Source organism: Eucalyptus grandis, chromosome 4 (assembly GCF_016545825.1).
Source record: "Eucalyptus grandis isolate ANBG69807.140 chromosome 4, ASM1654582v1, whole genome shotgun sequence".
Lineage (NCBI taxonomy): Eukaryota > Viridiplantae > Streptophyta > Magnoliopsida > Myrtales > Myrtaceae > Eucalyptus > Eucalyptus grandis.
The window spans coordinates 15,590,688-15,660,361 of record NC_052615.1 but is presented as its reverse complement, the minus strand read 5'-3'; the positions used below and the strand labels follow the sequence as shown (position 1 = coordinate 15,660,361).

Here is a 69,674-nt window from a genome sequence, read left to right as displayed (position 1 = left end):
CACATCCCTACAATACCAGCGCTAACGAGCCAGCCCCTATGCCCTCTCCCACCTCAACCCCCCACAGAGAGAGAGAGAGAGAGAGAGAGAGGGGTGGCGGTGGCAAAGGTTGATTGTACGGCGCCAAAGTTGGCGGTGGTCGGAGGTAGACCTGACCTAACGGTGGCGTTAGATCATAGGAGAGTGGAAAAGAAGAGGAAAAACGAGAAAGAAAAGTAAAAAGATCCCCATCGTCCAAGTATCGATCATCAAGAACGGGTAAATTGATGACGCGAAGCTACTCCTTGAATTTAGAGCGTCCTTACCAATACTAAACCTCGATTGACTATTGTAGCACATTTTACCAAGTCAACAAATACCAACCCTGTGTCTGGGGAGAAAAGTAACGAAAGACAGGGAATTGGGCGAATGAACGAGTTAGAAATGGCTCTAGACATTGTTTGGATGAGGAGGAAATGGGGCAGTGAAAGTGAATAGAACAAGATTCCATTTTGTAGAATGTAACAATATCAATCCTTTAAGTAATAACAAAACTGCCATTTCGAAATGTAACCTGTCTCTTTTCTTCATTTTCTCTCTAATTTGGAGACTTTTCTTTTCTTTTTCTTCTTCTACTTTTTGTGACATAGGTAAAATCTTTCTGTTCGCTTTCTCATATGTCTAGTGGTAATTCTACCATATATGAATAATCTATGGAGAATATCACTTAATTATTAGATACTTCAAACGTGGGCACATAATAGCTATGATAATCTACAATTTATTCACACTCCAAAAAACCATGATGCATTACTAAAGTCGCTTTCCCGCCACCCCAACCCTCTGAACCTCAAGAAGAATGACAATAGGACCACTGAATTTCTGCTAGAGTTTGACAAATTACAGTCGTTATTTTCTTTGTTACCGCCGTATAAGTATGAAGGGGTCAATTTGATAATCTGGAATCCAAAGACTTGGAAGAATCGATCTCTTGGACTTAACAATGACAAAGACTTTGCCGGTTCGAATGTGGAACCATAGAAAGCAAGCATTTTATATAATGTCTAATGGACCAAACCAGGCACATTTCGAGAACTTGTAGGCTTATCATCCGGTCTCATAAAAATAATACACGTTCCCTTACGATTTTTGCTTTTTGATTAATTCTTCTTCTCTACGTCACTCGTAAAGTAAACGTAGACATTATTTTCTCGACCGAGACTCGTTCCAACGGCACTTTTCAAAAGCTTCTACCCTTTTTTTCTAACCAAAAAGCACAAGTTGTCCTGAGACAGAGGCTTCCTTAAGCCGTCGAGACACCTCATTTTTTCAAGTATCTGAGCGGATCCTGTCAAGAGATTCCTTTTGACTAAGTTAAATTAATCGATATGAGATCTACCCACCCCCACCTGCTAGAGCGATCGATCGTATTCAATGAAATTGGACAAAGTCTCTAAACTGATCAAACTTGGATCCCGGCAAATTCTTCCGCTCATTTTGTGCCTTTTAATCCTCGCGTGCATATCATTTGCGAAGGCTCAGAATGGTAAGCAATGTCTTCGCTGGACAAATCTATGCCCTTCCTTGTTGTCCTCACGTTTGTGCTCATCAAATTCAAGCCCATCGCTTGCCAACCAACCTACAATGACCATGTCTGTTTACGCCCATCTAATGATACAGCAAACTCTACTTTTGGTCCCAATCTTGCCACACTTTTAGATTCTTTATCCTCTGAAGCATTCCTCAACAATAGCTTCTACAAGAATGGCTCCAACGGCATCTTTGCCCTTTTTCTCTGCCGGGGCGATGTTTCGAGCAGCTCCTGCCAGTCCTGCATCGAGAATGCAACTCAAACGCTCCCCAATCGATGCCTGTCCAACCGGGAAGCGATCATATGGTATGACGAGTGCATGCTGCACTACTCAGATGCCGACTTCTTTGGAGTGATGGCGACATACCCAAGGGTCTTCATGTGGAATGTCCAGAACAACACATCGCCCAATGATCCAGATGTCAGCGCTCTCGCTTTGATATACAATCTAGCGGCTAACGTTCCGTATACTTCTATGATGTATGAAGTGCATGAATCCGATAGAGGCAACAGCTCACAGCAAAGATATGGACTTGTGCAGTGTAGTAGAGACATCAATAGTACTCAGTGCGAATCTTGTTTGGCTCAGCTGACAGACGATATCAAGCAGTGCTGTGAAGGGAAAAAGGGTTGGCGAATTCTGAGCCCGAGCTGTAATCTCCGATATGAGGATTACCTTTTCTATCAGCAACAGGCGGCTTCACCTCTTCCGAGTTCATCTACAGATAAAGGTCAGTACTCTAAAAGCATATGCAATGTAAAGCAGGCTTGTTCCTGGGAGTGGAAAAGTATAAGATTATTTGGTTTACAAGTTATGAGTCATAGAATTAACCAATCTTGATGCTTAGAAAGTGAACGATTAGTCTTGTTTACGTGGTCATGGACATTTGCTTACTCTTCCTCTACCCTAATTGTAGGCTCTGATGTATGGGTCCCTGTTTTTAAAGCAGAATTAGTCATGTCTCGCGAATTAATTCAGGGAATTTCTGGCTAGGTAGAGGAGAAGTTTCTTATTTGCCCGTGTAAAACCTTAGACAAGGTCAACATCAGTAATTTGATTTTCCCGATATATGGTAGATTCAATTCTGGTCACCATGTGCATGGATATATGGAGATTTCAGGTATCAACTGTTAGTAGATGTGTGCCTTTCATCGCTATAAATTTGTTTTTGCTGAATTCCAATAATAGCAGCTGGAGAATCACTTCCTTTAGGCTCACTCTCTAGTATTCAAATTCATGTGCAATTCGAATTGTAGTCCCGTTAGTGTTAGCGTTATTTCTGATCCCCAGTTTCATGCACTAATTGTAAGCAGGAAAGGGACGGAAAAACACAACGAAGATCATAGCCATTACTCTGTCACTGATTTTGGTAGTGGCATCACTTCTGGTGTCTTGTTACTACTTATCCAGGCATAGAAAGAGTCGGCAAAGAGGTACATGTAATGATTAATCCAGTATTGAGTAACACTAGTTTAGTCATATTCTAACACATAGTGATTATACAGATGGAGAAACAAGTGAAGATACACTTTTGCGAAGCATGGAGGATTCTGCGCACAGGACGAGCTTGAAGGAGAGAAGCGCACCCAATGGATACCAAGACGAAAGCGGCGAGATACGCTATTTTGACCTGCCTACTATACTAACAGCTACAAACAAGTTCGCCGATACTAATAAACTTGGAGAAGGTGGCTTTGGGCCAGTCTACAAGGTCAGGAAGCCTACTTTCCGCGATGGACTGATATAGTTAATACCGATGTCTACTTTCATGTCACGTGATATTGTTGTCTGCAATTTACTCTCCCTCACTGCTTATTGGGGAACATGACTACCAAATGCAGGGCAAGCTACTTGATGGGAAAGAAATTGCAGTCAAGAGGCTTTCGATGAGATCGAGCCAAGGCATTGAAGAGTTCAAGAATGAAGTGATGCTCATTGCTAAGCTTCAACACCGAAATCTAGTGAGGCTATTGGGGTGCTGCTTAGAGCGAGGCGAAAAGCTTCTTGTATACGAATACCTAGCAAACTGTAGTCTTGATGCCTTCCTATTTGGTTCAGTCTCTTACCTCTATCTATCCATTGTCTATTGTGTTCTCTATGAAGCATTGCTTGCTATATACTAAAAAAAATTCCTATTTTCCCAATGCAGATCCGGTGAAAAGGAGCAAATTAGACTGGACAAAGCGTGCGCACATTATCAGGGGAATAGCAAGGGGCCTTATGTATCTGCATGAGGATTCTCGGCTCAAAATCATCCATCGAGATTTGAAAGTGAGCAATGTGCTATTGGATAACGAGATGAACCCGAAGATATCAGATTTTGGCACTGCTAGAATTTTCGAAGGCAATCAAATTGAAGCTAACACTAACAAGATCGTTGGGACATAGTGAGTTGCTCATATTTGTATTCCCATTGAGTTCATTATTATATAAAAACTTGGATCATATTATTTTCTTACATAATTGAAATAGACAAAAGAGATGAGGGTGTATTTGGTTTAGCATTTACAAAGCCCTTTGGGGCCCTAAAGCCCTTTCGGCAAATGCAAATACTATTGAGTAGTCAACCTACAGCCGATGACATTGGCCAAGGCTTGCCAGCGGCTAAGTTCCATCGGAAAGTAGTTCAAGCTTTTTAATAAAATAGCAAAAATCCTTTACAAAATGTGGTTTTTCTCAAATGATGTTTTATCAAAGTTGCTTTTTAATATATTTTTAAAATACATTTCACCAAACACTACTTACATTTTGAAAGCCCAAAGGCCTTTGCATTTTCTCCTACTATATTTCCTTTATTTTTGCTTTCTTTCCCTTGACTCAAATGTTATTGTTTCTTCCTTCTTAATGTCAATTATCAACAGTGGGTACATGGCTCCAGAATATGCTATGGAAGGGCTATTTTCAGTGAAATCCGATGTCTATAGCTTTGGGGTTTTACTGCTCGAAATCCTTAGTGGACGAAAGTGCAGCTCTGTTTTTAATAACTGTGATCATGGTCAGAGCCTAGTATCAAGTGTAAGCCACATATTTCTTCATCTTTTGCAATTAGGCCATATTGAATGTTGTAATATCTCTGTTTCTTTTGTCAGTTAAAACTAAGAGAAGGTAGGATTTTGACAGGCATGGCTACTGTGGAACGAAGAGAAAGGGCTAGAGTTAGTAGATGCAAACTTGATCGGATCCTGTCCGAGAAACGAAGCTCTAAGATTGATCCATATATCGTTGTTGTGCGTTCAAGAGGATCCAAGTTTTAGGCCTACTATGTCGACAGTCGTCCTCATGCTCGGGAGCGAATCAGACCTTCCTCACCCAAAATCGCCTCCCTTCTCTATAGGCAAATCTTTCATGTTGGATCAATCTTCCACCGACGCCGGCACTGGATGCCTCTCTACCGATAAATCTTCAACAAGTGCATCAAACTAATTCGGCTTATGGTAAAATTCTGTATGCAAAGTCCATGAGATTTAATTATCCCAATTTCATATACATGGATTCACCTCCTTGATACTGTACCATTGGTGAAATTTATAGTTGAATTTCATTTGACATAACATATGGTATAGATGGTAATCAGTGAGGTCACAACTTCAGCATACTTCTCTTCTCGAATGCGAAGTACTAGGTCCAACATGCAATACCATAAAAGGATTAGGATTAACAGTACAAAAAATCCCAAACTAATACATTACTGACAATTTTAGCCTAGACTAATTTTTTAACCAAATCCTAGACTAATATACTTATGACAAATTTATCCCAAGCTAATTTTTTAACTGCCAAAAATCCTAAATTGGTATAACTTTGACAAATTTACCCTCCTTCAACTTCCGTCAAATTTTACCTTTAAATTTGCTAACATGGATGACACATGGTAATGTGGTATGGTGACGTGGCAAGTCCATGCGAAAATCCATACTATTAAAACTATGAAAATCTCCAAATCAATAAAGTCAATTTGTCACAAGTGCATCAATTTAGAGTTTTTCGTGTATTTACCCTATAGATTTCCACAATACCACAATACCATGTGTCATCCAGATTAGCAAATTTAACAGGAAATTTGACAAAAGTTAACAGATGAAAAATTTATTACAAGTATACTAGTTTTGAGATTTTTTGTAATCTAAAAAATTAGTTTTTGATAAGTTTGTATTAAGAGTTTTTTTTTTTTGATAAATTTGTCATTTGTATATCAATTTAGAATTTTTCGTAATATTAATTCAAAGGATTAAGACAAAATGAGCACGCAGAAAGTGTCTATCGTAAAGTAATAGACAAGGCAGGCCAAAGATGACGTTGACCCTTTTGGACATGTGGTCCGGTCTCGTGTTGTCAAACCTTAGCCTCAGACAAAAGCGTGTTTCGGAGCACTAGGGAAAAAAGTTAGAAAAGTGCGGGAAGTAGGTTTCGTTTTTTATGTAAAGGCCCTTGGACTCAATCATTTCTAAAAGAAATGAGTTTCCGCAAAATCCCAAAAATCTAATCTTTGTAGGGACACGGTGGCAATTGAATTATATGAGAGAAAGTCTCACCTGTTGATAACAAATTTTCTAAACTTTCGTGTGAATTACGGCGCTTTAGATAAAAATTAGGACAAAAAACTTATAAATTAAATCATGATCGGTGAGAATGGGGAATCGATCCCAGTGGACCATAGAAGGTCCCCAAAAAGAATAATTTCTTATGTTCTAGCAACGGCGCAAAAAATGGTGGGGAAAAAGTTTTAAAATGTGTACAGAAAGAGAATTTTCTTTTTTAAAATTTTAGTGACTTAGAGAAAGTGGAATTAAATATTTGTTTGGTTTTTTTGTGGAACTTTCTAAAAGCTTGTGCTTATTGAAAATGACAATGGTTTGATTCGGTTTTGCATTGTATATATGTATAATACATAGTATAGGTATTTATTGAATAAATTACATTGTTTACATTATCAATCACAATGGAGAAAATTTACATAAAAATGATTATTTGTAGGAGATCTGCATGTTTGACGTGTGATTTATTTCATCTAGGGGGATAAGTCCGGATAAATTATCCTGCTGTTTCTCACGGAGTCTTACTCATCCACCATAACTATCAAATCATTGTCAAATTGGGGGACATAACTCTGGTTGGGCTTCCCATTATAATATAAGGTTATGTCATCGAGACAAAAAAAAAAATAATAATAATGACTAAATTCTTTCTTTCTTTTTTAAGATAATCAAATGTAAAGAATCTTCACCGTGTGGAAAGTCGTTAACTATTACAATTTGAAACAAAAATTCTGGTCCAATGTGAAAAGATTTAAAATTAAATTAGTTTAATTGAAAAGTTTAGAACTGAATTGATATTAATGACATAGGTTTATGATTTTTTTAATACTTTTTTCATCTACAGGGCATATGCCTCGAACATTTACCATAAAAAAGAAAATCCAATTATTTATTTTATTAGTTAATAAAAAAAAAATTATGATCAACGGTTCCATCACAGGCTTGGCTAGCGATGACGACTGGTGTTGAATTTGTGGCTCAAGTGCATGAGACCTGGAGAATAGAAAAGGTCCAAGTCATGTTTAGAGGGGTCAGATCGCGTGAATGTGGGGGACTAGGAGGCCGGGTCAAATACCTAGCATCTAGCATTGGGCGGGCGCCCAGGCATCACAATCCACGCTCATTGACAAAGCAATTTTTAAGTATTATCTTGACATATTTTGTTTAGAACATGAACGCAACTTTGTGAAACTTTCTTTTAATTCAAAATGCCAACATTAAGTTTCTATTTCTGGAGCCAAATCGACTTAAAATCGCTCTCTCTAAAATATGAATTTTGAGATGTGAGATCTAAGCACCGCATCACCCTCAAATGGCCAACCCCTTGGTGGTGTTCACTGTTGCTACTTGGTCCTCTCCTCTAGATCTAAGAAGAAGCGTTGCATCTTTTCAGTCAATGGGAGAAGTCACATTTATCAAGGAAAAAAAAATCTATATAAGGAGGGAAAAGGGCTGAACATTCAAGGTTTTCAAGATCTTTTTCTAACTCGGCTCAAGGCTGGTTTCAAAGAAAACCAGGTACGTTCAGGGGTTTAAAACACAGGAATTAGGAACCGACCAAACACGACTCGACCCTTGATTCAATCTTGACCCCGTGCAGATGTGAACTAGCTAGGCCGGTTCTCGGGTAAAATCGATCTTGAACTAGTGAGCATATTTCCGAAAAAAAAAATTGTTTTATTACCAAGTTAATAACTCAAATAACGAAAAGAGGTTTCTGAAAACAAAGTTTCAACTCAATATGAAAAAAAAAAAAAAAAAACAGTTATTTTTTAAATTTAACATACCAAAATTTAGGAAAATGGAGTTCAAGTTTCTAGTTCTACTAGACACACAGTTTGGTTCTAAGTTAGTTCTGGAGTAGACCAATTTAATACCCAATCCTAGATTTTCTGGAATCATTCCAATGGTTCCGTTTCCAAATTCAGCTGCACATGCACTCACTAGTGGTAGCATTCTCTCTAAAATAGAGCAGAAGCGTCAAAATATCATTCGCCCAAGCAGAGAATTCTACAGCAAGAAACCTTCCATCTCATTAGTCACGTACCAAAAAATACACAAATCTCTCTCTCTCTCTCTCTCTCTCTCTCTGAATGGTTTTTCACTAACTTTGAGACTCTTTTTAGTCACCGAGAGTGAACAGGAAATTCCCATATCTAGAAGTGGAGGTAGCTTTTGATAAGTACATAAATCGAGCCGACCTTTATCATCGACGAATTGCACGATTTGCTTTTCCTCGCCTAACTTGAACGACTTGCTTTTCCCTCGCCAGACTTGGATGGTATTGGGACGGCTGGTACTCTCCCTACTTTCACATCCTTCACTAATTATTTTCTCTTTGTGCAGTGCGGATAAGCAAACATAATCACTTTTGAACTATTTCTTTATGTACTCGCTTTTTGTCGGTTTCGTCACTAATGCCAGGCAGAAAAGACCGAAGATGCTCCCCTGCCCCTGTATAAAGAGAGTGCACTTTCCCTTTTTGGCCTTTTACTGAAGTCCCCTCAACATGAACACTCGATTCCTGCTCTCAGCCCTCTTCTTCTTCTTCTTCTTCACAGTCCTGAGTGTTGCACATGCTCAAGGAAGGGGACCCGTCTCAAGAATCACAAGAACTCGTGATCTTTCCAACCAAACTCATCATTGGAGACACACCCAGATGACGAAATCACAGGTGACCGGTGTCAAGTTCAAGTCTTTTTCACCTCCAATGGTGCAAGCAGGTGTCTTGTGCTTCGTAGCAGCTGCTATTTCAAGCGCGGGCGGGATTGGTGGTGGCGGGCTTTTCATACCGATTCTCGCTATAATTGCAGGCCTTGAGCTCAAGACAGCCTCGAGCATCTCGGCTTTCATGGTCACTGGTGGATCGATTGCGAATGTCATCTGCAATTTGGTCATCAAGAGCCCCAGGTCTGGTGGCAAGTGCCTGATCGACTATGACATCGCGCTCCTCTCAGAGCCATGCATGTTGTTGGGAGTGAGTGTTGGGGTCATATGCAATGTTGTCTTCCCTGAGTGGCTCATCACTGTACTATTTGCAGTCTTTCTTGCTTGGTCCACCATCAAGACCTGCGGAAATGGGGTCTCGTATTGGAAGCTGGAGTCACAGGAAGGGAGAGAGATAGTACACTTGGAAAATGGGTCTGTGAAAGAGGGGTTCTTGATGGGTCTGAGGAAGCCAAAACTGCAAGAGAGCCTCTTTTGCGTGTTGAACCAGAATGTCCAGACAAGTTTCCATGGATGAAATTGGGGGTTTTGGTTCTGGTCTGGTTTTCATTCTTCTTGGTGTACGTTCTTCGTGGAAATCGATATGGGCAGGTTTATTTCTTCTGTTATTCTTTTTTTGTTGTTTTCTTTTATATCTCCTTTAACTCCACTATCATCTTAGATAAGGCTAAAGAATTATCATGCCTCCTGTGATTGAATTAGGTGAATGAATACAATAGCAGAATATCTGTCCCTTTTGTTTTCATCCTCATTTTTTATTTTACAATTATAGAAGATTATAGACAGATCATGCTGGATCTTGTTGCCTTGTTCTTATCTAGTGAGTCACCTCTTGAACTGAATTTTTAAGGAAATGATGATTAGGATATTTATGGATTTATCTTATAAATGATATTGCCCCAGGCTTGAAAGGAATTTTGTGGAAAAAGTTGTTGCTCGTGCCGGGGACACTTCGTCATGTCACAGAACAGCAGATTTGTTTGCTTTGTGTTCTATAATTCAGGGATGACTCGCTTGATTCTTAAATGTGGGACTCCTGTGGGTCTATATTTTTAATATTCTAATCCACCGTGTCAGAAGTTAAAAATAATAATTATTATTTTAAAGATACATATACAAATTTATTTTTATTTTTATTTTTATTTTTTGGCTTTTTAAACAGATTACTGGAAGTTGATGTTTGATCGAGCAAAAGAAGATTGATAGACTCGAAGCTTAAGATGAAAATTCTTTTTGCTACAAAACAAAGCCGAGAATCAAGAATCAAGAATCAAAAGCTCCACAAATATCTCCAAAAAGAAATTAGATCCATTATTTCTTGTTTTTGTCTCCTTAGAATGGTTGTCTCCTTAGAATGGTCCTTTTAACAGATCTGTTGACATTCACTCTGGTGGTACATCGAAAGCTTCTTTCTTTTTTTCTTTTCTTTTCCCAAAACTGGAGCATCTCGTTCCACTCATATAGAGTACATGTTTATCTATGGATGGTGACTCATTAGTCATTAGCTTCCTCTAAATCAATTTTAAAGTGTCAACTGACGGAAGTGATCTATATAGACTTCAATGTCGGTTTGAGTTGCTTTCAGTGCATCCCACTTGGAAGATGCTTTCAGCTAGCAAATCAAAACCGAGGAAGAAAAAAACAAATAAGCTCCGGGTATCGCAATCTCGGATGTTGCCATGAAACTGCTATACTGATACCATGGTCCTCTTTCTTGTATTGTATTATCGTGACACTGACCATAAATGGCCACTGCATGATGAAGTTGCCACTCATCTCTGGCCCACCGCACCATTTCTTGCTTAAACTTTACATATCACTAGCCTGCTGCTTAATTTTCTTCTTTTCTTTTTCCGCCTTCCTGAGTAAATCTTTGCAAAGATTCTCCATGTGACTGTCCTGCAATACGATACTTCCCTGCAAGTTTGTACGACAGATTTGATGTGGATGGTCTTTGAAATTATGTGCAGAGTATCATCCCAATTGAGCCCTGTGGTCCAGGATATTGGATACTTTCATCCATTCAGATTCCACTAGCTGTGGCCTTTACTTCATGGATCCTTTTCAGGAAGGAAAGCATCCAAAATCAAGTTTCAAGCCAGCAGGTCTTTGCTTACATAGTGAAAAAGATTAATAAGAACCGTAAGAGTTGTTTTAGTAAACTAAGCTCGATAACTTGAACTTCATTAAGATGTGGTTCTTTTTTAAAGGACATTGATGACCTGAGCAGAGAAGAACCAGCCAACAGGCTTATTTTTCCAGTGATGGCACTGTTAGCTGGACTTCTGGGCGGAATTTTCGGAATAGGCGGTGGAATGCTAATAAGCCCACTCCTCCTGCAAGTGGGAATTGCACCTGAGGTAACTTCTTGGTCACATATCGTTTACTCTATCGTTTCCTCGCATGAGCTGGGATAAATTATTAGGTGAAGTCACTTGAATGTCTAGCATCATAGACGAAGCCAATTGTAGAAAACCCATGAGGTCCATATCCTACATGAAGGCTGAATCTGTCAGGCCGAGCCCAATTCAGATTTTGTTAGGCATAACCTGCACTTCATCTTGCAGGTTACAGCAGCGACTTGCTCATTCATGGTTTTCTTCTCATCCACAATGTCGGCGCTCCAGTATATCCTATTGGGGATGGAGCACACAGAGATCGCCCTGATATTATCCTTTATTTGCTTCGTCGCATCACTTCTGGGAATAATCGTGGTTCAGAGGGCCATAAGTATATACGGGAGGGCCTCGCTCATCGTGTTCTCCGTCGGCATTGTGATGGCATTGAGTACGGTTCTTATCACCGGATTCGGAGCTGTTGAGGTCTGGAACGACTACATTTCCGGCAAGTATATGGGATTCAAACCTCCCTGTTGACGACTCTTGCACATGGAATTTTCGGTAAGCGCGCATGCTGTAAAAGTTATAAATTGCTCGCTTCTATTCAGCTAATATGGAATAAAGATCAGGCCTATCCCATTTGTGGGATCAGGCCAACATATTAGAACTTGTCTCTCTACGGGAGATTGTTCCCATAGACTAGTTTACGATATCGGGTATTTTCTTGTGTAAAATCGGGAGCGGAAGGGCCGTGCATGGAGATTTCTTGACCTGGAAAGATGATCCTTTATATAATCTTGTAAGACAAGTATGATAATCCTTGCCGTGAGACTTAACTTTTCGGTGTTAAGCACAATAAAGCATGCAATTCCACGACGTATCTTATCGCTCAAAATTAGAAACAAATCCCACTACCCTGATCGAAATAGAACTATAAAGGGAATTATTTTGATTCAGTCATCTCGGTTTGGATTTGGTCAGTTGAATATTTAATGTTGAATACCGAGTAATTACATAGTTCCCCCGTTACTGTGATATCTTTTATGACGATTCAAGTTTAGCAAGTGATTCCAGAAATCAAAGTAATGCACAGACGAGACAGGCAATTTAGTTCACTGATGACGAAAGACACAAACATTGACATGAGACTCCCATATTTAGAGGTGACTTCAGTTGCATAAGGGGGAGACTTTAATTTCTACATAACATGCAGTCGAAAGATCAATACATTGTGAAGATTGATGCATGGCATTCTCCACGAAGTATCAGGAAATATGCAGCTTTACAATTCAAGTGGCCGTATCATCCACGGAATTAGTATAGTACAAATTTCAAGTGATTATCTGCGGAATTCGTGTATATACCTTCTTCTCAAAGGTTCTCGCAAACTAATGATGGATGAGATACTTTGATGTTAACAATTTATCGAGAGATGATGATCTGAAAACTCGAACTACAAGGTGGAGAGATCGGCAGAGGATGAATTTTGTCCATAGAACTCCAAAGACAAAGGTAAAAGATAGTTGTGATAGGAATCACACACCAATTCTAGAAAAATAACACAAGTAAATAATTCACACGGATGAAATATAATAATAATAATAATAATAATAATAATAATAATAATAATAATAATAATAATAATAATAATAATAATAATAATAATAATAATAATAATAATAATAATAATAATAATAATAATAATAATAATAATAATAATAATAATAATAATAATAATAATAAAAGAATGAAATGAAAAAACACACAAGAAAATTTGTTATCGAAGTTCATCTAGACTTGAGCTACTCGCATCCCTTCGAATTATACTAGATTTCAAAGAAAGTATGTATACAATGATAATCTTCCCTCAAAATTAACGCACAAAGAGAAAACACTCACGAATAAAAAACCACTTTTTCTTCTCTCTTTGCCGCACACACTCGCATTTTTCTTCCTATTTGGCCGTCACTATCTCTCGTCTTTTCTCTCTAGTTTCTTCTTAGCTATCACAACAGTCACCTCTCAATAGCTAATATGTGAAGTGTACCTTTTAACCTAAAAGTAAAATGAAGAGAAAAAATAGGAAAACCCTTAATAAAAAAGTCTAGCTTCACCTACCAACAATCTCCTACTTAAAGATAAATGCACTCAATGCACCAAGCGACTTTGCATTCATCCATTCTTTTTTTTGGGGGGGATCAAGCTTGCATCCGCTTCAAAAGCAAGTAACAGAAACTTGTGCCTCTACTACAATCCTAGTCATCAACTAATGTGATGTAATACAAATGATACTAGTATAAAAAGGATACTTCTCTATGTCTACTTCCTTAGTAAACATGTTAGATGAATTCTTTGCCTTACCTATTTGATATATGTGCACGTTTGTTTCGAATATACTCGATCCTTCTTAGGAAATTTTCTCTGTTTCTTTAATCAATACCAAGCCTAGATTATGATCCTCGAAAAGACCTTTCCACATTGAGAAGATGTAGTTGTGTATGGATGTGATCAAGCATTCAACATCTTTTTAAGAAAATATGTATTGCTTGAATTTAATAACCATGTTTCGACTATCTTTCGTCTAAAGAAGACGTGTCTACTTTTATAAAAGGAGCCGTCCTTGATCCTTGGGCCTAGATTTTGCTAAAGTGAATATACCACTATTGAAAGATCTCACCATGAATTTTGTCGTTGTGAGGTCAAACCAATCGATGAGATCTAAGCACCATGTTGTCCTCCTCAAGTGAATGACCATATGATAGAAAATTGGTTTGCAAAACCTAGTTTTCCACAAGAAGGAACATGAAAAGAATCAAGGATCATAAAATGGATATTTGAGAACCTTGAGATAAACCGCTCCCAAGTCACTTCCTCAATGCTGACAACCCTAAGCGACGGCGACTGCCACGTCACTCCGCAGTCCCTGATCATGGAGTGTGCTCCAGTCCAATGATCGATTGCCACGTAAGCCATTCCATCGATGCGGCAAGATGGAAACGGCGGAAGACGGAGAGAAGGGAGAGAGAGAGAGAGAGCAGTGACGGAGAACGTGAGGAAGTGGGCACCTGAAAATTGGAGAAGTGGGGGCCCGCTCCGACACGTGGTGAACAATTACTGCACTGGAGTGTGGCCTACGTGGCACTCCTAAGCCTGGATTCCTCGGATCTAGAAACGTCTCTGACCTAGTGAACATGTTTTGACCCCCCTCCCCCCAAAAAAAGGAGAGAAATCTATTGTTAACAAGTTCAAAATAAAAAAGGCTTCCAGAGACAGAATTTCAACTGAAAAAAAAAGAAGATCGGTTGTTGTGTTTAATATATTGAAACTATATAAACATATTAGACAAGTTCATGGTTCTACTAGGTGGCTACTTGAGGCAAACCCATTCGACTTCTGAGTCTAAATTTTTTTAGAATCAATCTCTTAAGTTTGATTTTTATTCAAAATCTAAATTGGACCACCCAAACCACACATTAATCTTAAAATTATGAAGAAGAGCCAAAAAAAAAAATAATAATAATAAAATCAGTCCCCCTGACAGAACTAGAATTTGACAGCAAGAAAGAATCTACCTTCTCTCTCCAAATCCATCTAAATCTCTCACCCTCTCCTTAGCCACAACCGAAGCTTCAACAGACAGACCTCCACAACCTTTTTGTTAAAATTAAAAATCAACATTCTCTCCATCTATCGAAGACTTTTCTAGTCGTCGGGAGTAAAGAGGAGTCCGAGGAATTTGCATGCTTTTGCTTTTCCTTCACCCAACTTGGATGACATGACCACACATAGTAAGTCTGTACTTTCACCAATCCCACATTCTTTCATCTTTTACTTCGCTCCTTGATGTGCTAAGAGTGGATAATACTTGCATTTTACATTTATTTATTGACAGAGCTATTTCCACCACTTATCCATCTCATTTTTATTAAAAATATAACATTGCCCTTGATTATTCAATTGTAATTTAAAGTAGCGGCTCCAAGTTTATTTACTTTTTTTCTATTTGTAGGTAGCATCAAGTTGCATATTAAAAATATCACATGTCTTATTGTTGCTTATCATGGGTATCTATGTATGTTAAAGGCACTATATTTTCTTTTCTATTGTTGGATTTTAGTTCCCAAAAATTTACTTTTGCTGAAAAGAGATTTTCAACAAAACCCAGTTCTTTTTTTTACACTGTTGAGCAAATGTATGAATTAATTATCAAGTGGAATCTAGAGACAACTTTGTTAACATAGTCACGTGTTTATAAAATTTTATTTTTATCGTGCATACCACCATCACACCATCAAACTATTTATAAGATGGCGTACTATCAAACCATTTATTATTAGTTATCCTATATATATATAGACACACACACAAAGGGGTGATTGAATGAAACCAAAAAAAAAAAAAAAAAAATCTCTTTAAACATTTTCCAGCACAAAATCACAATTACATTCCTGAACATGAAACTTTAAATTTAATTGAATCAAAACTTTCCACAAAATAAGCAATTGTTTTTAAATGCCAATGAAATTTCCTCATTTTGGATTAACAAAAACTAATATTGTGTGTGACTAAATTCATGGAAATTCTTTTATGATTGTACAAGTAAAAAGTTAATAAACGTGTGAATAAGTTAAAAAGTTGTCTCTATTAAAAAAAATTCTGAATTTTACTTGACAATTAATTCATAAATTTGTTGGATGATGTAGAAAAAACCTAGCTTTCTTGAAAGTTTCTCTTTTTGACAAGCTAATTTTGACGAAAGCGAAATATGAAAATAAAGAAGAGAGCATGATAACTTTTAATAGACATGGGATACCCACAATAAGTAAAAGGAAAATATGTGATATTCCTTGGATTCTACACACCAATAGAAACTAAAAAAGAAAAGTAAATTAAACTTCCACCATTATTAATTACAATTAAATGGTTGAGTGTAATTTTGTTATTTTAGTGAATACGGGGGCGTTCGACCAAAAAAAAAAAAACTACGGGGCGGTTTTTTTTTTTTTTTGGTTGGATACCGGGTGGTTTGAAAAAGCACGGTCCTCATTTATTTTCTCACCTTTCGGTGGTACCCCCAGCAATGCCATGTAGAAGATCAAATATCTCTCGCAACCGCTGTATACCAGGAGAGTGCAGTTTCCGTTTCCGTCCATTCGCCAAGCTCTCTCAATATGAAGAACCAGAGACTCTCCGCTCAATTGCTACTCTCGGCCGTCGCCTTCTTCGTCTTCTTCTTCACAATCCTAAGCCTTCATCATGCTAAAGGAAGGGAACCCATCTCAGGAATCACAAAAAGTCATGATCTTTCCAACCAAACTCATCGATGGAGACACACCCAGATGAGGAAATCTCGAGAGACCCGTGTCGAGTTCAAGTCACCAGCGGTGCTAGCAGGTGCCTTGTGCTTCATAGCATCTGCTATTTCCAGCGCGGGTGGGATTGGTGGAGGTGGGCTTTTCATACCGATTCTTGCTATAGTCGCCGGCCTTGAGCTCAAGATGGCCTCGAGCTTCTCCGCTTTCATGGTCACTGGTGTGTCGCTTGCGAATGTTGTCTGCAGTTTGATCATCAAGAACCCCAAGTTTGGTGGCAGGTGCTTGATCGACTATGATATTGCACTCCTCTCAGTGCCATGCATGCTGTTGGGAGTCGGTGTAGGGGTCATGTGCCATGTTATCTTCCCTGAGTGGTTCATCACGATACTATTTGCAGTCTTTCTTGCTTGGTCTACCTTTAAGACCTGCAAAAAAGGGGTCTCGTATTGGAAACTGGAGTCAGAGGAAGGGGGAGAGAGAGTCCACTTGGAAAATGGGTTTGCGAGAGAGGGGGGTTTTGATGGGTCAGAGGAAGCCAAAATTGCAAAAGAACCTCTTTTGCGTGCTGCATCAAAACGTCAAGAAACGTATCCGTGGATGAAATTGGTGGTTTTGGTTCTGGTCTGGTTTTCATTCTTCTTCGTGTATATACTTCGTGGAAACCGACATGGACAGGTGTGTTTCTTCTGTTACACTTTTTTTGTTGTTTTGTTTTTATCTCCTTTAATTCCATCATCTTATTATATAAGGCCTAGAGAATTATCATGCCCCTGTGACTTAATTAGGTGAATGAATACGGTATACCAAAAGATCTGTCCGTTTTGTTTTCATTCTCATTTTTTGTTTTTCAACTACAGATCATTCTCAATATATAGACAGATTGTACTAGATTTTTTTGCCTGGTTCTTATCTATTGAGTCACCTCTTCCAACTGAATTTTAAGTTACTGATGATTAGGATGTTTATGGATTTATCTTTAAAATGATATTTCTCAGACGTGAAAAGAATTTTGAGGAAAAACCCGTTGCTCATGCTGGGGACATTTTTATTCATCTTATAGAACAGAAAATTTGTTTCCTTTGTGTTCTATAATTCAGGGATGACTCGCTTGATTCTCAAATGCGTGACTGCTATGGTTCTAGATTTGTAATATTCTATATTTTATTTTTTTTGGGCTTTTTAAACAGATTACTGGAAGTTGATGTTTAATCACATTAGGATGAGCAAAAGAGGATTGATAGACTGGAGGCTTAAGATGAAAAATTTTCACTAACAAAACAAAGCCAAGTATTAAGAATCAACAGTTCCACAGATAGTTCCAAAGAAGATGAAGAAATTAGATTCATTGTTCCTTTGCTTTTGTCTCCTTAGAAGGGGTCCTTTTAATAGATCATTTGTCATTCACTCTGGTGGTATACTGTAAGCTTTTTCTTTCTTCTTTTCTTTTTCCAAAATCGAAGTGTCTCATTCCACTTATATAGAGTTCATGTTTATGGATGGTGACTCTTTAGCTTGCTTCAAATTAAATTTTAAGTGTCAACTGATGGAAGGAAACTACAAAGACATCAATATTCAGTTTGTGTTGCTTTCAGGGAATGCAACTTGGAAGACGCTTTGTGCTATCAAATTAAATCTAGGAAGGAACCAACAAATAATCTCATATGTTGCTATGCTATGAAATCACAATACTGATAGCATGGTCCTCTGTTCTTGCCCTGTGTTCACATAACACTGACCATAAAGGGTTGCTTTATGATGATGATACTCCTCATCTTTGGTCCAATGCGCCATTTCTTGCCTAAACTTTACATCACACTAACTTGCCACGAAATTTTCTTTTCTTTTTCTGCGTTCTTCAGTAAATCCTCGCAAAGATTTTTAATGTCACTGTCCTGTAATACTATCTTTTCTTCCAACTTTATACTACAGATTTATTGTGCATGATCTTTGAATTATGTGCAGAGTATCATCCCAATTGAGCCCTGTGGTCCAGGATATTGGATACTCTCATCTGTTCAGATTCCACTAGCGGTGGCCTTTACTTCATGGATTCTTTTCAGGAAAGAAAGCCTTCAGCATCAAGTTTCAAGCCAGCAGGTGGTTGGGTTATATATAGAAAAAGATTAATAAGAACTGTCAAAGTTGTAGTAAAATTGCTTGAAGCTCATTAAGATGTGGTTCTTTTTTTAAAGGACATTGATGATCAGAACAGAGACGGACCAGCCAACAGGCTTATTTTTCCGGTAATGGCACTGTTAGCTGGACTTCTGGGCGGATTTTTCGGAATAGGCGGTGGAATGCTTATAAGTCCACTCCTCCTGCAAGTGGGAATAGTTCCTGAGGTAACTTCTTGCTCAAAATATCCACATCCACACGTAACTCTACCTGTTCCTCACGCGACCTGGGAGAAATTATTAGGTGAAATGACTTCAATGTTTAGCATCATGGATTAAGCCAATCGTAGAAAACCTGTGAGGTCCGTATCCTATATTATGGCTCCCACCCACTTCTGATCATACCGTTCCTGAAAGGCTGAACCCAATTCAGATTTTGTTAGGCATAACCTGCACTTCATCTTGCAGGTCACAGCAGCAACTTGCTCGTTCATGGTTTTCTTCTCGTCCACCATGTCGGCACTCCAGTATATCCTATTGGGGATGGAGCACACAGAGGTCGCCCTGATATTTTCCTTTATCTGCTTCGTCGCGTCACTTCTGGGAATAATCGTGGTTCAGAGAGCCATAAGAGAATATGGGAGGGCCTCGCTGATCGTGTTCTCTGTCAGCACTGTGATGGCTTTGAGCACGGTTCTCATCACCGGGTTCGGAGCTGTCAAGGTCTGGAAAGACTACATTTCAGGCAAGTATATGGGATTCAAATCTCCCTGTTGACGGTGCTAGCGCATGGAATTTTCGCTAAGCGCGCATGCTGTAAAAGTTAGAAACAATGCGTTTCTCTTCAACCAATATGGAATAGGTAGAGTTAGCCATTTGTGGGATGAGTCCAACATGTTTGAACATGTCTCTCTACAGGAGATCGTTCCAATAGATTAGTTTCATGATGTCATGTATTTTCTCGTGTAAAGATGGGAGTGGAAGGGCCTTGCATGGAGACTTCTTGACCTGGACAGATGACCCTTTGTGAAATCTTGTAAGATAAGTATGATAATCTTTGCCATGAGCTTGACCTTTGAATATTAAGCACAATAGAGCACTCATGTGATTCTGTGACGTCTCTTGTCGCTCAAAATTAGAAATCGATCCTAATGCCCCGATTGAAATAGAATTATTAAGGGAACTTTTTTTATTCAACCATCTCTTTTTCAATTTGTTCAGTTGAATATCTTCTCTTAGATAATAAGTAATCACATGGTTTCCCGATTATTTTGATCTCGTTTATGCGATTCAAGAGTACTAAAGTGTTTCCAGAATTTATACTGATGACAAGAGGCAGAGACATTGACCTGAGACTCCCATCCCAAGAGATAGGTTCCCTTGCACATAGGGAGACTAGAATTTCTACATGGTCTGCAGTCGAATGATCAAAACATTGTGAAGATTGATGCATGACATTCTCCATAGAGTATCAGTAAATATGCAGCTTTCCAATTCAAGTTGGCCTATCGTCCATGGAATTAGCATAAGTACAAATTTCAAGTGATCGTATCATCTGCGGAATTCGCATATTTACCCCGTTCACTAAAATTCTCACAAATTGACAATGATTTTTTTTTTTTTGGTCGAAATAAGAAATATTATAGCACTAAATAAAAGGATTACAACACCCCACAGCTTGGGCATCCGCGTACATAAGATCTGAAAGGAGGGGAGGGAGTGAGGAGGCCCAATTCGGTGATATGCTACCATGAGAATAGGCCTTAGCAGCCCAATCAGTCACCCAATTGGCTTCACGCCTACAGTGATGAATCCGTAGGGTATTGAAAAGAGGAAGCTTGGCCGCCACTTCTGCGAGTAAAGGGCGCACCTCCCATGGCATCGACGATGGATTATGAACTGCATCTATCAAAGTAAGACAATCAGATTCAAGCACAAGTCGTTCGTGATGTTTTCCATGATGTAGCAAATAGTCAAGAGTGTGTAGGAACGCCTGGATCTCGCTGTGCAGAGCCGAGTTTGCTGAGTATACATGCCATAACGCCCTTTGATGTCGCCTGTTGATATGCCCCCATCGATATTGATTTTGATTTCACCAGGATCTGGAGTTCGCCACAGGAGATCTAGTTGGGATGGAGCTCGGGTTGTACACAGCAACGGTTTGGATGAGAGCGAAGAGATCCGCACCTAAGCGAGGGCTTCCTCGACGACCATCAATGGATTTGGCCGTTTTTGTCGAAAGATAAACCCATTTCGAGCTTTCCATATCTACCATAATAGTGCAGCAATTATATCCATGGAAGGTAAGCGACCCCTACTTTCAATCTATTCTGTTAACAACTCATCCATTCGCCTGACTGAGCGTGGTGCAATGGGAATGCTAATCTAGGGATGTGACCAAACTCGACGCATCCATGGACACAAAAGCAAAAGATGTTATGTGGTTTTTGGTTTGTTGTGATTAGAGATAGGGCATGTTAGGACGGCTGTAATGTGCCTCTCATAGAGATTATCTTTGGTAGCTAGGGCATTATGACAAATTGACCAAAGGAAATGGTGAATTTTGGGGGGTCATTTAACTTTCCAAATAGTTTTCCATAGAATCGGAGGAGGTTTATATGATGATGATGCTTGAGTATGATGAATGTTGTTCTTGTATTGCCATATGGTATGGTAGGCGCTTTTGACTGTGTAGGTACCATTCTGAGTTTTGTTCCATATAACACAATCAGTAGCATAAATAAGGTGCACCTGTATAGAGAGAATCTCGGCCATTATGGGGGCATCAAAGTGCTAAGTAATAAGGGGGATGTTCCAGGTGCTGTTGTCTGAGTTGAATAGGTCCACGACCATTTTGGGAGCCTCACGAGCAACAGGACCTCCGATAACCCCACTCGGAAGCCAATGGTCTTCCCAAATGTTAATAGAATGGCTATTACCAACTGACCATAGTAAATGAGGTATAATAGCATCCCTTCCAAGCAGAATACTCGTCCAACCCCAGGATGGTTTCAAACCTAGCTCAGCATGCAGAAAGTCTCGAGCATGAAAATATAGACCTTTAAAAAGGTTGCTCCATAAAGAGTTTGGATGCTGAAGTAGTCGCCAAGCTTGCTTACCGAGCATGGCTTTATTGAAAGCAGATCACGAAAGCCAATACCCCCATTGTGCTTGCTATTTTTAAGAGTGTCCCAATTCTTCCAATGGATACCAAATTTCTTGCCATCACTTTGCTACCAAAATCTAGCAATTTTCTGCTCTATGGATTTACAAATAGACACAGGTATCTTGAAAATTGACATGGCGTACTGAGGAATTGCTTGTACGATAGCCTTTAGTAAAATTTCCATTCCACCCTTAGAGATCAAATTTTCTTTCCACCCTTCTAATTTGGCATTCACTTTTCCTAATAACCAAGCAAACATTTCTCTCTTAGATTTTCCCCAGTCAGATGGTATACCAAGATATTTACCGGCCTTGTCTAGCACAGGTATTCGGAGTTCCCGAGCAAGATTTTCCTTGAGAGTAAGAGGACAATCCTTACTAAACAAGACTCCGGATTCATTTCGATTGACTGTTTGGCTAGTAGCATAGCAATACTAATTTATGATGTTAGCCAAATTATGACTTTCAAGTAATTTACCATCTAAAAAGAAAATGGCATCATCCGCAAAAAAGAGGTGAGATAAAGTGGGACACGACCTGTTCAACTTAATTCCTTTGAGAAGCCCCATGGTAATTGCTTGATTCATAAGATGAGATCAAACATTTGCCAATAGGGTGAAAGAGAATCACCTTGTCGAATACTTCTGGATGGTTTGAAAAATTGAAGCAGTTCAACATTAAACTTAACACTAAAGGAGACTGTCGTGATACATTGCATAACCCAATGTACCCATGTAGTGTAAAAGCCAATCTTGAGGGGATAATCTTGTAGGAAATCCCACTCAACCCGATCATATGCTTTCTGCATATCCATTTTTAAAACAACTCGAAATTGCCGCTTGAATTTTCTAATATTAATCTGATGAAGCACTTCCTGCACTATTAAGATGTTGTCTTGTATTTGGCGGGCACTCACAAAGGCATTTTGTTCCCTGGATATGAGTTCAAGCAAGTAGGGCTTCAGGTGAATCGCTAGCACCTTAGAGATAATTTTATAGCCATAATTGCAGAGGCTAATTGGGCGATATTGATCAAGCCTTTCAGGATGAGGGACCTTAGGAATGAGAGAGATGATAGTCCGATTTAGAATAGGTGGCATGACTCCGGATAAAAAGAACTGTTACACAAAAAACACTAGGTCATCCTGAAGAATATCTCAATGATTTTGGAAAAATAAGCCATTTAAACCGTCTAGACCGGGTGCTTTAGTAGCTCCCAATTGGAAAGTAGCATCTCGGACTTCCTCCTTAGTGACCGACGCTATTAGAGATAAGGTCATTTTCTCCGTGATTATACAAGGGCATTGATTCAAGATAGGACCAAAATCTCGATTCCCCACTGTTTGATAGAGAGTAGAGAAGTAATCAGTAGTCATCTGTTTTAAAAACTGAGGATCACGCACCCAAACCTGATTGTCATCTTGCAGCATGCTAATCCTATTGCACTGTCGCCTCTGAATAGTAGTGGCATGAAAAAATATAGTATTCTTATCCCCCCACTGCAGCCACTTTATTCGAGACCTCATAGCCCAATATTGTTCCTCCTGCTGCCATAATTTCTATATTTGCTATTTCATATAAGAGATCAATTGCTTATCATAATGGTGGTGGGGTTGATTCACATGTTGTTGAAGCTGTTGATGTAATACTGCAAGTTGTTGGTGACCCTTGGAGAATTTTTGTCTACTCCATTGAGCTAGTGCAGAGGAAACCAACTTCAGTTTAGAAGTAAATGAGGAGGTTGTTGGATTTTTGGATCGCCAAGACTGAGTTATAATGTCTTGGCACTTCAAGTCCTGAGTCCAGAAGGCTTCAAAGACAAAAGGCCGAGTCCGACGATGATGTACTCCATCCATAATCAATAGCAAGGGACTATGGTCTGATCCCACTGCTGGTAAAGCAAACACTTCAGCCTTAGGATATGTAAGACACTAGTCCAAAGTGCAGACAGCCCTATCTAATCTTTCCTTAACAAAATCAGCACCAGCCCTATGATTCATCTAGGTAAAAGAACATCCCTTACTTTCAATGTCCATGAGGGAACAATCATGCAATACATCCCTGAAAGATTGCATCCTTTGTGAATTAGCCAAATGCTTACCAACTTTTTCCCAATGATAGAAAATTTCATTGAAGTCCCCAATACAGAGCCATGGCAGATTTTTGGAAACACTGATGAGATGTAAGGTTGCCTAAAACTAAAGGCGTTGTTGCAAAGTGGCCAATGCATGAAGACAAGTTAGTCGCATCCTCACACCAGTAGGTAGATCAATACAGAAAACATCAAAATAGTTAGAGGACGAACTTGCCAAGGATATGTCTAGCTGGTCATTCCAAAAAAGAGCCAGGCCATTAGCTAAACCTATAGGATTAATAATAAGAGAGCTAGGGAACTTGAGTTGTTTTTGTAGACGTAGAAGTAAAAACTGCTAATCTTTTGTTTCCATAAAAAAAAAAAAAATACCATCGGGCCTCTCCTTATCCACTAGGACTTTAAGAGACTGGACTGTCAGGGGGTTGCCCAGCCCCTGACAGTTCCAACTCAAAAACTTCATTTGTCCAGTGGTGGCTTTTTTGGGCAAGCCATCAGGGCCCATTTTCCAACTTCATCAGTTTCAAGAATAGGAGTATCCATCAATTGAGTTTTGTCAAAGGTGTCATACTGATGTATACGTGATTCATAAGGGTGATATCGCTTTAACTTTTTCGCAGTTCCGACTTTAATATTAAGCTTACTGTGCTTCTGTCGCTTTGTGTTGGAAGAGCCCACTCCTAGGTCTTGAATATTTTGCACAGCTGCAACGGCTATAACTGACACTGTTAAGGTTAGATATTGTTCTGACTGATCTGTAGGAGGTTGTTGCTAGACAACAGTGGCGATGTCTATGCGAGTAGGGTCAGTTGTCAGTTGAGGTGATGTTATGTTCATTTCACTACTTGGACACTTAACTGGTTCTAAAAGAGGTGCTGGTAGAGGAGTCTTAGGTATAACTTCTTCTGGTGAATCAGTTTTGTATTGAGATGCATAAAAAGTTTTCCAATATGAGCTGTGCTCCCTCACTTCGGCTCTTAACCATTGGCCATACGCCATTTTTTCTCTACCTTCCATCTTCGCGTCATTGAATGGAATTTCTTTGCAGTAAGTCGCGTAGTGTCTAAGTATGCCACAGGAATAACAAAAGTGTGACAATCTCTCATACCGAAAATCCAGCCACAAAACTTTACCACTAATTCTTATAATATGACCTGTCTTCAAAGGTTCTTGCAATTTAAGTTCAACCCGAGCTCACCCTGTCCGCAAAGAGGTGCCTTCCTTATTCTCAGTCTAAACCTCAAGAACTTTTCCTATATTGCTAACTATCTTTTCAATTAAATGTGCAGAACACCATTCCAATGGCAACCCAAAGACTTGCACTCAAAAAGCACAAGTAGAGAAATCATAACAATGCAACAGTGTATTGGGAAGTCAAGATTTAAAACTCATCAAGTGACCAGAGAAGAGCCACAGACCACCTTCCAAAACTCTCTATTTATCGGAAGCAGATTTGAATTTGGCAACATAGATATCAGCTTCCAGTGCAGATATTTCAACCTGTTATGTTTTCCAAGCACGCCGCAAAGTACTTTTAAAGGCCTGAAGATTAATTGAAGGATTTGATACCATTTGACCTACCAGCATTAATTTATATTCTTCGAGTTTCTCCACAGGTAGTGATTCATCTCAATTTTCAACGTCGTGCTCTGGCCAGAGGTGACCAAACGATAACACAGGGCAGCCAACCGATTTTCTTCCTCCTGGTCATGATCATCCATGAGAGTAGATGATACAGCACAACGGCAAAGTGGGTATTGCAAGCATAAAGGTGGGTATCACGGCAACAAGGTGCATGCAACAAGATTTAAGTTGATTGAAGAGAATACTATGGGAATTTAACGAATTGGTAAGAAACAGTATAAGACAATATCTCGATTGAAGAAGAGTAGTGGAAGGGGCCCATTCTTCGACATGGACAATTCCACAATTCCAAACAACAGACCATCAGAGTTATCAAAGACGTCGGTCAGTAGAAGCAAGGATGGAGAATGGTAAGGTTAGGGTTTGATATGGTGAACTACCCTGTGGGTAGATGAAAGCTCTACATAGTCGAGAGGATGCTAGTGGATTTCAACATTAATTGACAATGATTGAAAGCACTTCAATGTCGCCAATTAATTGAGAGATGATGCTTTTAAAAACTCAAATTGTGGGGTGTAGAGATCAACACGGGATGAATGTTGTCAATGAAACTCCAAAGACAAAGGTAAAAGATAACTAAACTTATGACAACCTTGTCACGTCCCAAACCTCGAGCGTGTGCACATCCCTCGGTGGTCAACTAAAAATTTGCGACGTCCTAGGACTTATCACCGACCCTTCATTTTAATCTTTCATTATGCGCAAGCAAAAAACGAACCATCTCCCCATCAACAAACAATCAAGCAAGAAAACAGAAATAGTGATATGAACAGCAAAAACACAACATCTACTTAGATATATACGTTTTTATATGTTCATGTTGGATTAACCTATGGAGGATCGTCTCCGATTTACAAGCCCAATAGAAGGGCCGATCCATCATCTAAGTCATACCAAAAAGAAACTAGTCTAGGCTAACCCAACTATACACAAAAGGAACCCTCAAGCTCGACACTTCAGTCACCCAAATCCAAGGGACTTAGACCTCGTTGATTCAAAGTTGGAGCTGCGGGTCAGTTGCTGATGAAGCGAGGCCAAGATTCTCCACTACACTATCGGGAGGGTCCAGCTCCATGGGATCCCAGTCAGCATCCCCGGGGCCCCCACCAGGCGGCCTGTCAAAATCTTGCAGAGGACTAATCAACATATCTCCATTATGAATGAACCGTGCCAAGAACCTATGAGATATCCATTGCCCCGGTCCCTCATCCACCCAAATGATGATAAGATACTTCTCGTACATATATGCTTGACCCGGGAAGCGGTGGTGTGTCACGATAGTATCCCAGTCCTTAGGGATATCGAAGCTCATTGACGAAAGTGCCATCTTAATGACCTGAAAGTGGTTATACAATAACCAGTGAGATATAAATCTCAGCGAATCCTCCCCTAAGTCCCCAATTAGAACACTAACTTAACTTGGGGTATCTCTCCATAACTACCCACAAACTTACCATTAGGGGTGTAAAAAACCGTCTCGAAAACTGAACCGAACCGAACCGAACTGAAAAAATTCGATTTTTTCGGTTCGGTTTGGTTCATTTTTGGTTCTCATTAAAAACCAAATTTTTTTTTTATTGGTTCGATTTTTTATCGGTTAACCGAACCAAACCGAACCGATAAACCGATAAAATCCTAAAACCTTATTTCGGTTCGGTTACTTCTTCCTCGACGATTCCCCTCTCTCTCTCTTCACCGAACACTCGCCTACAACCCTCCTGCCCAAACCATCGCCACCGCTACGACGAGCCCCTCACTAGCCTTGAGTCCACGATGGACTCATCTCCCGAACAGCAGCTTCTCTTCCACGCCCGAGCCTCCACCAAGACCCACTGCCTAGACCAGCCGAGAAGCATTACCGGCGCCCCAACCTCCACGTCCGACCACACCTGGTGCTCGGCGAGTCACGGCCGACAACCTCGGCCGTCGCCGAAACCCCGTTGCCCTCGCTGGCCTCTTCACGATGGAAGCCAAACTTTGCCCAGAACACCCAAACAGAGACCCAATCTAAGGTTTCGACACACCCCTACCATCTGAAAACCACGCCTCAGTGACGCTTGCCCCCGTTTGCTCGATCAAAGAAAGGGGCAACAACAGCCACAAACAAATCAACACAACGAGAATGAATATTCCCCACACAAACTTTCAGATCCAGTTTGGCATTATATCAAACAATTGGGGTGCGCTACTATACCGAGGAATTTTTTGGTCAACCGAAGCTCGACCCACACTAGGACTCTCGACACGCGACGACGAAGACATCAGAAACAAAACATGGGGCGACGCCGACCGGAGCTCGCTAGAGCCAGACGGTCGGGAGCTCTGGCCCGGCGCACCCAAAACAGGGCAAGAGCAGGGGCGAGCTTACTTATTCAGCTTACGCCTTACGGGCGTTGTCAAGAAGGTCGTCGTGTGGTTTGTCGACGAACAGAGTAACCAAAAACCAAAACCAAAAACCAAAAACCAAAAGCTAAAAATCGAAAACCGAAAAACCGGAACCGAACCGAACCGAAATTTCGGTTCGATTCGGTTCGGTCTCATTCGGTTCAGTTTGGAAGTTATTTCTAACGGTTCGGTTCGGTTCGGTTCGGTTCGGTTTTTTGAAAACCGAACCGAACCGAACCGTTGACACCCCTACTTACCATGACTAACAATCAACAATCAATAAATCACAACAGCCAGGGTCAATCACTAACCACATCGTCAGTTCGCATGCAACTTTACCTAGTATACCATACCCTGCATGTTGAATCTCAGCATAATACATGCAATGCGCATGGCTGTTAGATGATATCGTTCATCAATCACATACGAGTTGTATCACAATCAATCTCACCTGGCCATTGTCATACCCTGCACGTTATCAATTCATGCGTGCGTGCCATAAGTAATGTGATCAACATATATAATTGAAACTAATGATGCCATGATTCTCATACACTCTTTCACATTAGCACGCCACCTATCATGCATCAATCGATCACACAAATCCCAATTATAAGGTAAAATTATTATAATACGTCACATACCACACCACACATTTTTATCCCATAATAAAGCCTAACCAACATAACACTCACACGTGCTCTAGTTACTAATGACCTACCGGCCATAGCTAACTTTCCAATTAGTGTTCATTCACCTTAATACTCATGTGTGCTTCAGATGATAATGACCTCCCGGCCATGACTAACTTTCTAGTCAGTGATCATCCGACTCCCGTTAAGCTACCGATAAGAAGATCGGGCTTCGTCCCACCCCGTTGAGCACGATTACGTCTAGAATTCTCGTTCAGATGATTTCCCAGAAAGAGACATTAGTCCAAAGTCTACTACGACTAGCTTCGGACTCCCACTGGGTATTGCCCCCAAACTCCCGATGGGTGACAATCCAACATTTGATCATGCAAACATACCTCCTCAAATCATTTTCTCATAAAAACGGTCCATCTCTAATGTCCCTCGGACTAGGCATATTTCCCTTTTTATGAAAATCACTCAATTCATGCAGATTCCTATGCATGTATACATTCAAATAACCTCATAAGATCAAAACACATTAAATTAGGTACTTTTTTTTTTATTTTTGGGTAAACAGTGTTTTTGTGAACAGTGCACGTGAACAGATGCGCGTGAACAGTAAAATTTCAGAATTTAATAACTAATAAATTAAATCCAAAAATCATTAAAACGATAATTAAATTTAACCAATCAATTAAAGCTAAACAAGCCTAATTAAGCACATAAACCACATTTAAGCCAATAAAATAAGATTAAACTAAATTAATCTTATCCACTAATCTGACCACCTATCTTAGGATTAATAGAGCTTAATTAAATCTCCTAACTAAAATCAACACTAATTAAACCAACCCTAAGCAAGTTTAGGCACTAATCAAGGGATTAGGAGCTAAACTCACCTGTTAAACGGGCTGGAGACATAGATGCCACGGCGACGACGGTGGTTGCACACTAGGACCTCTACTACGACGATCCAAGGCGGGCCCAAGCTCAAAATGGAACCACAACTCGGACTCCCACCGAAACTTCCAACAACTAAACTACCGGAGGAGAAACGGAGATAGGCGACTGATCGAAGCTCCAACGAGGGGTTGGCCGGCAACCGATGACACCAGGGGGTCAAGGGGGAGTGGTTGGTAGCTGGGTTGGGTGAAATCTTGGTCGAAATAGGAGAAAACAAGCTGCAAAGGTGAAACAGGCGAAACCAGGCGAGCTCCAAGTGGTCCGATGAGGCGTCCCTTCTCGCCGGCGTACGGGTCAGCCGGAGGCTCCGTTTGACGAGTGGTCGAGCTCATCCATACGGACTGATTGTGCTAAGCACGGTGGTGGGTGGCACAAAGGCTGATTCATTTGGGAATACCACTTTTAACTCGGGTTTTTGGAAAAAGGTCAGCTGGAGCAAAACAAGGCCAGACGGTCGGACTAATGTTGGCTTCTAGCCGGCCGAGGCGGGTCAAACGGCGGCTCGGACCAGGCAAACAGCCAAGTCAGGGCGGACGATCTAGGCCTCCTGAAGACAATGGTGGGTGGCACGGGAGTTGATTCATCCGAGAAACCAACAATCAACTCAGATGTTTGGAGGAAGGTCTACTAGAACATAAACTGGAAGAGAGGGAGAACGGGGAGAAAGAGAACTTAACATTTGTGGCTGATGGAGGAGAGAGAGAGAGTGAAAATAGAGCTGAAGTCTTTTCCATCAAGGCTCATCAATATTTGCTCCAACTCCCTATGCAAGTCCCCTCGTCTTCTCTCTCTTCCTTTGCCCTCATCCAATTGCTTTTAGGGGTAATTTGGTCATTTACACCTTACACAAATTACCAATTTGACCTTGGGCTAAGATTGATGTATGGGCCTAAGAAATGGGCTAGGCTATGAATAGAAATGGGCTTGGGAATTGATTGGGCTTGATTGGGCTCAAATGGGCTTAAGATTAGGTAATGGGCTTGGAAGAGAAAATAGTGGATTGGGCCCAATTGGTTCAATTACTTGCCTTAGGCCCACCATGGTGGCTGTCCCACCTTGGGCCTAAGGCCCACACTGGCTTCGCTCGGCCCACGTCCTCTCAAGCTTGATTCCTCGGTCCATAAGTCCTTTTTCCCCACACTCAGCTCGCCTGGCACTGCTGCCTGTCAAAGGAGCATCATACAAAGTCCGTTCCGGACATTCCTGATATTTTGAAGTCCAATTTTTAGTTCTCATGCCATGTCAATTTCGCCTAATGCCATTTCGGGTACAACTCAGACTGACAGACGGTTTTGAGGATTCACACATAATCAACTCGTGCCAAATCACGTTCAAGACAATCTCGACACATGGACGTCCTTGACAACATGAAATTGTAGAGGATAGATTCTTATTTCAAAGTACACGATTATTGAGGATTGACCTAGGGTCGTTCGCGAGTTCGATAACAGTAAACGGAATCGTCTGTTGTTCCATTATGTTCTATCCACGGATTGACTTCTAGTTGTCCTTGAAATCGGCATACCTATCTACAGGATCATTCTCACGAAAGTCTTATGGTCAAGTCGTTTTCGCAGGTCAAGTTCTTAGTCGTACAAGTTCTGTCCTCATTAGCCTTTCCCCTTGAGGTCAGTATCTTATGAGTGATCAATTCCGAGTGAAATCAACCAACAATGCATTGACAAAATTCACATTCATTTATCCCTTAGAGGGCTCAAATTTCAGGATGTCACAACATTCTATTAAAACACGACATTTACATGATCGATGATACCGCAACACAAATTTAATTTACAAACAACATGCTTGCAAGTATCAACACCATAGCATACTCAAACCCCCAACCTTACAAGGAGCAAAGCATACGATGTCAGCCCTGGTTAATACTATGAAAAACTCCAAACTGGTATATTTATAATAAATTTACCTTCCGTTAGTTTCCATTAAATTTTATCATCAAATTGCTTAATTAGATAATACATAACAGTTGACAAATATACTAGTTTTGAATTTTACTTTGTATTTGTTATATGCTTACCAGTTTAGAGTTTTTTGCCATCCCATTCCATATTTATCCTTAAAATTGAGTGACATTACTAAGATAGAAATAAAAAAACAAAATCAACCTAGCAGAACTAGAATTTTGACAATAACAAAAAAGCTCTCTCTCTCTCTCTCTCTCTCTCTCTCTCTCTCTCTCTCTCTCTCTCTCTCTCTCTCTCTCTCTCTCTGAGTGCCAATTACAGTCCTCCACAGCCTTTTCATTGGTTGGATACTCAAAAACAAAAATCTTCCTCTCTCTCTCGAGTGATTTTTTGACTAACTGTGAGTCATCGAGAATAAACAGAATGTCCACAATTTTAGAAGTTGACAGCGACTAATCAGTTCATTAGAGGCAGCCCCATTCTTTAATAATTGCTTCACTTGTTGCTGTGCTTATAAGCAACAATGATCACGTTTTACACTCATTTATTTTACTCACCTGTTGTTGGTTCCCTCAATAATGCCATGCAGAAGACCAAAGATCCTTCCCAACCCGTGCATAAGGAGAGTGCAGTTTCAGTTTTTGTCCATTCACCAAGCTCTCTCGGTATGAAGAATCAGAGACTGTCTTCTCAATTCGATCTTCTCCTTCTTCACAATCCTAAGCCTTCCTCATGCTAAAGGAAGAGAACCCCATCTCGAGCATTGCAAATTATGATCTTTCCGACCAAACTCATCAATGGAGGCACGCTCAGATGATGAAATCTCAAGAGACCAATGTCAAGTTCAAGCTTTTTTCACCTCCAATGGTGCAAGCAGGTGTCTTGCGCTTCGTAGCAGCTGCTGTTTCAAGTGCAGGGGCGATGGGTGGAGGTGGGCTTTTCGTACCAATTCTTGCTATATTTGCAGGCCTCCAGCTCAAGACGGCCTCAACCTTCTCGGCTTTCATGGTCACTGGTGTGTCAATTGCTAATATCATCTACTACTTGATTATCAAGAGCCCCCAGTTTGGTGGCAAGTGCTTGATCGACTATGACATTGCACTCCTCTCAGAGCCATGCTTGCCGTTGGGAGTGAGTAAGTGCAGGGGCGATGGGTGGAGGTGGGCTTTTCATACCAATTCTTGCTATATTTGCAGGCCTCCAGCTCAAGACGGCCTCAAGCTTCTCGGCTTTCATGGTCACCGGTGTGTCAATTGCTAATGTCATCTACTACTTGATTATCAAGAGCCCCCAGTTTGGTGGCAAGTGCTTGATCGACTATGACATTGCACTCCTCTCAGAGCCATGCTTGCTGTTGGGAGTGAGTATAGGGGTCATATGCAATGTTGTCTTCCTGAGTGGCTCATCACGATGCTGTTTGCAGTCTTTCTTGCTCGGTCCACCTTCAAGTCCTGCTAAAAGGGGTTTTTCGTATTGGAAAATGGAGTCAGAGGGAGGGAGAGAGATAGCACACTTAGAAAAAGGGTCTGTAAGAGAGGAGGCTTTTGGTGGGTCAGAGGAAGCCAAAGTTGCAATAGAGCCTGTTTTGCATGATGAACCAAACTGTCAAGATCAGATCCCATGGATGAAATTGGGGGTCTTGGTTTTGGTCTGGTTTTCATTCTTCTCGGTGCATATTTTTCGTGGAAATCAACATGTACAGGTATGCTTCTTCTGTTACGCTTTTTTCTTTTTTTCTTTTTTCTGTCGTTGTTTTGATCCGGTATCCTTTTAACTTCATCATCTTAGTTAAGGCTAAGGATGTTTCATGTCCCTGTGACTGAATTATGTGAATGTATACCGCATTCCAAAAGATCTAACCATGTTATTTTCATTTTCATTATATATTATTCAACTACAGATCATGTTCAAAATAAGGGGAGATCATACTGGATCGTTTTGCCTTGTTCTTATCTAGTGGGTCACCTTCAACTGAACTTCTAAGGGACTGGCAATTGGGATGTTCGTGGGTTTATCTTGAAAATGATATTTTCTCGGATGCAAGAAGAACTCTGTAGAAAAACATTGTTGCTCATGCTGGGGACATATAGTCATGTTACAGAACAGCAAATTTGTTTCCCTCGTGTTCTATAATTGAGAGATGATTTGCTTGATTCTTACATGTGGGACTCATGTGGGTCTAGATTAAAATTATTCTAAAGCACCGTGTAAATGCTTGAACTCAATCACTATAAGCTTTTACATGTCAGAAGATTAGTTGTGATTATTTTGGATGTTTTCTTTTTTTCTTTTTTCTTTTTTTAAGAAATTACTGGAACTTGTGGTTTGATCACATTGGAATGAGCAAAAGAGGATTGATAGACTTGAGGTTTAAGATGAAAATTTTTTAGTACAAAAGAAGGCCAAGGATTAATATTCAAAAGCTCCACGGAAATCTCCAAAGAAAATTAAGAAATTAGATCAATTATTTCTTGTTTTTGTATCCTTAGAAGGGTCCTTTGAACAGGGCCTTTGTTCCTTTGAACTGGTGTTTTATCATTTATTCTAGTGTTACATTTAAACCCTTTTCTTCTGTCTATTCTCCTTCCAAAATTGAACTCGATGCATCTCATTCCATTGAGACAGAGTACATTGTTTTTGGATGGTGACCCTAGCTTGCTCTAAGTCAAATCTAAAGTCACAACTGATGGAAGTAAACTAAACTACATGGCCTTCAATATTCCGTTTGAGTTGGTTTCAGTGAATGCAACTCGGAATATGCTTTGTGCTAGCAAATCAGACCAAGGAAGAAACCAACAAATAAGCTCAAGTATCAGAATCTTGAATTATGCCATGAAATCACTATACTGATCCCCTGGGCCGCCTTTCTTGTCTTTCATTCATGTTACACTTACCGGAAATGGCCGGCTCATGATGATGATACCTCTCATCTTAGGTCCACTGCACCATTTCTTGCTAACAGTTTACATTAAACTAACTTCCCGCTAGATTTTCCATTCTTTTTTTATTCCCCTTTCCAGAATAACTCCTTGCAAAGATTCTTCCCCCAACTGTCCTGCAATATTTTCTTTTCCTCCAACTTTTTACTGCAGATTTAGTGTGCTTGATTTTTGAAATTATGTGCAGAGTATTATCCCCGTTGAGCCCTGTGGTCCAGATTATTGGCTACTCTCATCCGATCAGATTCCACTAGCTGTTGCCTTTACTGCGTGGACTCTTATCTGGAAAGAAAGCATTCAAAATCAAGTTTCAAGCCAGCAGGTTTTTGTTTATATACAGGAAAAAAGATTTATTAAGAACTGTAGAAGTTAATGTAATCGCTTAACATGAATGAACTAGAAGCTCATTAAGATTGGGTTCTTTTCTTAAGGACGTCGATGACCCTAACAGAGAAGGACCAGCCAACATACTTATTTTCCCAGTAATGGCACTGTTAGCTGGACTTCTAGGCGGAATTTTCTGAATGGGCGGTGGAATGCTTATAAGCCCACTCCTCCTTCAAGTGGGAATTGCACCTGAGGTAACTTCTTGGTCACGTATCATTTGCGACTCTACTTCATCCTCACACGAGCTGGGAGAGATTATTAGGGCAATGTCACTGTAATGTTTATGTTGGTATTTGCGGAAACATGTGTTTGATGTGTGTGCAAATGTGTTTTGTGTGTGTACTATCAAGAGAGAAAGAGAACTAAGAACAATGTAGGTAAGAAAATAATTGGGCAAAGTAATAATAGAGAGTGGCAGCAAGGGAGCACAAGGAAACAAAAGGAAACTTTTTTTATTTAGTTATTGTAGTACAAAGGGAAGGGGAGGAGCTTACCTTTTTGCTCTACCCCTCAAAATGGACGACCACAAGACCTTTTATAAGCCTACATCACCGACTTATCTAAGGAAAATCTTCTGCTCTTGTCAGAGATTTTTCGCATTCCGTCTTCTCCTAGAGACTTCTACATTTGTGCCTCTACACTTTTCATTACCGCCTAAGTTAGATTTTCTTTTTTAAATATTTTTCTTGACTTTTCTAGCTAATATCATTTCTAGAAATTGGATCAACAATTCAACAGTTTAGTGTCATAAACGAAGCTAATAGCAGAAAACTGGTGATGTCCGTGTCCTATATTATGGGTTGCATTGACGACGGATCATAACATTTCTGAAAGGCCAAATCTGTTAGGTTCAAATTCTGTTAAGCCATAACCTGCTAAAGCATGCAGTTGGTCTTGCAGGTTACAGCAGCGACTTGCTCGTTCATGGTTTTCTTCTCATCCACAATGTTGGCGCTCCAGTATCTCGTATTGGGGATGGAGCACCCGGAGATCGCGCTGATATTTTCCTTCACCTGCTTCGTCACGTCACTTCTGGGAATAATCGTAGTTCAGAGGGCCGTAAGATTATATGGGAGGGCCTCACTCATCATGTTCTCCATGACCATTGTGATGGCTTCGAGTACAGTTCTCATCGCCGGGTTCGGAGCCATAGAGATCCGGAAGGATTACATTTCGGGCAAGTTTATGGGGTTCAAACCTCCTTGCTGACGACGCTACTTTTGCGCATAAGATTTCACTAAGCGCCGACACTATGAACTGGTCTCTCTACAGGAGATTGGCCCAACGGACAAGTTCCACGATGTCGTGGAATTTCTTATCTAAACATAGGAGCGGAAGGGTCGGACATGGAGATTATTTGACCTGGCCTATGTAAAATCCGGTAAGACAAGACAAGAATTATAATCTTTTACATGAGGATGAGATTGAGTAATGACTATTAAGCACAAAAGTGCATTCATGCAATTCCAGGACCTTCTCTTGAAATAAGATATCGATCCCGATGCCTCAACGTAAATAGAATTTTAAAGGGGATTATTTTAATTCAACGGTCTCCTTTTGCTAAAAGAAAGGGAACCCATCTCAAGGATCACCAAAAGTCATGTTCTTTCCAACCAAACTCATCGATGGAGGCACACCCAGATGACGAAATTTCGAGAAACCCATGCCGGGTTCAAGTCTTTTTCACCTCCAAAGGTGCAAGCAGGTGTCTTGTGCTTCATAGCATCTGCTATTTTGAGCTTTTCATGCTGGTTCTCACCATCATTGCCGGCCTTGAACTCCAGATGGCCTCGAGTTTCTCTGCCTTCACGGTCGCTGGTGTGTCAATTGTGAATGTCATCTGCAGTTTGATCATCAAGAGCCCCAAGTTTGGTGGCAAGTAGTTGTTTGGGAGTCAGCATAGGGGTCATATGCCATGTTATCTTCCCCCGCTAGACGAACATCACGCCATTGGTGGGAAACTTGGGCATGGTTCTCCCCATTAGGGCCCATGGGCCTAGGCCAACCCAAGGCCCCTCCGGTTACAGGCCTAGGAGCAGAGGGTGTAGTGCATCGCCCTTCTCAACCTTGGGCCCAACAGTACCACAACTCATTTAACGCAGGGGTGATCGGCCTGGTCCGGTCCGATTCCAAGGTGGAACCAATAACCGGGGACCAAACCGGTTGGTCCTAAGACCAGGAATCAGAATTCTTATTGTCTAAAAGCATGACTAGGAATAAATTTAAAACTGGAGATAAATCATATACTCCCATCCGGATATCTTATTGTCCAATTACAAACTTCTATTTTCCTTAGAAATAATAAACTAAACCAATATATATAGTCAGTTCAGTCTAATTCCTAGTGAGAACTGGATCGTTCGAACACCGGTTTCATTTTTAGAAACCGGGAATTGAATTGACGGTGAAGATTGAACCAATACTCTTGGAAACTAGACCCAACCAACCAATTCAGATTTCTAATTCGAGTGATCCATATTGCACACCCTTAGTTTAACGGATCATGACTTGGCTAGTGCTAGGCTTTCCCACCAAAAAAAAAATAAAAAAAGTAACTATGCAATAGCAACATCGTGTGTTGCCAATTATAAAAAAAAAAAAATCTAAGAAACAAATGTTGTTTCGAAATTTATAATCATGTCTCCACTTCCTTTCGCTGCAAAGGACATGTATACTTTGTAAAAAGAGCCGCCGTCGGTCCTCGAGCCTAGATTTTGCTGAAAGTGAATTTAACGTCCATGGTCAATATTAATTTTACTCTTTCGGGTCAATTTGCCCTGCCTGCCGTCATTACACGGTCTAGGGGTGAGCATCAGTCCAGGGTTAATCCTAGACCAGCCCAACCCTGCCGGTCCTAGTCCGGTTCCTAAGAAGACTGGGTCAGTCCTTGGTCTTGGAATTCCATGACCAACACTGTGTAGATCAGTCATCGGTCTTGAGAGTTCTGGGTCGGTCTAATTCGGACCAACCCTGACTATATATATATATAGAAAACCTTAAAATAAACAGCGTCAACAACATTAAACAGCTCTTTAGTAAAGAGTTCAGGTAATTTTACATTATTCTTTATTAACTTAGATTTTTAATGTCTTTTACGGCGTCAATAGTCATAATTTATTAAGGAGAAAAATATTTTTGTGAGGAGTATTCACAATGTCCAAAAAGACACCTTATGACATCCTCCTCTAGTATTCGTTCACATGCTTATTTGTCCTTTTAGTACAATTCCGGTTGCTCTTTCAAGGAGTACAAAAAATAAAATAAAAAATTATTGGTTGGTCATGGGTTGACTTTAAAACCGGACCGAACCCATTCGGTTAGTTCGGTCCTCAATTGTTTTTTTAAGGAGTACCAAAAATGAAATAAAAATTATCGGTTGGTCTCGGATTGACCTTGGAAGCGGATCGAACCCATTGGGTCGATTTGGTCCTTAGTCCCAAGCTCAATAGGGTCGGTCTTCGGTCTCAAAAATCGGGACCAAGATCTTGTGCAAGTTGGTCCTAGGGTTAAGGGGTGGACCGACTCAACCCAGACCATGCTCACCCCTAGCATGGTCTACCCCTCTCTAAATTTAAGAAGGACCATCGTATTTTCAGCTAATTGAAGAAGTTGTAGCCTTATCCGAAATTTGTTGAGGAGTAACAGAAAACATCCGGCTGACCGGCAATAAGGGTCATATGCAATGTTGTCTTCAATGTTGTCTTCCCCGAGTGGCTCATCACTCTACTAGTTGCAGTCTTTCTCGCTTGGTCCACCTTTAAGACCTGCAAAAAAAGGGGTCCTATATTGGACACTGGAGTCAAAGCAAGGGAGGGAGATTATAAACTCGAAAAACGGGTGTGTGGGAGAAGGGGGTTCTGGTGGGTCAGACGAAGCCAAATTGCAGAAGAGCCTGCTTTGCATGATGAACCAAAATGTCAAGAAAAAGCTTCCATGGATGAAAAATGGGGGTCTTGGTTCTGGTCTGGTTTTCATTCTTCTTGGTGTATATTCTTCGTGGAAATCGATATGGACAGGTGAATTTCTTATGTTACACTCTTTTGGTCGCTGTTTTTTTGTTCTGATATCCTTTAACTTCATCATCTTAGTTAAGGTTAAGGATGTTTCATGTCCCTGTGACTGAATCATGTGAATGTATACGGCATTCCAAAAGATCCAACCATGTTATTTTCATCTTCATTATTTAATACTATTCAATTGCATATCAAGTTCAATATATAGGCAGATCATACTAGATCGTTTCGTCTTGTTATTATCTAGTGGGTCACCTTCAACTGAACTTCTAAGGGACTGACATTTGGGATGTTTGTGGGTCTATCTTGAAAATGACATTTTCTGTAGAAAAACTTTATCGCTTATGCTGGGGACATTTTAGCCATGCTACAGGAGTGCAAATTTGTTTCCCTTGTGTTCTATAATTGAGGGATGACTTGCTTGACTCTTGCACGTGGGACTCGTGTGGGTCTGGATTATAAGATTCTAATGCACTGTGTAATTCTTTCATTTATTTTAGATATTACAAATAAGCTTCAGTATCGCCATCTTGAATCTCGCCGTGAAATCGCTAAATCGATACCATGGGTCGCCTTTCCTGTCTTTCCTGCAACACATGCCGGAAAAACCGGCTTATTACGATGATGATACCACTCGTCTTTTAGGTCCGCTGCGCTACTTCTTGCTTGAAGTTTACATCACACCAACTTCCTGCTAGATTTTCTTTAGTTTTCTGTTTATTTTTTCTGCATTCGCCGAGCAAATCCTTGCAAAGATTCTTCATATGACTGTTCTGCAATAGCATCTTTTCCTACAATATTTTTTTCCAGATTTAGTATGCATGGTCTTTGAAATTATGTGCAGAGAATTATCCCAGTTAAGCCCTGTGTGGTCCAGCATAATGGTTACTCTCATCCGTTCAGATTCGTCTAGCTGTGGCCTTTACTGCGTGGACTCTTTATCAGGAAAGAAAGCATTCCACATCAAGCTTCAAGTCAGAAGGTGTTTGGTTCCATACAGGAAAGAGATACAGCAAATAATGCTAAATCCATACAGAAAAGAGATACAGCAAATAATGCTAAATCCATGGATGATGCAGCCACTTGAATAGTTAGTATTCAAGTCAGAAGGTGTTTTTAGACCATCTTGTCTTAATGAACTTCTCTAGTTCGTCCGTATCAAGCTAATTTATTACGTTAACAAGTGGCTGCATCATCCATGGATTTAGCATTAATTCAAATTTCTAGTGATTGTACCGCATACAGAATTCGAGTATATACCCTGTTCTGTCATGTTGACGCGAATTAACAATGGACGAAACACTTCAATGTCAACAATTTATCTTAGACAAGATGGTCTAAAAACTCGAACAGCAAAGAACAGAGGTGCACAGGATGAATGCTGTCGATGAAACTCCAAAGACCAAGGTATGAATACTTGTGGTAAACCACCATTAAGACATTTGACACTTACCGGATCGATATACCACAAGACAAATTCACAAACAACATGCTCGCAAATGCCGACACCATGGCAGACTCAGACCACAAATCTTAGGAAGACCGAAATGTACAGTGACGACCCCGTCGGGGGGCAAGAAGCCGTTACTAGGCAACACTGGTGCAGAAGGACTGCACGAAACCATCTATCCTTTTCCTGATCTCTTCAGGATTCGCACCCACCAGCTTGTTGACTGGAGTTTTGTCCTTCAGCAGTAGAAACGTTGGCATGGCTTTCACCTCCATTCTAGTCGCTACCTCCTACGAAAAGCAAACCTTAAGAACGATGTTTTCTCATAGGCAAGGCTTGGCATAAACATATTGGTTAGCCAGACTAATCATGACTAATAAGCCTCCTCTGCTCTTCGATGGAAGATCAAGACGACAAGCTTTGCAACACAAAAATACTTCATATATTCTTCTCCCCCCAACTACATATCAAAAGAGACATCGATGCTGGAATGCAAACTTATAAAGCTTAGAGTGCCAGTATCAACAGCCTAAGTTACTTTCAGTGCCACGAGACCATCCAAAACAACAGACATTCTAACTCACAAATGGGAAAAGATAATCGCGCCTGCTGAGAAATTTCAGCGACCATGCGTCCTACTTTGGAAGTTTCACTTGCTTTCCAAAGAATTCGAAACAGCTCCACCAAAGATCAAGACTGAACTCCCAAGTTTTCCACGGTGTAGTAGTTTTAATACTAAAGCAAACATTCAGGAGACAAACACCTACAAAGCAGATTCAAGTTGCAGCAGAAAGTACAGTGTCGTCAAAGGGGAATAAAACTTTCAAAGTGGTCGAGGAAATCGCTTGTTGCTTAAATGAAAATCATAATCTCAACCCTAAGCAAAAGCAAACATATTCTAATCTTGCTAGACACGAAAAGAAAAAATTTCATACACTACAGTTCACAACATATATTATGTCACAAGCTTATGTACAAGAAGAAAAGAGTATAAACACCTAATGATCTCAATGACATCCCAAGTCTAAACTGTAGGTTCCCAACTGCCGAAAATGGATTCCATCCTAATGTAACGAGCTAAACTCAAGTCCTCCTGCACAAATTACTCCGAGACAAGATCTGGGCGTTACCTTAACATCGTCAACATCAACCGTGAGAAACAGAACATCTGGGTTGGCCGAGGCCAGCTCCTCAACGAACGGGTTCATGGCCACTGAAGGCATGCACCAAGCAGCGGTGAAGTGCACCACCACCTGCATCAACACCAACCCATCACGCCACTCCTTCGAAATTCACAGCCCAGAAGGGAATTCCCAATCTCAAAACCGAAACAGGGGTTTGCAGCAAGCAGCAGTCATCGGGAGGCAAAAAGTTCGAAACTTTGACGACACCCAAGTCGAGATTTTTCTGAATTACGACGGAGAAGACGCAACGGTACGAGAAGAAGCAGGGAAAAAGCTGTACAGGGCAGCCTTGAGCGGCGGCCTGAGTCAAGCAGGTTTCCCACGACTCGGGCGAGTCGACCTTCACGACCCGGGATTTGTTCTGCTGGTCATATTGCCCTTCCATTCTTGCTTGACCTGAAGAGATTTGACTTAGTGCTGGTGCTGGTGCTTTCCCTGGTCTTCTCCTCCTTCTCTCCGTCCCTCCTGCTCCTGAAGCTTCAAGAGATTTTCCATTGTAATTTAAGCAAAGAGGTTGATGCCTTCTCTGGTCTGATTGCAAAACAAGAAAGGCAGGGGGTGGGGCCCACTTTTGGATATGCACTTGGGGAATTGTTGGGGAAGTGAAATCTTTTTGTATTCCAGGAGCAGCTGCATCATCCTGGGGGCGCCCACCTTATTGTCCATTTCAGGCCCATGGGCCCACTTCTTTTTCCTCTGGTGGGCCCAATTGGCCCACTTGCCTGCCAATCCATCAATCTGTACTTGAGCAATGAGGGAGGCCAGGGGAAACTATTTGCTCAGATCATGAACGTGATCTGCAAGCTGTCATGTGTCAAGCTGACGTGCGAGTTATCTAACTTTCGGGATCATCGATTTTGGACTGGACTAATATAACTAATATGCGAGAAAATCGTTCGGATCTTAATAGATTACGCTAGGGCTTATCCCGATTGGTGTGGGAATTTGTTTTAGAAGTGGTGATAGAATTTGACTAATGGGTGTTTTTCAGCCTTGTTTTTGGCATTTGAAGATTCATGTTGAGTTCGGCAAAAAAGTAGAATATGACTTTATTATCTCGGCATATTTCAATTCTATGCTAATAAATTAAGTAGTGTTGCCCTTGTTACTTGCAATGCAAGCAAAGAAAGTCAAAAGTATTTTGCATCGTTTTTGCTGTTTGATGGATAGGTATTAGTACTAGGTACTATCAGCCTTCTTTTTCTTCTTCTTTTTTTTCCTGGTCCAAGGTACTATCAAACATTTAAATACAATCTTTTGTTCATCAAATGAAGATACAGCTGTTCTCCAGTAGCCATCCTTTGCAACTGCTGTTGTCCTGGCATTAGTCCCTCTCTAGTTTCCTAATTGGGAAATATATGCATATATCCTAAATTGGAGAAACATTCGATGGTGTTAATGATGTTAAACAGAACCCCCTATTTTCCCTCTTTCCAAGGCAAATTTCTTGTAAGAATTTCGCGTCGATGTCACAGGGAAGGTTTACATAATCAATGATTGTAGTTGATCCACTCCAATATATTCAAGTCTAGATAAGAAAATCCTCCTATTGATAGAGGCAAACAAAGCAAAGCCGAATTGTGGATAAAACTATATTAAGTACAGAATATCCACCTAAGATGATGTACTGAATTTTTATTAGGCATTAAGTATCATATACTTTTTTTGAGGCCCACTAATGATTGGTTATATTATGTAGCGTGTCAAGTTTGTAGATAGACTTGGTCCTGATATAGATGTCATTACAAACTATTTTAATGCTTTGAGATCTTTTAAATCACCTGAAAGCAGCGTCGTGATGAAGAGTGGAGGATGGGCAGACCATGATAGAGTACCTAGGAAATCATATCACTCTAGATTGCAGCCGGTCATGTCGCTCATCTCACGAGATGATGATGGCGACAGAAGGCATTGGGCAAAGGCCCAAGTGTTTTGATGATAGCCATGGCCAGGCCCCATCAGTTAAATTAGCCTGATTCTGCAGAGATCAGATAGCCCAATTCGTTCTTAGTTGAAGCCGACCTGACCCAGCTCCAAGCTTGGTTTCCCGAAGAGAAAGATGGAAAGAACAAAAGATGCGTCTCGTTTCTTGCTTGTGATTGGCCAGTCATCACCAGTCATCTTCATCATCTCTTCACTCTTTGAACTGCCTGCTAATCCAGCATGAAGCTTAAGGTGGGGTTATGCACACTGGTGTCTTCCTCAAAAGTTCAAAAACTTGCAGAGGGCACGGATGGAAGTTCTGCTAAATGTGAATTTGCAGACATTCTTGTATCCCCTGCTTTTGATTTTGATCTTGCAGGAACTTTGCACTAAAAACAATTTATGATTCAGACCCAGTTACTCAATTTCATTTATGAGTAGATATCTTCCGAAAGAAAGAACAATTCAAGAAAATCATGTGGCAGTCGAAAGAATATGGGGGGAGAAAGAGACTATCGATAGCGACACAATCAGCCTAAGAGCTCAGGAAAGCAAGGTCCGCAGCTGTAACTGCTCGGTGTCCTGAGCCAAAATCATTCCCAGTCCACGTGTCGAAATACAAGCAGCCCATTTCCCCAACCCAATCCTACCTGTCAAATTGAAACACCCTCATAATCCACGTGGCGGCAGGGGAGTGGCCAGGACCATATCCAAGTAATCCAAGTAATCCAAGCAGGAAAATGGCAGATAAGGTGGTGTCCCAGATCACTTCACACCACATAACCTCACGGCCGATTCGAGAGACTTCATCCAATTCACAGAAATATATTTCCTCATTTGACCCTCTTGAATCAAAACTTGCTGAGCAATAGCACTTGAGAATTGATATCGAAGGTGAATATGGCCCATGCTATGGCTTCAATGGCTGGCTTACGGGGCTCCTCTCAGGCGGTGCTGGAAGGTAGCCTCCAGCTTAGCGGCTCGACCCGCCTGAGCATCAGCGGTGGCAACAGGGTTGGCTTGGCCAGGCCTGGCTTCAGCATTAGAGCTCAACAGGGCTCGGCCGAGGCCGACACTAGCCGGAGGGCAGTTCTCGGTCTGGTCGCCACCGCTTTGGCTTCAGGTTCTTTTGTCCAAGCAGTGTTGGCCGAAGCCAGGTCGATCAAGGTAGGCGGGCCTCCCCCACCATCCGGCGGACTGCGTAAGCCTCCTGCCTTTTTCTCTTCTTCTCTTAGTCTACATCTACGAGCGTTGCAGATAAATCTTGCTCGAGAACTAGACAAGAATGTTGCATTGCACTGAAGATTTTTCCCTTGCAATTGCTTCTCTGTTGAAAAGGAATTGAAACTGTTAACACATAGCTAGATCTGCATTGTTCACATACCCGGTTGTTTTTGGAGACCAGTACCAACTTGATTGTGATTATCCGATTGTTGTAATTTAATGTGTGATTAGATCTAGAGATGTATCTGATATGGATATTTGGCATACTGCTCTGAAAGCATTTAGTTCCTTTCTGATGAAACTGTTGCTTTGGAGAGGCCGAAATTCGGCAAATTCGAAATTCATCCTGGCTCTATCCATGGTCGGTAATGACCCTATCTACCCGGTATTGGAATAGTGACTGAATTAGTGCTCGAGTTCTTGCATTGTTCAGCGAGATTCTGATTTCTCTTTAACCTTGAGGACTGTAGAATGTAAATATAAGGAAGAACTGTAGCATTCGAAGTTGTGGCTTAACGAATAATGGCAGTGAATTGCCTTCTCTTTATGTAGCTGGAACCCTGAACTCTGATGAGCCAAGAGATCTCGATCTCCCATTGAAGGACAGATTCTTCCTTCAGCCACTGACTCCGGCACAGGCGGCAGCCAGGGCAAAGGAGTCGGCCAAGGAAATTGTTAACGTGAAGTCGTTCATAGACAAGAAGGCATGGCCATATGTCCAGAACGATCTCCGCCTCAGGGCCGAGTACCTCCGCTTCGACCTCAACACTGTCATCTCCGCAAAATCCAAGGAGGAGAAGAAGTCGCTCAAGGAACTTACTGGGAAGCTCTTCCAGACCATCAGCAATGTGAGTCGACAGAGAAAATCTTGAAACATGTCTTGCTCATTCAATTCGCCTTTGAAAATACCTGACTGACGCGATTTTAATTCCATGTGCTTTTCGAACAGCTGGACTACGCGGCGAAGATCAAGAGCACCCCAGAAGCAGAGAAATATTATGCTGAGACCGTATCTACCCTTAATGATGTTCTTGCCAAGCTTGGCTAAATCAAGTTTGTGTATTTGTCACACTTTATCGGACACTTTGTTAAGGGCATTTGAAGAAATCTCTTTTCCAATCCGGATAATGCTTTGTTAACTTCTCCTTCACTATCGCTACGAGTCCTTTTTCTTGAAGATAAATGCACAACTCTTGTACTTCATGTTTCAGAGCTGTACTTGAGAAGCATTACATATAAACTTGGAGAACACGCCCATTCATTCAAAATTAACATCATGCCGAAAGTTGAGTCCTATCAACTCTTTCTGTGCAACAACTTCACAGACCATCGCTAGGCATGCGATTAGAAAGCATCTCGATGAGAGCCTTTTCAAGCAGTAGGGATTGTGGCATCGAACGTAGCTCACATGGTCGAACGTGAAGCAGCAGGAAACTCGCAATCTTATGAGCCAAATTTTAACAATTTGTATCATCTCGTGCCTTCATTGCATTAGCTTAGGTATCTCATCAGTGTATTCGCTATGAATTTTACATTTCTCAGCCTGAAAACGTCTGGCTATATTTGATTTGCTCGTTCTTCTGCTTTCACATCATCGGGGTGTACCTTCAAATCCACCGCCAAGATTTCGAGGCAGGGTTCAGCCTGGCTGGCTCTGCAGTCCTTTGCCACCTGCTGTCTCCAGACGAAGTCGGCAAGCTCGGCATGCTCGTCTTGCTACCCTATTTTGCTGATCACAGCCTCGGCAGGCCATACGATCAGAAACGTCTTGTTTAATGTCATGTGGCCATCCTTGGTATGCAATTGTTCATTTATGTTATAGCAGATCTCCGAAGCAGTGTGCCACAGCTGCAGGCTCTGATCATACTCTACATCCTCCATGTATCCCCACTGGCAATGTGCCACGGTACCACGGTCCACACACCGGTAACATGAACGAACAAAAGACTAGTGTCATCCAAAATGTTCTGTTGCACCCCTCCAATATATCAGTGTATTGCAATTTCTCTATTTCTGTAGTCTACTACGTTGCATGGATATATTCCACCATGAAATTTGTCAAGCTTGTCCGAATGATTGTGTCGTGTCGTGTGACATGGCTCAACTTTCTGAGGTATCACTTTGACGGATATGAGAAAGGTGGAGGTGATGGTTGATTACTTCAACAAAGAAGTGATCTTGTCAGATACATTGCTTGATGCCCCAAAACATGGTCGAAGAAAGTGTGAGAAGATTTCAGCATCGACCATTTTGATGTCATGGTGGATGCAATCACTGCCTATCCATGCAATGTTCGAAGGGTTGAATTTGAAACTGAAGGGTCACACTCGTTGTCGACGTCGATTCAATCAGACACCGAGAGAATAGAGAAACGTTGAAACTGTTCTTTAGTGTACTTGGGGCGAGCGAAGAATAATAATTGAGGAATAGCACCTGAATATTTCCTTCGTTAGGTCTGATTTATGATTGTGAATATCACTTGTTTCGACTTTGCTAAAACATGGTTCAGCATTACGCTCTTATTACACAAATGGTTCAGCATGCTGCTCTATATCGGATAAGCTAATTAAGTGGGAGTTCCTATGTGGAACTATAGATTCTGCCCAATGTAACAAAATAATGATAATTAACTATTTGGTTAAGGATAATGACTTAAAATTTAGTAATTCTGTACGATATAACGTTTTGCTGAGGATTTGGTGTCGCGTAATCTCTCTTTATCTGGTAACTATTCATAGCCGCAAGGAAGAATAGCATAAATGACTTTTATCAGGGTGAATGGCTGAAACAGTGATAACTTTGATATCTGATATCAAAAAGTGCAACTTGTTCTCAAAGAACCAAGCACCAACAAAGATATGAACCAAGTCATGAATGACCCTGACAAGGAAGATGCTCAAACTAGGAGAGATCAACAGACATTTGGAGCCTGGAAGAAAAAGGATAAACACGGCCCGTGCTGCATTGATTAGCTGTATGCAAGATGATATCATAAGATGGTCTAGGTGTTTTCCCTACTGCTCCTGAGATGCGGCTTGCGCTGGAAGAGAGGTAAATCTCTCTATAGACATTAAGAAGCCTCAGCCTCCATAGAGCAACTAGCATTTGTTTCAAATCCTGAGATAAAGAAATCTTCCAACTCACACCAACAAACGTTAGCAAGGATGCGTGCCCTTGTTCAACCATATGTCCATGGCTTTCCTCAAGCTAGTCAACTACGAATTTAGCAGTGGTCGAGCAACCTCAACCTCAATTCTGCAACCAGCATTTGCTTCAAATCCTGAGATAAAGGAATCTTCCAACTCACACTAAAATATATAGCAAGGATTTGTATTCTTGTTGAACTATATGTCCATGGCTTTTCTCAAGCTAACTGACCACGAATCCAGCGGAGGTCAAACGCACTTACACCTTAAAACAACGAGAACAAAGTAACCTTTGGCCAACCCAGTATCCATAATACACCAAAGGAAGATTTGAAAACAATGCACGACAAAACTAAAACCCAAGCTTGGCATGATCTTACCTAATTCATCTCCTGTCCAATCTAATCTGATTTGTATACTCTGTTGTATTCCCCTGATTCATGCTTGCTTTAGACTATAGATGTCCATGCAAACAAAATAGTGGGGACTAGGATGTTAAGACACCCCTATGCTTCTTACAAGCCCCAGGTGTCTTTCGATAGAACAATGGGATAAAATGTTCGCCAATCAAAACAATAAACGGGCCAAGCAACTCTGATTTACAGGAGATGAAGTAATGCATCAGCAACATAACTTGCTTCAGAAACCAACACAAGTGATCATGACATCGGTGTCAAGAGAAAGGATGACAACAAACCAGCTCGCTCATGACTGAGAACCGGCAGATTGCAATAGCAGGCACTAGCAAGAGGCCAAAGCATTTAGAGAATATCATCAAACTTAAGAGGACATGCAAAAATCCAAGGTTTACATGCATTAAACTTACAAAACCATCAAAAAAAAGTACCGACATGAACCCAAAACCTAAGTAAACAAGATATATCACCTACACATTTTTTTGCACAAAAAAGAACTGGCAGTCCCATCCTAGTTTCCATTAGCCCGCTCATAAGCCTCTAAAACAAGATTGGTTTGATCACTAATCAATGTGGCCCTCTCAGCCAATACTCGCATCTCAGCCAATTGCACTTTCTTCCATCGTTCCTTCAACTCCTCCTTCCTCGACTGATCCAGCATCTCCCACCCTTTCTTCATAAAGTCCTGATCCAAGCCAAGCCCAGACAATTGCAACATCTTATAATCACAGGACAACATGCTTGCGGCATCAATATGCTCGGACAGCACTAGTTCACCATTCTCCTTCAGCCTCTCCAGCGACGTCTCCATCTTCAACTTGGGCACCTTGGCAGCAGTAGCAGCCTTACTCTTCTTAGCGGTACCATTCGCCTTCGGCACAGGCGTCTGCTCGCTGCTCCCGCCCGCATCGCCGCTCTTATTGGCGCCCCAGATTTTCTTAGACAATTCGAAAACTTTCTGCTCGTGGGGCTTCGAGAACGACCTATCCTCACCATCCTTCCCCTTCCCTTCATTGTTACTATACTTCTTCTTCAAAACCCGGATCTTGTTCGCCAATTGACTATGGGTGAACTCTTGCCCGAGCGATTTCTTGACAAAATGATGGAACGCGTTAGTGTTGGCAAAAGGGTCCATACCTTTCTTCTCCCGGAAATCGATCATGCCCTGCAACAGGGCTAGCTCGTCGTCGTCGCCCCATATCCTCTGGAACAGCTTCTTCGACTCCTCCCCGGATTTCTGCACCGACCCGTTCTCGGCCGCGTCCTTCTTCCTCCCTCTCTTCGGCTCCTTCTCCTTGGTGTCCTCCAGCTCGACCTTCCGCTTTGCCTTCGAGCCGCCCTCCGGTTCGGCCTTCCGCTTCGCCGCCGCCGCCGCCGCCGCCGCCGAGGGCTGCTGCGGCTTCGATGAGGAGGACGGCGGCTCCGCCCTCTGCTTCTTCGCGGGCGGGGTCTCGACCTTCTCCATGGGCTTCGAGGCTATGGGCTTGACGGTGTAGCGGCGCGAGTCGGACTCGGACTCGGACTCGGTCCCCGACTCGGACCCGGACTCGGATTCCGACTCGGACCCGGCCGCCGCCGCCGAAGACCCACCCTGAGACTTCTGCTGCGGCTGCGTCAGCGGCGGTTGCTGCTGCTGCGGCGGCGGCGGCGGGGGAGTCGGCTTGGGCTGCGGCGGCTTCTTCCGCTCCCCCTTGCCGTCCTCGTCGCCGGAGGACTCGGAATCGGCCTCCGACTCTCCGGATTCTTCCTCCTCCTCGTCCTCCTCCTCCTCCTTGGGCTCTTCCTCTTCGGAGCTGCCGGCCGGCTCGTCGTCGTCGGAGGACGCCGGCGGCGGATCCTCCGCCGGAAGAGGACGCTTCGGGGCCATGGAGCGCGACGGCTTTTAGGGTTTTAGCGTTTCGGTCGATTCGCGAGAGACGCAGGCAGGGGGGCGAGATCGGTGCTCAGCTAAGAGGATGCGTGGATATATCTATTTATATATATATGAAGCAAAGGGTAGAAAGGTAAAATAAATAAATAAAAAGGAGGAGGAAACCAATAATTTATTTCCTCTCTTTTTTCGTCAGCAAATTATTGTTATCTTTTTTATCTGATTATACATGGCTTTTCTAGTTTTCATGATGGTCGTCATCGTTATTTTTCTGGTGTAATTTTGTGGAATTTTAGCTGTTTGATTTTGAAATCATATAGAGGTGCTATGTGAATGTCTTTTTTCCTAAAATAGAGATGAAAATAATTTAGTTCCGAGATTTTTCAATTTCGTGGGATTCTTATATTATTTTGTTATAATCACTAATTACAGATTTTGAATAAGCTTGAAAGGAGATTTCGGCTTATATTTAATGCTAAAGTTTCATAAAACTAGGGTTATAGGTCTTTTCACAGCAAATTAATGATAGGCTATAAGTTTTAGAAGCTCGATTTGCAAGTTCATAATAAAGTCATATATTTTATATAATTAGTGCGATTAGTGAATGTACTACGATATTATGAAATAACGAAATTGAATGACAATCTATCGGTTCCTTATCATTAATAAAACACGAATATTGTCTGAATAATTAAGCTTGATTTTCACTAATTTTCATACTAGGGTTGAACGCTCACTTTGTCATGTGCAAAGTTGTATAATATACAGAAAGACAAAAAAAAGTTAACAAATCAGGACGTCATCCGAAAAAGGTAATTACTTTTTATAGCCCAACGAGTGAGTTGCTTTGGCAGTGAATAGAATTTGGTCATTAATATGTTTTATATACGAAAGACCGAATGTCAAGATAAGAAGCAAGAAGGGACCAGCTTTTTATTCCTTTTAATTTGCCTTTAATAGAACCTTTAATAGAACCAATTAGTGGACAAAATTAGAATAATCTATTGGGGAGTTGGATGCTAGCTTGGGGATGAATGTTGGTCGCATGCTTACTATATGTAAATCGAATGGGATTTGGTGTTTTCAGCAGCCTCCGTGTGTGTCGGCTCTCGTCTTCTTGGTAATTAATTGATGGCAATCGATTAATAGTACTAGCACATCGGACTTTGCCTTACCAACACTTGCGGGAAATCATTAATAGCACATATTGTATAACAAGTATAAGGGAGCCAATTAATTTGTGTATTGGGTTTTTTTTTTTTTTTTAGTTGAAGAAACATTTAATTTATTTCCATAGATATACAATAAAGAAACATAGTCCAACTATAAACTAACCCAAATTCCAAACAAATCCTAAATAAGAAGGTGAATCATCACAATGAAGGTTATGGGTTCGATGCTCTTTATCTATAAATTTTTCAAATCGAAATTGATGGTTAATCTGTAAATCCGTCTTCAATAATGAGCAAACACTGAGATATTCATCTATTGCTACGATGTTGTTTCTTAACAGTGCACGCATAAGTTCGGCCTCTCTAACACCAATGCTATTCATAGTAATAAGGTTGAACACATGCAGATCCGACATCAGTGAGAGCGAAACTTTAACAAAACTATCTTGATTTCCTTTGAAACTAGACGTGAGCTCTAAAATTCGATAGAAGTGAAATATGGAATCATACAAGCGAAATTTGGAATCATAAGAGGAGGTGGTCGTTTGATGTCCTTTGGACCCTGATTTTTTACTGGGGTCGGCGAATCTTTTTGCTCTAGGGTGGTGTGGGTTTTTTTTTTTTTTTTTTTTGGTCGATAATATTGCTTTCATTCATGCATTAAAACATTGGTTTTACATGAAAGGATAAGTTTGACTCATAACATAAAATAGTCCAAAGGGGATTGGGGGGATTTTGCTTCCACGTTGAGGGGAGTAGTTTGCGCCGATGCGCTTTTGCAATCCAGTCCACTACGCTGTTCGCTTATCTCTAGCAGTATGCAAGGCTTGCATTTGTCAGCTGGGCCAGACGCATTTGTCAATTCTGGACTTGGTCCTTCATGGCCCATGGCGCCTCTTCCCGGCCCAGAATCAATTGAACTAAAGTGCGACAATCACTTTCGCAAAGTACACGTCTTCTCTGTTCGTGTACTTGCCCCACTTGCTTCTCTTCTCTCTGTTTTAGCATGTACAGTCCATGGAGCAAAGCTAGGGTTTCCGCTTGCAAAGATGAAGAGGCGTGTACTTCTGTAGCGAACCCATCGACAATGATTCCGTTGGAGTCCCGTAGTGTACCTGCAATCGAGTTGGGCGCGTCTCCTTCCACCCACGAGTAGTCCACGTTTAGCTTCAGATCTGGGTCTTCTAGAGCTGTCCATTTCACCGGTAAGTTCACCATTTCTATTGTCTCTTTTCTCCTTCTTGGGTTCCACCACTGATAAGTATGATTTTGTGCGAGGGATGTTTCAATTATCACCTCTGTTGAGGATTTCCTACCCCGAAAGACTTGGTTATTCTTGTTTTTCCAGACTTGCCACAGTACCTCCGCAACTAATTCTTCAACAGGTGAGTTTAGCTTTGTTTCAAAGAATTCCGCCAACCACTTATCCATTCTGGTAACCTTTTGTGTGCTGTGGTTGAGGTTTAGTCTCGGATCTGACCATAATCTGTGGACTATTTTGCAGAAAAAGAATAGATGCTCGACTGTTTCAAGGTATTTTGAACAGAGAGGGCAGAGCGGGTCAGGTAAGATGTTTCGCTTATAGAGGTTTTCTTTTGTTGGCACTGCATCCTGACATATACTCCATAGAAAAATTTTCAGTTTGGGGGGGATTGAGAGATTCCATATTTTTGTCCATAGGACTCGAGGTGGTTGGTATGAAGATGACGCTCTGTTTGTGTCCTGTTTTGAGGATTTGTTATAGACGCTGTTATATCCACTTTTAATTGTATACTTCCCATTCTTAGTGCATGTCTATATCATTTGATCGACTTTGTTCGCACGGCGATAGGGATAGCTAGAATTTCATTTGCAATTTTCCTTTCAAACATCTCGGTTCAAAGATCGAATCTTTCCATTCCTTGCGTTCCTCATCTATTAATTCAGCCACCATTTGAGGATCATTCGTGTTTTTGGGGCCTCCTATCACTCCTTGGGGGTAGCCAGTGATCTTGACGAATATTAATGGATTTCCCATCACCCACAACCCATCTTAATTCTGGTTCAATGGCTTCCCTTCCCATTAAAATGCTCTGCCATCCCCAAGATGGTCTTTGACCTCGTTTTTCTTTCCATAAGTTTCCATTAGGGAAGTATATGCCTCTCAAGTTTTGGCTCCATAAGGCTAAAGGGGATTGGGATAAACGCCACACCTGCTTTCCCAACAAAGCTTTGTTGAAAGTGATTAAATCTTTAAAACCTAGGCCTCCCCTATCTTTCCTGGTTTTTAGAACCTCCCATTTCTTCCAGTGCATGCCTTTCTTGGCTTCATTTTGCTTCCACCAGAATGTTGCAATTCTTTGTTCAATGGCTCGGTAAACCGAAATAGGAATCTTGAATATGGACATTGCATATTGTGGTAATGCTTGCACAACAGTTTTGATCAAGATTTCGTTTCCAGCTTTAGACAAATAATTTTCTTTCCATCCCTCTAGCTTCATATTTACTCTTGCCAATATCCATGCGAACATCTCTTTTTTCGTTTCACCCCAATCGGATGGTATTCCAAGGTATTTGCCGGTCCTGTCAATGCTTGGTACTCTCATCTCTTGGGCCATATTCATTTTCAACTCTGGTGGACAGCCATTGCTAAAGAACATGCCTGACTCATTTAGATTAATCGCTTGACCCGTTGCGTATCAATATTGATTTAGAATAGCCCCCAAGTTTTGACACTCTCTAACAGTCCCATCCATAAAGAAAATAACATCATCAGCAAAGAGCAAGTGGGATAGCATAGGGCAATACTTGTTTAGTTTTATCCCTTTAATGCTTCCATCCTCCATAGCTTTCTGCAGCATCTTTGAGAGCACATTAGCTTTCAAGATAAACAAGTAGGGGGATAGGGGGTCTCCTTGTCGAATCCCTCATGTAGGTGAGAAGTACTCCGTTGGTTCTCCATTGACTTTCACATTAAAAGAGACTGTTGACACACATTGCATTATTAACTGTACCCACTGATCACAAAAGCCCATTTTTAACATGCACATTCGAAGAAAATCCCATTCCACTCTATCCTATGCTTTTTGCATGTCCAGTTTCAATATTGCCTGAAATTTCTTTTTCCTCTTCTTAATCCTCATTTGATGTAGCACTTCTTAGACAATTAGGATGTTGTCTTGGATTTGTCTACCTTGAACAAAAGCACTTTGTTCATGTGAAATGAGCTGTGGCAGCAACGGTTTTAATCTGTTTGCCAAGACCTTCGAAATAATTTTATAGCTGAAATTACATAAACTAATTGGTCTGAATTGGCTAACATTTTCTAGGCTTTTAACTTTTGGTATGAGAACAATATGTGTCTTGTTGAGGATGGGATCAAGATTACCTGACTCAAAAAAATTCTGGACCATAAGCACTATATCCTGTTTTATATCTTCCCAGAAATGCTGATAGAACTGTCCATTTAGGCCATCTGGTCCAGGGGCCTTCAGGGCGCCTAGCTGGAAAACAGCTCCTTTCACCTCCTCCTCAGATATATCAGCCATCAAGAGATCATTCATCTCCGTTGAGACTACTGTTTGACATTGAGTTAGAATGGGCTGAAGGTTTCTCGGTCCCACCGAGTCATAAAGAGACCGATAATAGTTCGTAATGTGGTATTTGAGCACCTTAGGATCCCTGCTCCAATTATGGTCATCCACTTTCAGCATGGTTATATTGTTGCGTTGCCTCTTTTGAACTGTAGTGGCGTGGAAATATTTAGTGTTTTTATCCCCCCAATGGAGCTAATTGATGCGGGACCTTAGTCCCCAATACATCTCTTCCCGACGCCATAGTTGATCAATGTCTGCCTTTAACTGCTGAATTTCTGCTTTGCTGGATTCTTGGGAATTACTATTTGTAACCTCCATTAGCCTTTTCTTGAGTTCTTTGATTTGAGATGAGGCATTAGAAAAATCTCTTTTTGCTCCATTCTACTAGTTCCTTCGTTACTTGATGAATTTTCTGTGGCAAACTTCTGTGGTCTTGAGACCTGGCAGCCCAGCTATCCATAACAACATCCCTGCATTCTTTTTCATCTAACCAATATGCTTCAAATCTGAACGCTCTCTTCCTTTTGCCGTGATTAGGATATAAGGAGAGAAGAAGCGGGCTATGATCCGATCCAACTGCTGGTAAAGCCAAAACTTCAGCATTTGGAAAGGTAACTCGCTATTCCATTGTACATACTGCTCTGTCTAATTGCTTCTTCACCAATTCTCCCCCTTCTCTATTTTTAGACCACGTATACATACAACCTTTACTGTCAATATCCATTAAGGAGCATTCATTAAGCATATCCCGAAATGCTGCAATTCTATAGTAATCAGTCTCCTTTTTGCCTTCCTTTCCCAATTATACAGCGTGTCATTAAAGTCCCCCATACATAGCCACGGTAATTGATTGGATGTATGTAAAGCTCGTAGTAATTGCCATACCTGAATTCTCTCCTGGAAATTTGTTGGAGCATGGAGGAAAGTAATCCTCATAAGTTGACCGCTATTAGGATCTTCACACTCCGTATCTATTAAATTATTTGAACTACATTGCACTTTCACTTGAACCTCTTCGCTCCACATGAGAGCCAAACCCCCGGCAATTCCTGTTGGTTGCACAAAGAAAGCCTTTTGATATTTAAGTCTCATTCTTACCCTTTCACCATCGTTTCCTTATTTTTTGTTTCCATCAAGAAAACCAAACTAGGTCTTTCGAGAGCCACTAAGGCTCTAAGCTCTTGGAACGTTAAGGGGTTGCCCAGCCCTTGACAGTTCCAGCTCAAAATCCTCATGATGTCGCCGGTGGCTTATTAGAGCTAACCACCAGAGCCTAGTCTTTCCCCTTTTTCACCAGCTGAATTGGTGTCTCTAATAATTCTGTCTCATCTATCATTAACAAACTTGATCCCTCAAGCTTCTTATGTTTTTTTACTTTTAGAAGCTTTGGCCCCTGTCTATTAATGTCTCCTATGTCATTCTGCCCTGCATCAGGCAAGTCAAGCAAGTATAATGGTTGTTTCTCTGTTCCTGGTTTAGCTACTGCATCCCTCATAATTTCTGCTCTATGTTCATGCGATGATGTATTTTCTGCCATTCTTTTGCTTTGATTAGGTCCAGCAACAGACTCTGCTCCTTTACATCCCACAATCTCCATATTCGACTGCATGGGAGTTTCTGGTACGTATTCCTCTTCCTTTAGGTTAGATGTTATTTTTCCATAAAAAACTGTCCAGTGAGAACTCCTTTCCCTTACCTCCACTTTAAGCCAGGGCCCATATTTCCCTACCTTATTTTCTGCCCATTCTGTTTTTTCATAGGGTACTTCTTCACAATTGGAGGCATGGTGCCCTAGTTTTCCACAAGAGTAGCAAAAGTTAGGGAGGCGCTCATATTTAAACTCGACCCACAAATTTTTTTCACCCATCATCACTAGAGCCCTTGTTTTTAGAGGAGCTGACAGGTCAAGTTCAACTCTTACTTTCCCCATCTTATAGAGCACATTTCCTTGATTCTCTAACTGAACTTCCTTTACTTTTCCCACTTTTCCAGCCACATCAGTGTATACTTCTTCCAAAATCCATCCAGGGAGCAAGCCAACAATATGAATCCAGAAATCGTAGTGCGAGAAGTCATAGCAGTGTTTGGGAATGTCAGGTACACATTGTTTCAGAACCAATAAATTACTTAAAAAAGACCAAGGACCAGATTTGAGCACCCTTTCTTTGTCTACCTCTGATTCAAAAACGAAGGAGAAAAACCCCGGCTCTTTCTGAGAAATTTCCACTGCTTCTACCTTCCACGTCTTCTTCATTGTGTTGCAAAATGCCAAGAAATTTACATTTAGTTTCGATAGAAGCTTACCAAAGAGAGTATGATTACATTCGATAAGTTTATTTGTTGGGGCTTCCTTTCTTACAGCAACCACATCATCTTCAGACCATAAATGCCCTAAACTCTTACATAGAGCAGCTACACGAATATGATTTTCCTCATGACTCTCCATTTTCAAAACTTTCTGGTGCAGAATCAGAACATGGGAACTTCGTACCTGATTTGGGGGTATTTCTAAATTCTGATTGAAGGGAGCTCCATCTAACAAATGAAGAGTAACTTAGCCACTTTGAGGAGTAAGGCAGTCCGGTCTTCCATTCAAAAACAAAGATCGAGGGCTCAGAAGGATGAGATGAAATGGAGTGTCAAGTGGCGAATCAATTAGAGGGGGTCTCATTTTTAGGTTTTGGATGAAGGGTTTTTGGTTTTGTGGGTTGTGGTTTTTTATTTTCCTTGGGTATTATGGGATGGGTTCACCATTGTAGGAGGAATGAAAGCTGGGTTTAGGGTTTAGAAGGTCGATCACCCTTTGGGGATAGGGTAAAGCTCCATCTTCAGGAGAGATTCCTCTACCGGTGTAGAGAGATTTCCGCAAGAAAGATGACAAGATTCTAGGGTGGTGTGGTTGATGGTTGCCTTTCCGTCTCTGAATACGTTTTTGGGGACACTCTCTGGCTGCTAGTTACCCCCATCTCTATGTATTTGCCGTTGTTTGGCCGGTTTTGTTTTGGTTCTTTTATAGCTGTTAGTTAGGCTTCATTGCCTTGTTGGCCTTGTGTTTCGACAGTTTGTAGTTTTTTCTTAGCACCCTTCCACTTTTGCGGACTAGGTTGTCTTATGAGTGTAAGTTTTTGGTACCGATCTGTTTTGTACATTGTTGGTTATAACTCAGTAAATACTTATTTACCAAAAAAAAACTTATTAATCTAGGCTAAATCAAAAGAGAAGCTCCACAAGATGGGAGGAAAGCAAGAAAAAATATAGAAAACCAAACCAGCCAAAGAAAATGGGGGAAAAAGGGCAGGAGACAGAGATTTGACTCGTTCCGTTACCTCCATGAAGGTTGAGGAAGGAAAAAATATACAATGGATTACAAATAAGGAGCAATTGCGAATATTATATGAAAGCGCAAAAAAAATAAAAAAAAATTAAAGTGCGTTAATCGAGCGCCACGTGTAAAGTGCTAGAGCCGCAACACGTAATGAACCGAAACGACGCCCCGTCTGGGAGCAGCGGGGAGGGAAGCGATGCTCGAAGCTGAACACGCATGGCCCGCGCGCCACGTGGCGGGCAAACCGCATTACGAATTGACGAACGTTGGAAGACACGACGCGGTTCTAGAATCCCCTCCCATCTTCTCCGTCTTCCTCCTCGATCGAACCGAGCTATAAACTGAAAACACGATCATTCGCGCAGAGAGAGAGAGAGAGAGAGAGATTTGCAGCTCCGATTCAATCTCCGGCGAACCGGCGGGCGGGCGGGGAGGGAGTGATGGCGGCGTACCGGTGGAAGAGCTTCGAGGAGGACGAGGACCGCCCCGAGAAGCCGCGGCGGTACGGCGTGACGGAGATCAGGGGCCCTCACTACTCCTTCTTCAACCAGAACCTCCTTCAGGTTCCCCCTCCCCCTCGTCTTTTGGTTCTTCTGCTTTATTTTGTTCTCGGCTTCGTGCATGCCCCGGTGATCGGTCTGGCGCCGCGGCGGCGGCTCCGGTGGGGCTCCTGAACCGTCCGATTTGCCGTGGATTCGAGACGATTCGATCGGAGAGTGTTTAGACAGTGCGGATCGGCGAATCGGCATCTGCAGAGTGAATTTATTTATTTATTTTTTAGCTTTGGACGGTTGAGACGAGGTCGAGTGTTGGAGATCAGAAGCGGTTGGCGCGTGCTGATGATTAGTTCTAGGAGCTGTTCTTAGTTGGATTCTGGCTTTTATGGAGTGCCGCCACGGTAGGACCGGATTAGCGTAGTTGTTTCGAGTCGATCGGGCAGCGTGCCGAGGCGGCTTGTTTCCTGCTGCGAAATTGGGGAGTAGTGTTTTGCTGTGTAGCGCGCGAGGATTGTTTTTCGCTGAATCGGAAAGAAATTGGCCGATACCTTAATCGCCGCAGATCAAGCTGCGGCTTTTCTTCAATAAATGCACCTTTCTATTGAATATGTATGATTGTTTCCAAAGAATGCTTGCTTTGGTTAAGCTAATCTACGATCCTAAAGGGTGACTTTGCCGCTTGCGCACTTCCTGTTAATAAGTAATGTGTCGTGCGATGCAGGATATTTTCGAGTCGATGGGGCCGTTCGTTGATGGGTTGAAGTTCTCTGGGGGTTCGCACAGTCTAATGCCCAAGTCTTTTATCAAAGAGATCACCGATATAGCTCACGAGCATAATGTGTATGTGAGCACTGGGGATTGGGCTGAGCATTTGCTGCGCCAGGGTCCATCAGCTTTCAAAGAATATGTTCAGGTGAGATGCACCGGAGAGGTTCTTTCCTTGTCTTTCCTTTTCCTTTTTCGAGGTTTTATGTGTGTTGCTGATGCAGTATGCTGTTCATGGATATCAATCAGGAGTGCAAGCAGTTGGGATTCGACACAGTTGAGCTAAATGTGGGGACTCTGGAGATTCCAGAAGACACCCTTCTGAGATTCGTGCGAACTGTTAAGAGTGATGGCCTTAAAGTCAAGCCACTGTTTGCGGTGAAGTTTAACAAATCTGACATCCCTAAGGCTGGTGATAGAGCTTTTGGGGCATATGTAGTTCCAGAGCCTCGAAGTTCTGGTAAGAAGCAACTTATTTAAGTTTACGTAGTTTACTCAGTGCAATATTGGTATTAATGATGCATTATGGGAAAATTTATACCAGTGATACATAGATGCACATTTTCCCGTACAGATGATGAAGTGTCCTAGCAATGATAGTTATGAAATGAGTGACTGATGTGGCCATTGGGATATTTTGGAGAGGATGTGAAGTCCTGTCATGGTATTCTTGCTAATGTCTCGATGAGATCCAACATCTTAACCGGATAGTCGTCCTTGTGAAAAGTCACTTTGAAAGAAATATGTCTCACATTTTTGGCTCCTAGCAATTTCGTGTTATGAATATTTTATTTGATAATTGATGATATGTACCTTTAATTGCATGGGAGAAGTTTTGCTGAGTTTGCTCATCTTTTCAATTTGGCTACTTAGTTGCTGCTTCGTCCTCGATATGTGTGACTGTGGGCTTCATGGCTTTAAAATCAATTATTGCCGAAACTTAATATGTGTGAATATGAACTCTAGAACTTCAAGATTATGTGTTACATGTGTTGTTCTTTTCAGAAGCAGCATTTGAATCCATGTGTCTGGTTATTCCCCCATTCTTTGTTCCACAATAGATAGCAAGATTTTATTCTTCTAATGCTGTAATTTTTACCCTTCAGACTATTAAGTTTTAAGGAAGGTTTAAATAGTTTTTTAACACCATTGTAATCATTGTTAAAGTACTTCTGTAATCTTGCTATCATTTGTGAAGAAGTGACACTATTTTTTGGATTTTGAATAAGATATTTCACATCTGCTTGCTTTTGTGGGTTCTGCTTCTGTAGAATTCGTTGAAGATGTTGATCTCTTGATCAGAAGGGCAGAGAGATGCTTGGAAGCTGGGGCAGACATGATAATGATAGATCCTGATGATATCTGCAATGCTGATGCTGTCCGAGCAGACCTTATTGCGAAGATTGTAGGTCGTCTAGGTCTTGAGAAAACCATGTTTGAAGCATCGAATTCCAGAACCTCGGAGTGGTTCATCCAACGCTATGGGCCCAGGGTATGTATGTCCCGGAATGCAAACTGTGCTTTTGGATGGCTTTCATTTCTTCAATGATCACTGCGTGTTTTTCACATGCAATATTTTCAGGTTAACCTTTTTGTTGATCACTCTCAAGTCATGGATTTGGAGTGTCTTAGAGGGCGCAAGCTGGGTAAAAACCATTCATCAGTTCTTGGATCCTCCTACTTCCTGTTCTGAATAGGAGATTGTAAAGATGTGTATACCATGTCGGAAACTCCCTTTGTTACAGAATTCTGCTGTTCTGTGTATTGTACCATTGGCTGTGATGCCACAAATATGATCAGAGACAGAGTGTAACATTATAAAGAAAAGTGTTGCTCTTTTAGCGGGGTTCTTTCAATTGTCTTTATACAGTTGCCTGCAATGAGCTCAGATTTATTCTATCTTGTGAGGAAAAGTGTTGATTTGCAAAAGTTAAATTTTGTCCATCTTGAAATCTCATGGCTAAAACATTGAAGTAGTGGGAGTTGGTCCATCTGAAACTGCATCTTTTGTAATGAGAAACCAGTCTGGGAAGGAGGAAGTGAAGGAAGTGGGAAACAACTTCTCAAAATCACTTGTGCTTTTACTTGTCCATCCTACGGTCTGTGAACATGGTGCATCACTTCATAATTTGTACTGCAAGTGTTCTAATGAACTGATGTTTACAGCTTACCTATGTTCTGCAATCTAAGTGCAGAAGTAGTAGATAAGTTTGTCCATAAAGATGGAAGAAGGAAAGCTTAGTTTGAAAGATCACCTGGGGCCATCCAAGACGATGCCAGTGGCCAAGCCTATCTTCAGCTGTAAGTAGACTGGTCCTTTTCGCCAAGCCTATCTTCAGCTGTAAGTAGACTGGTCCTTTTCTCTTTTAATGGGCAATGGTACGAAGGGCGGTCATTCTCAGAAGTTCGAAATCAAGCGAAGGAGCTACTAGTCGTCCCTTTCATGAAATATCACGTGAGCCATCCGCAAGAAAGGATAGAAGTTTAGAGGTAGTTCTCTGCCGTAGTTTTGAGCCCGCAGATGTTCATGCTTCACGTTTTGTCATATAATCAGATACATTTGCAAAATTCTGCCAGTCGTAAACGCATCAGTTTACAACCTTCTGCATGTGCACTTCTATAGGCATAGAATGATTGGTCAGATCGCTTTTGCTCTTGTGGTTGACCAGCACAGTTGTTCCACTCGATAGCAGTGTCAATTGTAAGGGGCTGACGCTGGATATTTTGTTCCTTCTACCTTTCCTGTGCCGGAGATGGGACGTGTGCTTACCACGATTCAGATCAAGAATGATTACTGGCTGCCTTTGCACTAGAAGAACAACTAGGTTGGGACAATGTCTAGCCAGTTTAGATCGGTCCAGCAACCTGGATCATCGGAAAACTATTTTCGCCGATAATGAACGGCTGTGTTCGAGTACAATGATTAGGTGGACCGTGCTACCGGGTCTTGCATGCAGGAACGTGTCGTTGCCGATCAAGTGAACGAAGAACATGACAATCCAACTCTCTCCCTACGAAAGAAGTGTGGAGGAATCTGGGCATGTGCTTCATCTATTCTTGACGGCAGGTAAAGGCATTTAGTGGTAAGGAATCTATTTCTCGGAAGCGGGGACCGATCACTCTCAAACTTCTGATTGGACAGGGGCCGGTTTCGTACGATCTACTTGTGTTATTTGGTTAATGTCTCATATCATTTGTCTCTCATCTTGATTAGGGCCCATTTGTCGCATTGAGACAAGATTCTGCGATCTTCCGTCTCATGCGTGAAAGAGTCGCATATCGACCGAGTACATAGACTATAAAAATCGGGTCTAAGAGCGTCGGAACGTCGAGTGGGCCGACACGATTTTTCCAATAAACAGACAATTTCATCAATCAGTCCGAAAGATACAAACAAAAACGTTTGCCCGTTTGAGAAGGACTTTCAACGATTAAGTAACGTAAGAAAACAAAACTTAGGTCCGATGTGGTTATGGCGTGACCAAGTAAGACTAGAGACTGTTTTGGCTTTTATAAGGCGCTGTCCGTGAGATGCTGGCCAGCAGGTTGTTGGTAACCCTTTGGGTCTACGCTAGTTGCGAACTCTTGACGTCGATTTTACAATGTCGCCTTATCGCGTGTGAAGGATGAGCAAACTCTATTGTTTCGCTTAACGACGTAAATGCGCGGTCTCCAATCAAATTGATGAACGCGTATTAGCCGTAATTGAACTTATAGCTTCTATGTAGTTGCGAAAAGTAAGTGACCGAATGCAATAATGCACAGAATAAAGGAATTTACCCGATCTGGATCTGTGCGGTCCAGCCGTGAGACCTACTTCACTTCATGGGAAGAGTGGCATGGGACTTCGCTATAGATCAAGTGATACTATGAAAATTAAATCCATGCTCGAGTTGCTCAAATACTTATAATGTTTTTCAATTATGTTCAATAATTAGTATAATTCTTTTAACCCTTATAATTTTTCCTGAAATAATCTATTGATCTTATAAAGGAATACACAAAATCTTTCCCAAAAACTCATATATTTCCCTCTTATATATAGTGATTGAATCCAAAATACGAACCATTTTTAGGAAATCTACTCAAATTAGGAAAGTATTCAAATTAAGAAACTTATTAAAAACCTTATTTGGATCAAAGGATTGAGTTTCCTTTACGAGCTCAAACTCATTGGACATTCTCCATACATAGTTCCAGAGTCTTGGGCAAGCATAGCCCACTACCCATCTAGTCTAAGGAAACGTTTAATCAAGCCAAGATGCTTTATTAGAATATACCTACCAATTATCCTCAGCATGGAGTCGTCTATAATGATTTTTGCTATGTGCATATGTCCACTTCTTAATCGCTAAGCCGACTCTATGATCAGATATAATAATTACAATGATAACCAATTAGCAAAGTGAATATTTCAGCGAGGATTTTGGAATCCGAGGAAGTATGTGTCGTGCTAGATTCATTCGATCGAGTAAGTTCAACGTCATCGGGTTTGGTAACGTATTGTGTGCATACAGCAGATCGGGCAAATTAATCAATTCAATCGGAATGATGAGCAGGTCATCCTCGATTGACACCAATTTTTCCATAATGAACAGTGCCATCTACAATCACCAGAAGTCATGACACGCCTGCACTCGAGATTTTCTATAACAAGATCCTCGTCCCTCTCAAAAGCTTTCTATAAAAGCATAAGCCATCCCTCAATGCTCGCTGGTCCTAACGAAATCAAGGCATGTCTTCCTCCTCCTTGCCCGAGTCACATCTCCTTTATTGCCTCCACTTGTGCACAGGGTGATGGCAACCAACACCCTCTTGACTCTTCCTCGCTCGACCCTTTCTGTACTTGAAGATTTGGAGAACTGAAGTCGTGAGAGAAACACGAGAGAAGAGCGAAGGACGGCAGGCGAGCGAGGGATCGGTACGATGCCGGCGGTTTGGTTCGCCCTCAAGAGGTCACTGGACTGCAAGTCGAGTCGTCAGTCGGATGTTCATGAGCCGAAGTCGAGAGGCCTCAACAACATCGTCGTGAGGAGGCCGAGGTGCGGTTGCTCGAAGTCGATGTCGCATCTCAGAGATGTTGTCCATGGAAGCAAGAGGCAGGCTGCTCAGAAGCCGCCGAGCTGCAGCCCAAGATCCATCGCCAGCAGTGAATTCATCAACCCCATAACCCATGAAGTGGTCTTCAATAATTCGAAATGCGAGATCAAGATCATGGGCGTCGGAGGCAAAGTCGGCGGGAATCACAGCAGGAGTGATTCGACTTTCGTCGGGACACTTCATCCCGGAACGCCTGGTCCTAGAGGCCAGTACACGGTTCCAAGCAGTTACAGTTGCCCAAGGTCGACGAGTACTCCCTCAGGGAAGATTGGCGGGAGTTCGGCCACGTCTGGCGGTTCCAGAAGCAGTGGTTTCCCAAAGTCCAGGACTATGGTGGGCCCTGATGCTCATTCGGGATCTTCAGTTCTCATCTGCCACAAGTGCGGGGAGCAATTCAAGAAGTTGGATGCTGTTGAAGCTCATCATCTCTCCAAACATGCTGGTAAAATAACATCTTACCTTGAACCACATGATCATATCTGTGTCTGCATTGCCTTTGCAGTTTCTCATTCTCTGGTCTAGATAAGTATAAAATCGTTTGTTTAATTTTGGAGTAGCCTGAACGAATTGGGGATTGAACTTCTGGTTTTTAGCTTATCTGAGGATGGAAATTCTTAGACTGAACTGTCAATTTGATTAATGTCATTGCAACTTTTTCTTTTTCCAGTAACTGAACTAAGTGATGGAGATTCATCCAAAAAGATAGTGGAAATAATCTGCCAAACGAGCTGGTTGAAGTCTGAGCACAGCAGTTGTGGACACATTGAGAGGGTCTTGAAAGTCCACAACATGCAAAGGACCCTCGCCCGGTTCGAAGAATATCGAGAGATGGTCAAGATCAGAGCCAGCAAGTTATCCAAGAAGCACCCCCGCTGTATGGCTGATGGGAACGAGCTCCTAAGATTCTATGGCACGGCCGTGGCTTGCTCGCTCGGTGCCAATTCCTCCGGCCTATGTGATCTCAGCAATTGTGCCGTTTGTCGGATTTTGAGACACGGTTTTCCTTCGAAGAAGGAATTGGCTGGTGGTGTAGGGATTTTTACTTCATCCACGAGCGGAAGAGCCTTCGAATCGATCAAATTAGGTGATGGAGATGAGCGCCTCAGGAAGGCTCTGGTGGTTTGCAGAGTAATTGCTGGGCGAGTCCACAAGCCTGTTGAAAATATTCACGAAATGGCGAGCCTATCCGGCTTCGATTCATTGGCTGGGAAAGTTGGTCAGTATTCAAGCATCGAAGAACTTTATTTATGGAATCCGAGAGCTCTCTTGCCTTGCTTCGTGGTAATTTGCAAAATCTGAAACGGGATTGAAGTGGGGGCTATAAAAGAAAAATCTTCCAGTTTCCAGACATGGACAGTTCTTCTGCAACATTTGTAATGCTTCTTCTAACAGATGCAATAATAATATTGATTTTATTCTTATCATGTTCATCAACACTAAAACAGTTCCTTCACTTTTGCTGTTCTTCTGTGCTTAAGAAGTCGTCTTCGAAATGCCCAGTACTGAGTACTGTCAAGTATAACCAAAGACGGTTCGAATAAGTAGGTTTCTATTAGGAGAATAAAAGAAAGAGAAACCGCAAAAAAAATTGTGAGCTTGAACGTGTTTGTACAGAAATCGGAATATAAAGCTCTCGAACGAATTGTGAAATTAAGCAACTTAATCGATGAACAGTTTAATATACATAATCCTCGAAGAACTATGGTATCAGAGGATGTAATGTCGTGAGTCAGATGCAGAGTCCTGTTATCTTGCATTTACTGTCGTAGCTTTGGTCGTCAGATGAGCCTTTCTGTCCAGTCTGGAGAATGTTGACCTCCATTTTAAGTGAAGCATTCATTTATATCGTGGAAATCTCCTCTCTCTGCCTGTCAATGCCGTGCTACTCACCTTTCGATATGCTACGAAAGATGGACTGCACTTCCATTGAAAAGAACATGCTCGACATGTTATGTTTCTACAGCATCGTCAATGGTAATTTATCAGCAAGTTCTTCGGCAATAATACCATTCATAAGGATTGTGCGTGAACTTGAGTAGATCGTGCTGTGACTTGTAGTTACTGCGTTGACAGCGCCTTCAGAATTAGCGAACTCTGGCCCTAACTAAAGGGACCGTCGGTGAGTGTGTACTTAAAAAGTTCGATTCGCCATCGGTCATCTTGAGGGAAAATGTTGATCACCAGGGACTGCAATGTAGGGAAAAGTCCAAGAGCTTGTGAATTGCATTAAAGGAAGGTTTCTTTCAGTGGACCTGCTCGGCATGTGCCCTCGACTTTGCAAATGCTGAAAGATCTTTGGCCAATGTCTTTGCCAAAGGATAGAGTGGCAGGGACCATCTTATGCTGATTTATGAGCTAGTAAGGAGAAGAGAGAAGCAAGAGCAATTTGGATATTTAATGGCAACTTCCATCGTTCTCTCTCTCTCTCTCTATACGTCTGTGCCAACTGTGAATTATCTCACTTCTTGTCACTTTCATGTCATCTGTCCTGGTTTCTATATGCATGTTCCCTTTTAATTCCTGCCCTTTCAAACAGCGATGACGAGCTCCGCTTCACTGCAGGTATTATGTCCTGGAAAAAGAGGACGTGGATAAATGGGTCACAAGAAAATGCACATGTTGAGGAGCTCAACATTTGGATGGAGTTCGTTTAACATAAAATGAATTGGTTGGGAAAAATATTTTCTATCAACGGCTAAAATAGGGAAAAATTATTAAATAAGAACATGAAATGCCCTTATTTTCTTAATTAATGACATGAGATAAACTTTATATCAAATAATGGCCTAAAGTGGTTATGATAATTTAAAAAAAAAGCCTGACCTAGTCAATTGCTGGTTGACTAGATCTTCCAATTGGTCAAAGGCATTTTTGTCAAAAAGACAATTATAATTATAAATATTTTTATATTTATTTCTTTTCCTTTTTTTCTATTTTCTTTTTCCCCCTTTCTGCAAAAGCAGGCAAGGGCTTAGCAACCTAACAAGGATTGCCTAGCCAACTGCTAGTGAGTCGACCTCGGCTAGATTTGGCAAGGGCCAGCCTTGCTTTGTAGTTGACGATGATGGCCCCCTCTCTAGGCATTGGTAGCCATCACTTGAGACTACCATCGGTGAAGACCAGGCACTGGCAAAGAAGAAAGGGAAAAGAAAAAAAAAGGAAAAAAGGAAAGAAAAGAGGAAAAAAAAGGTAAATGACAAAAATGTTCTTGACTAGCTAGAAAGTCAGGTTCTTCTTTGAAATTAATATAATTACTTCGGACCCATATTTGAAGCAAAATCCACTTCATGCCTTTCTTAAAAAAAATGATGGCACTTTATGCCTTTATTTATAACAAGATTTGCTTCAAGCTATTGTTTAAGAAAATGGTGATATTTTAGGTCATTATTTGGTTTTTCCTAAAATAGAAGAAAACGTTTTTCACTTTTCAAGTAGGGAAAAACATTTTCCTTACTAACTCTTTCTTATTTTCACACCCTTGCTTGCCCCCCTCTTCTTTCTTTTTCTTTTTAAATTTTTAACTATTTTTTTTCTTTTTCCTTAATTTTTTTTTTTCCTTCTTTCCAAGCCAATCGTTGGCCATGGCTACGGTTTGTGATCGGGTGAGGGTGAGCTTGAGCTCGAGGATTACTCGATTGGCAAGTGTGAGCCTCATGCTCATCGATTTGGAGCCTTTTTAAGGCCAGCATGTTAGGAACGCGAATATATGGAGAGAAAAATTGAGAATAAAAATAGGTGACAATTTTTACATGAAAAACCCTTCCCAAAATCAAGAAGAGAAAAGAATCTCTCTAGTATTAGTATCAACATTACAAGCTCTAAAGTTATAAGCTTCAACATTTCAACTATAAAAGATATTGCCTCTATATATAGCAGGAACCTTTGGCATAAATAATTATGATGGAAATTACATATATGCCATTAGCAGCAATAAAAGCTTGGTTATCTACTTTAACATCATAGGATGAATAAGTTATGGTAAATGCCTGCCCAAAATAAATTGTTTCTACACTTGAATATTGTTTTCCTCTATTATACTTTATAACTTTATCAATTGCCCTCTTGGGGGTTGATCTTCAAAAAAATAGCAATAATCTTTCATACTATTTATCTTTGCAGCCCAAATTGTCCAAGTGCGGTAGCCCCCCTCGTCACTTACCATGGAGGCCAATTGAGGCAATTATTGATGCAGAAGGATGCCTTCTTACACATGATGGGGAGATTGTTATGATGCACACGTGGGTGGATTAGGCTAGAGAAATCGCATATCAAAGAATTAATGTGGTGGAGAGATGTAGAGTAGTTAATATATTGTAGTTGACTAAAAAATCATTAGCTTAAACTTTGAGTTAAGGTGGGTCTAATTGGACATATTATCGGCTCGTATTTGGGCTCTTGCTTGGCAATTTCCTCAAGTGAAGGTATTGGATTTTTGCTGTGCGCTCTGAACAAATGCTATTAGAGCTTATCATTGTAGTTTCCGAACAGGTGAGCATTGTGGTGTAACAACGTGGGCTCAGTAGGAAGTTGATGTAGAAGGATACCTAAATTAAGAGGGAGTGGACCTAACTAACACTAAGCTAACATGTGAGGATGAGATTATTAGGATGCTCATGTGATTGAGTTGTATTAGAGAAATCTCCCATTAGATAATTGATGTGGTGTAAAATAATTAATATATTTTAGTTGATTTATAATTCATTGACTCAAACTTTTGAGTGAATATGGATCCAAATAGAGATATTGACAGGCTTGAACTTGGGTTTCCTCTTAGCGATCTCCTCGAAAGAAGGTATTAGGCTTTTGCTGTGTGCTTCCAACAAATGGAGTCAAAGCCTATGGTTGCGCAATGCAGACCCATAGGAAGTTGATGCAGAATGATGCCTGATCACATATGAGTGGGAGATTGTTAGGATACACATGTGAATGGGTTATGTTAGAAAAATCTCACATCAGAGAATTAATGTGGTGTAGAGGTGTAGAGCAAGTAATATATCTATACTAGTTGATTCATAACTCAATGGTTTAAGTTTTTGAGTGAAGATAAGTCTAACTAGATATATTGATAGGCATGTATTTGGACTCCCTCTTGACGATCTCCCAAGGTGAAGTTATTGGATTTCTGCTCTACACTACCAACATAGTAAGCTCGAGACTTGCTGAAATCTAGCAAGCCTTGAGTTTGCCTTTGACCAGTTGTTGGCTAGAATTATGGTTGATGACTGGCCATAAAAGACGAAGGAGGAAAATTAAAAAAAGAAAAGGAAAAAAAAAAAAAA

The 69,674-nt window shown here is 41.2% G+C and overlaps 8 protein-coding genes, 1 long non-coding RNA gene and 1 pseudogene across 9 annotated transcripts; 8 read left to right on the top strand and 2 right to left on the bottom strand.

Annotated features, from left to right (window-relative positions):
• Positions 1–1,511: 1,511 nt before the first annotated feature.
• LOC104441144 (cysteine-rich receptor-like protein kinase 10) lies at positions 1,512–5,070 on the top strand. The gene is made up of 7 exons (XM_010054151.3): positions 1,512–2,301; positions 2,885–3,004; positions 3,077–3,282; positions 3,413–3,623; positions 3,721–3,958; positions 4,433–4,586; positions 4,692–5,070. Exons 1-7 carry the CDS (start codon positions 1,533–1,535, stop codon positions 4,992–4,994), a joined length of 2,001 nt encoding a protein of 666 aa, XP_010052453.2. The 5' UTR covers positions 1,512–1,532; the 3' UTR covers positions 4,995–5,070.
• A 3,481-nt stretch (positions 5,071–8,551) lies between these two features.
• On the top strand, positions 8,552–12,048 carry LOC104441145 (sulfite exporter TauE/SafE family protein 2). Its single transcript, XM_010054152.3, is given in 5 exon segments — positions 8,552–9,266; positions 9,269–9,424; positions 10,804–10,938; positions 11,044–11,193; positions 11,401–12,048. Coding segments are annotated over 5 exon segments (1,401 nt in total). The 5' UTR covers positions 8,552–8,615; the 3' UTR covers positions 11,710–12,048.
• Positions 12,049–16,245: 4,197 nt separating this feature from the next.
• Positions 16,246–19,667, top strand: LOC104441146 (sulfite exporter TauE/SafE family protein 5). The gene is made up of 4 exons (XM_010054154.3): positions 16,246–17,162; positions 18,450–18,584; positions 18,680–18,829; positions 19,070–19,667. Exons 1-4 carry the CDS (start codon positions 16,344–16,346, stop codon positions 19,376–19,378), a joined length of 1,413 nt encoding a protein of 470 aa, XP_010052456.2. The 5' UTR covers positions 16,246–16,343; the 3' UTR covers positions 19,379–19,667.
• A 12,555-nt stretch (positions 19,668–32,222) lies between these two features.
• LOC104430138 lies at positions 32,223–35,944 on the top strand (annotated as a pseudogene).
• A 4,044-nt stretch (positions 35,945–39,988) lies between these two features.
• Positions 39,989–41,895, bottom strand: LOC104441148 (thioredoxin-like protein CXXS1). Its single transcript, XM_010054155.3, has 3 exons — positions 41,663–41,895; positions 41,329–41,451; positions 39,989–40,488 (listed from the first exon to the last, which is right to left on the bottom strand). Exons 1-3 carry the CDS (start codon positions 41,765–41,767, stop codon positions 40,336–40,338), a joined length of 381 nt encoding a protein of 126 aa, XP_010052457.2. The 5' UTR covers positions 41,768–41,895; the 3' UTR covers positions 39,989–40,335.
• A 2,196-nt stretch (positions 41,896–44,091) lies between these two features.
• Positions 44,092–45,737, top strand: LOC104441149 (oxygen-evolving enhancer protein 3-2, chloroplastic). The gene is made up of 3 exons (XM_010054156.3): positions 44,092–44,506; positions 45,082–45,377; positions 45,479–45,737. Exons 1-3 carry the CDS (start codon positions 44,206–44,208, stop codon positions 45,575–45,577), a joined length of 696 nt encoding a protein of 231 aa, XP_010052458.1. The 5' UTR covers positions 44,092–44,205; the 3' UTR covers positions 45,578–45,737.
• A 2,646-nt stretch (positions 45,738–48,383) lies between these two features.
• On the bottom strand, positions 48,384–50,037 carry LOC104441150 (GLABROUS1 enhancer-binding protein-like). Its single transcript, XM_010054157.3, has one exon. It carries the CDS (start codon positions 49,956–49,958, stop codon positions 48,603–48,605), a length of 1,356 nt encoding a protein of 451 aa, XP_010052459.1. The 5' UTR covers positions 49,959–50,037; the 3' UTR covers positions 48,384–48,602.
• Positions 50,038–52,121: 2,084 nt separating this feature from the next.
• Positions 52,122–57,839, top strand: LOC108959284. Its single transcript, XR_001986795.2, has 7 exons — positions 52,122–52,518; positions 52,638–52,698; positions 55,246–55,319; positions 56,263–56,328; positions 56,469–56,611; positions 56,701–56,805; positions 57,176–57,839. It is a non-coding gene; the product is annotated as an uncharacterized LOC108959284 (long non-coding RNA).
• A 517-nt stretch (positions 57,840–58,356) lies between these two features.
• Positions 58,357–61,224, top strand: LOC104441151 (protein HEAT-STRESS-ASSOCIATED 32). Its single transcript, XM_010054159.3, has 5 exons — positions 58,357–58,596; positions 59,252–59,443; positions 59,545–59,755; positions 60,567–60,787; positions 60,878–61,224. Exons 1-5 carry the CDS (start codon positions 58,474–58,476, stop codon positions 60,986–60,988), a joined length of 858 nt encoding a protein of 285 aa, XP_010052461.2. The 5' UTR covers positions 58,357–58,473; the 3' UTR covers positions 60,989–61,224.
• Positions 61,225–63,952: 2,728 nt separating this feature from the next.
• On the top strand, positions 63,953–65,817 carry LOC104441152. The gene is made up of 2 exons (XM_010054160.3): positions 63,953–64,837; positions 65,063–65,817. The coding sequence occupies exons 1-2, from the start codon at positions 64,222–64,224 to the stop codon at positions 65,692–65,694; spliced, it is 1,248 nt and encodes a 415-aa protein (XP_010052462.2). The 5' UTR covers positions 63,953–64,221; the 3' UTR covers positions 65,695–65,817.
• Positions 65,818–69,674: the final 3,857 nt, after the last annotated feature.

Coding starts and splice junctions, on each gene's coding strand:
- LOC104441144 (XM_010054151.3), top strand. CDS start 1,533: ATGTCTTCGCTGGACAAATCTATGCCCTTCCTTGTTGTCCTCACGTTT. Junction 3,624..3,720: donor TCTTGATGCCTTCCTATTTG/GTTCAGTCTCTT, acceptor TTCCCAATGCAG/ATCCGGTGAAAAGGAGCAAA. Junction 4,587..4,691: donor GTCAGAGCCTAGTATCAAGT/GTAAGCCACATA, acceptor GGATTTTGACAG/GCATGGCTACTGTGGAACGA.
- LOC104441146 (XM_010054154.3), top strand. CDS start 16,344: ATGAAGAACCAGAGACTCTCCGCTCAATTGCTACTCTCGGCCGTCGCC. Junction 17,163..18,449: donor GTGGAAACCGACATGGACAG/GTGTGTTTCTTC, acceptor AATTATGTGCAG/AGTATCATCCCAATTGAGCC. Junction 18,830..19,069: donor AAGTGGGAATAGTTCCTGAG/GTAACTTCTTGC, acceptor TTCATCTTGCAG/GTCACAGCAGCAACTTGCTC.
- LOC104441148 (XM_010054155.3), bottom strand. CDS start 41,767: ATGGAAGGGCAATATGACCAGCAGAACAAATCCCGGGTCGTGAAGGTC. Junction 41,452..41,662: donor CCGCCGCTCAAGGCTGCCCT/GTACAGCTTTTT, acceptor GTGTTGATGCAG/GTGGTGGTGCACTTCACCGC. Junction 40,489..41,328: donor TTGATGTTGACGATGTTAAG/GTAACGCCCAGA, acceptor TGCTTTTCGTAG/GAGGTAGCGACTAGAATGGA.
- LOC104441149 (XM_010054156.3), top strand. CDS start 44,206: ATGGCCCATGCTATGGCTTCAATGGCTGGCTTACGGGGCTCCTCTCAG. Junction 44,507..45,081: donor CCCACCATCCGGCGGACTGC/GTAAGCCTCCTG, acceptor CTCTTTATGTAG/CTGGAACCCTGAACTCTGAT. Junction 45,378..45,478: donor TCTTCCAGACCATCAGCAAT/GTGAGTCGACAG, acceptor CTTTTCGAACAG/CTGGACTACGCGGCGAAGAT.
- LOC104441150 (XM_010054157.3), bottom strand. CDS start 49,958: ATGGCCCCGAAGCGTCCTCTTCCGGCGGAGGATCCGCCGCCGGCGTCC.
- LOC104441151 (XM_010054159.3), top strand. CDS start 58,474: ATGGCGGCGTACCGGTGGAAGAGCTTCGAGGAGGACGAGGACCGCCCC. Junction 59,444..59,544: donor CTTTCAAAGAATATGTTCAG/GTGAGATGCACC, acceptor GATATCAATCAG/GAGTGCAAGCAGTTGGGATT. Junction 60,788..60,877: donor TCCAACGCTATGGGCCCAGG/GTATGTATGTCC, acceptor CAATATTTTCAG/GTTAACCTTTTTGTTGATCA.
- LOC104441152 (XM_010054160.3), top strand. CDS start 64,222: ATGCCGGCGGTTTGGTTCGCCCTCAAGAGGTCACTGGACTGCAAGTCG. Junction 64,838..65,062: donor TCATCTCTCCAAACATGCTG/GTAAAATAACAT, acceptor TTCTTTTTCCAG/TAACTGAACTAAGTGATGGA.